Source organism: Falco rusticolus, chromosome 13 (assembly GCF_015220075.1).
Source record: "Falco rusticolus isolate bFalRus1 chromosome 13, bFalRus1.pri, whole genome shotgun sequence".
Lineage (NCBI taxonomy): Eukaryota > Metazoa > Chordata > Aves > Falconiformes > Falconidae > Falco > Falco rusticolus.
The window spans coordinates 26303341-26375429 of record NC_051199.1 but is presented as its reverse complement, the minus strand read 5'-3'; the positions used below and the strand labels follow the sequence as shown (position 1 = coordinate 26375429).

General features: G+C 40.5%; 1 protein-coding gene and 2 long non-coding RNA genes across 3 annotated transcripts; 2 read left to right on the top strand and 1 right to left on the bottom strand.

Moving 5' to 3' along the window:
• Positions 1-13544: 13544 nt before the first annotated feature.
• On the bottom strand, positions 13545-49743 carry BCHE (butyrylcholinesterase). Its single transcript, XM_037406894.1, has 4 exons — positions 49541-49743; positions 44853-46374; positions 24485-24651; positions 13545-17907 (listed from the first exon to the last, which is right to left on the bottom strand). The coding sequence occupies exons 2-4, from the start codon at positions 46367-46369 to the stop codon at positions 17780-17782; spliced, it is 1812 nt and encodes a 603-aa protein (XP_037262791.1). The 5' UTR covers positions 46370-46374; positions 49541-49743; the 3' UTR covers positions 13545-17779.
• On the top strand, positions 25365-35371 carry LOC119156696. The gene is made up of 5 exons (XR_005107266.1): positions 25365-25840; positions 26373-26446; positions 28526-28723; positions 29287-29443; positions 31660-35371. It is a non-coding gene; the product is annotated as an uncharacterized LOC119156696 (long non-coding RNA).
• Positions 35380-43650, top strand: LOC119156697. The gene is made up of 3 exons (XR_005107267.1): positions 35380-35590; positions 38175-38337; positions 41247-43650. It is a non-coding gene; the product is annotated as an uncharacterized LOC119156697 (long non-coding RNA).
• Positions 49744-72089: the final 22346 nt, after the last annotated feature.

The window sequence follows — 72089 nt, the reverse complement described above, 5'->3', positions numbered from 1 at the left end:
TCTGTTCCCGAACAGACCCAGATAACCAAGGCCACTGCCGGCAAGAGGCTTATCTGTGGTGTTCCTATCAGAAAATGTGCAGTGGAACACAGGCCAAGTAAGATGGGGCTCAAGCAAGAGAAAAGGAAAATTAACTGAAAAGACCAACTTATATCATCTCAAATAACAAACTTGTTCAACTTGCGGTTCTGGCCGGTTTTAATTTTCAGGAGGCTTGGGGCTGGCCTGAACCTGCTGTGTTCAAGCTGTGCGAACAGTACTCCTCCCTGCAGGCACCTCAAATCATAATTTTGTTTCTTCTGCTGCTCTCTTCTGGGTCAGACCAAAGCAGGGGTAGTGTCAGTGGGGACAGCGTGACAGCTCAAACAGGAACCTCAGGATCCCCAGATTTCCTCTTGCATTTTGAGACGTGCCATTCCTGTGTCTCAGTGTCCCTTGGAAAATGTGCTGGGATGGAGGGAGGGCCCCAAGGAGTCCCCAGGGGAGATGGAGCCAAGCAGGAACACTGCAGCTGCTTTCCACCAGCACGTGGAGGGAGCAGAAACCGCTCCAGAAATGAGGTGTGGGGATAACTGATCTCCACTTGAAAGGACTTTAAGAAAACACACAGCTGCTCGGGTTACGGGGATCATCAGTGGATGACGGAGGGGAGAGCTGCCCTCAGCTACATGCCTGCACAAAGCAAGTGCTCTGGAAAACATGATGGGTTCTTACCCAGGTGCACATGTTATCAACACCGGTCTTTTCTCAGAAAATGTTTCTTCTTCTTTTCTTTGGTGTTTCCTATTGCTTAAGCAAGAGGAAGCATGGAATGAGTCAGAGCTGTACAATCTCCAAGGATGCTTCTGCCTGTTACGAGCCCATGTGCTCACCTTCACTTGCTCTGGAGAGCAGCTTTCAAATGGGCTCTTGCCAGGCCCTAACATTGTCATCGTGCTCATACTTTCAAACCATGCAGATTTTGTAGCAAACTTCTAAGCACAATCTAAAGTCTTTCATAAATTCTACATGCCCAGAAAGCATTCACAGAGTAAATAATACAGATCACATTGTAAGTGTCCTAGCTAAACTCCTCCTAACGTATAGCACAGGTCAGCACAACAATTCTACAGTGAATTTAATTAGTAGCGTTCTCCTTTCTTCGTTTGTTACACACAAATATTTCTTTGTACAAATAACTATTTTCTTTTTTGTCTTTGCTGGTGTTATTCCCAGTGGCTATCTTTTTAGTGACATTTTGCCATTTCTTGCAAGTTTCTTTGTACTGTAATTATGCCAGTCTACTTTCCAAATACACTTTTTTTGGTACTGAAATACAAAGGTTGGGTCTACATGAAGAAAGGTAGAATAATTTTCACAGAATTATTTCAGTTACTTCAGAGACTGCACATAATGTTTTTACAACTTTCCATAGATTTTCCTTTTCCCTATACTTGCACATAGTTGCTAGTCACTCGGACAATAAGACATCATGGCTATTACAGCATAGGAAAAGAAACTGCTGTATCTGTTATGAGCACATAGTGCAGGCTACGTAGATATTTTACATGAGACAAGTGGTTATTGTCAAAGAGACTGGTAATATCTTGCTTGAACATTTTCAAGCTGGCTCTAGGACTGTGTATGTAATGCTAGCAGTGATGGAGTAGGTACAATATTTCTATAGTAGTATAGTTCCCTGCAGACGTCACTAGGTTTTATCGGGCTCAGAGGGAATGTCTGTCTGTTTATTGCACTGGTGAAGTTCTCCTGCTTTGAAGAGCTCAGACCAGATTAGGCTTTTAAAAAGCGCTGACTCTTTAATTTTATATTTTAAAGCTTTTTGACTAGGAGTGGGTCTGATTTTTTTTGCAAATTTTTTATCAGAAACAAACACACAAGCAAAATATTTTCCCGAGATTGCTCTACAGTCCATAACCTTGTATAATTTCAGGTTTGAAATGCGTAAACAACATGAGCAGGCAACACAACAATTGCCATATAAGATGAAATTCCAAGAACTAAGTTTCTAAAAGTCTGAGCAGACTTTGGGACTGGGTGGTAACAGTTAAGGATATAAATGCCAGTGCTCTTAAGATAAACAACAGATATCCACCAAGGCTGGCTGCATTGAGGCACTGGATAGATATTCAGAGATACCTATTTTAAAATATTTGTTCATCAGTATGGGAGGCCAGTTTTCCCGCATTAGCTTGGAAATCTCCCTCCAGCAAGGTTATAGAGTGGCATTATAATTTCATAATAAGATGTAGTGAGGCATAGGATGAGCACAGTCTTCCCGATGATATGTATAAGACTATTCTGAACTGAAGGCACAAGGAGGTGCCTCACATTAAATGACGGGAGATTACACAGCCCAGTTAAAATATTGACTCAGAACTTTATGCAGCAAAGTGCTTCAGCTTAAGTCCATCCTTTTGCAGCAAAGCACTTATTTTTGTGGGTAGCTTCAAGCACCAGCACAAGTCAGTGGATTTTAATAGGTCTTTGCTGCATAGATGCAGCTTGTTGAAACTAAACCCAGAAAAACAGTTTAGCAAGGGCCATCCAGCTTTCCTGGCAGAGGCCAGGAGACATTAGCTCTTACATTAGCTCCCCTCTCTTGAGACCTTGAAGCAGAGATGAGATTTTGCTCCCTGCCAGCGCAGCACCTTTGCCTTTCTCCAAACCCTCAGCTCACTCGCTGGCCAAGGGGCAGGTCTGTCACTGCGCCAGGCTGGGGAGGAGATGCCTTTACCAGAGCAGCTTTGCTCTGGTGTGTGACCCAGGGCAATGGCATTCCTGCTATTCCCTTCCGTTTCCCGCTTGCATCTACCCCAGCATAACTCCTCTCGTCACTCCTCAGAGCATGGCTTGCAGTCATCAGATATCTGACTCCATTTCCTTCCAGGCACCTGCTTTCTTGAAAACTGTCAAGGGCAGCAAACACTTCCATAGGATTAGAAGGATAACAAGCTAAACCCTTACCCTGCCAGGTCTGCAAGGCTGGTAATGGAGGAACTAGGGGCACTTAAAGTCCCCAAGTTCTGTGCCACGTATAACTCGGGATTGCAGTAATCCTGTTGATGGCAATTTACTTAAACACACACAAGGATAAAAAAGCAGAAAGAAATCCAAGTCTACTGTTACACAACTATGATTTAGCATCTTACTGTTCATCACAGTGTCAAAGCCATGGCAAAGCGGGGACCTCCGCAGGATCACCAGCTAACACGCTGGGCTTTGCAGTGTCACCGTCACTACTCGTGAGGTGAGAAGAAGCACAGAGAAGCGCGGGTACCATCCCAGGGTGAGGTGTGCTACCATGCCACCGCCCCTAAGGCCCTACAGGAGCAAGTAGAAGCCACCGAGATGTCTCTGGTTTACAAGGCATTTGCACATCACTTAATCATGTCTTATAGTATATTATTAGTATTTCCCTAAAGGAGGGGGAGTCAACCTTTCTAATTATGAGAAGCTGCTAGAAAATAAATGAAACCAATAAATAATGAAAGACAGATCTCAAAACCATTGAGTCCAGATTATCTATCGCAGAGGTGAACTGGAGGCGGCTAATGGCAAAAGACTTTGGTCTCTAACTTCTCAACTGAAATACTACGGCTGAGTTGGTGGCTGCATTATAACACTATTTACAGACACTGTGTGAAATCACAGGCGTAATAAATCCAGAGAAAGTGCTAGTGAAATTGAGAGGGAAATTCGCACTTCATTGAATTCAGTGTCAACTTCCATTAAATTCAAAGGAACATGAGAGTCTTCACGGGGTTACTGAGCATCTGTAAACATTCCCAAGTATGCCCCAAGTTACAGGTTTATTTTTCAGTTCAGAGAAATTGGTCAGACAAAGTTACGTTTATTTCTTATTATAGAAATAGGAGAGCAAAGAAGAATGAGACAAGAGGCTTGATAAGGCAGCAAGGACATTTAAAAAATTGATCAAAAGCTGATGATATTTGGGGTGCTACACAGTCTGGGAACGCCATAGCATATGAGGAACCTAATCTAATATGACTTATGCCTTTTTTTTTATGGTTCTTGACACCACATAATCAGTTTACTGTGGCTTCAAAGACGATCCACATCCTCATATTTCAGCTCTGATATGATTCGTGTTTAGGCACTGAACTAATGGACATCTTTCACAGAATCACAGAATGGTTGAAGCTAGAAGGAACTTCTGGGGATCACCTGGTCCAACCCCGGCTAAAGCAGGGTCACCTACAGCCAGTTCCTGAGGACTCTGTCCAGGCAGCTTTTGAGTAAGTCCAAGAACAGAGACTCCACAACCTCCCTGGGCAACTAGTTCTGGTGCTCGGTCATCCTCACAGAAAGGAAGTTTCCTGATGTTCCTGTGTTTCAGTTTTTACCCATTGCCTCTTGTCCTGTCCCATGGCACCACTGGAAAGAGCCTGGCTCTGTCCTCTTTGCTCCCTCCCTTCAGGTATTTATATACATTAATAAGACCCCAAGACTGAGCAGCCCTGGCTCTGTTTGGCGAATCCTGCTTATCTGTCTTCATCAAAAAGCAAACTATCAGTGCACCGCAAGGCATGGGCAGCGGAGTCGCTGGATTTTATAATAATGAGTAAGAGGGTTGAAATAAGAAAAAAAACCCACTGTGATGAGGTTAAAGACCTCTTGTTCAAGTAATGCTTCTTGCTTACAAAGCACAGGAAGAAAAAAAGGAAGCATATCTAAACATTGCAGCCATAAAGAACTCATTATGTGTGCTACAAAAGTGAATTTGGCATCTCATTCTCTTCTAAATCGTCCTGTGATGAAGGTCATAGTCAACAAAGCATTGCAGTTCCTGGGCATGGGTGACGTGCTGTTACCCATACATTCATCTTAGTTATAAATATACACTTAATTATTTTGGAGTTGGTGTGTCTCTGTGTGTGTGTCTCAAAGCATAACCTGTACATTGACTTTTGCTGAAAGAGTTATTGACTTCTGTTGAAAGAGTAGGGGCTGGCTCAGCTGCTAAAATAGGGTTCACTTTAAAGCCTACCAACTTCAATTGAAAGGTTTTCGTTGACTTCAGTCACCTTTAGATGAGGGTTCTAGTGCAAAAATATTGAACCTATTGCAGCAAAAAGTAGAGAATGAAATCAAAGGATGACTGAAAATAAAATCATAAAGTTTTCTTGAAATCTTGTTTTTTAATTGCTTCTCAGTGCTAAAAAGGCAAACAAAAGAGCTGAGGTAAGCTCTAGGAGCCTGAAGCTTAAATAGTTATAAACAACTTGGAGTGGTAGGAAAGACAGAATGATATTTTTAAGAAATGAACTGCAGCTGAATTCTGTGTATGGGAACACCCTGGCTGGCAACCATTATGGAAAATTACCTTGTCTTTTTGTTTGTTTGTTTGGTTTTTTATTTATGATAAAGCAAAACAATACAGAGGAATCCTTCAGATTTCTTAAAGTTCCAGAACACCAAATAACAGTTGTTTTGGTTTAAACTCAGTTGGCAACTCAGCCCCTCACTCAGTGCCCCCCGGTGGGATGGGGGAGAGAATTGGAAAAGTAACAGTGAGAAATATTGTGGGTTGAGATAAAGACAGTTTAATAGGTAAACCAAAAGCTGTGTGCGCCACCAAAGCATCCAAGGAATTCATTCACCATCCCCATGGGCAGGCAGGTCTTTACGTACATCCCCAGCAGAGCCGGGCTCCACGCATAACGGGCGCTGGGAAGGCAAAGGCCATCGCTCCCAGCGTCCCCCCTTCCTCCTTCTCCCCCAGCTGTACGTGCTGAGCGTGACGCCATATGGTCTGGGGTACCCTGGGGTCAGGGGGGTCAGCTGTCCCGGCCGGGTCCCCCCGGCTCCCGGGTCCCCCCAGCTCTCGGTGCCCCCCAGCCCGCTCACCGTGGGGTGGGGTGAGGAGCAGCAGAGCCCTGGGCTCTGTGTGAGCGCTGCTCAGCAGGGACTGAGCATCCCGGGGTTATCGACGCTGTGCCCGCCACAAACCCCAGACATGGCCAGTGCCGGCCGCCGTGAAGAAAATTAACTGTACCCCAGCCCAAAGCAGTGCAACAGCCCAGACAACTCAGAGAGGAAAAGCAAGAAATCGAAAGGAAAGGGGGGAAAATACATGAGTAAATGAAAGCTACCTGATGCAATTTGCTAGAGGCAGAGAAAGGAAAACAGAGAGATTACTTAGTTATTAGTGAGAAAGGTTAATTAATGTCAAAGGAAATTTACCTAACTGTTTTGGTTATGTGAATTTGGATTAAAACTGGATCACAGTCAGGTGAACTCTCAATTCTGCTGTAGAAAAAAATGTATGTCTTCACATTATGTAACTTGCTGGATTTTAATAATCTAAATATTGACTGGGATAAGCATTACACAAACAGACACACACAAAAGAGAGGTTATTTGACTAGAGGAAATGGTACTTCTCTCTGAAGACTTTCTTGATTAATGAGTTTCTTCTTTTATTATTGTACATCTCAGGTTAGTCACAAATCCAGGGCTGAACTTCATAATCTGGTTGTTGGTGGTGTTGCTTCTCTGGCTGGAGTACTTGATGAGACCAAGTTCCACCAAAGGAAACAGCAAAAACTTTTCCTGCATAATGCAGGTGGTACTGGAGATAAACTACGTCGTCAGCAGTTCTGACCACCTTCCTGGTTATGTTTGGCAGCTCTGAGTCCTACAATCAATCAATGAACTGAGCTTCTCCATACAGTATTGAATTATAGTGTGTCTCAGAAGCAGCTAAGATACCTGGCTAGGGGACTATAAAGTGAAGTCAAGCAGCTAAGTCCTGAGTCCCAAACAATGAATGAGAAGTTCCATAATTCAAACAAAAATACCCTTGGAGCAGTACATGTATTTATTGCAAACCACAATTCATTTCTTTACATTTTATTTTACAAATTCTCCATTACTTGCTTCAGTTACAGTGAAATGGCCTACTGTATTTCAAGATATTTCAAGCTGATCTTGTACTTCACTTTTGTATGTCAGGAAATATTCAGACAATTGAACAATCAGATTACTGAAAAGCTGTTAAGTGCCTTGTGATGCAAGGAAGTGTGAGCTATTTAAGAACTAATGTGAAAAATGGCATCTTATACACTATCAGGTAAGTCTAAAAGGGGAAAAGGGAAGAATAAGTCAATACGATTAGACAGGACTGTATTCAGTGAGCACACTTTTGTTTTGAAATTGTGAGCAAAGAATGTTATCTCTTAGGAGATTTTCCTTTGGACTGTAAAAGAAGATACTTGTACTCTGTAACATGTATTTTGCCCTCGCGATCCCCATAGTTTGTAAGAGCAATTGATTGAAAAGAATTGGATGTACTGAAATGAGAGATTTTTTTACACTGGAGAAGTTAAAATGAATCCTCTATATTAAAAATTGCAAAGATTATTTATACAAGAGAGGAGGTGTTCAATCAATCATTTCTTAAAGCAGAAATGAGGTCAAAAAGAAAAATGTTGCATTAATGATAGCTATTTGGCAACTCTGTAGAGGTTCTTCTGGAATGAGAAACTGTTGAGTTCATTTGAGTGGACACACCACAAAACCATTACTTTAAACAGCTGGTAACTTTGGCTGAAGGGCTAAGTGAGCATTTGCAGCTAAGTGCCACATAAAAACTGAATAAAACTTACAATCGTAGAGTACGTGTTTTGCTGTGCTTTATCGATTGAGATTTCCCAAGCCCTCAGTACTGACCTAAATCTGCTCACTGTGAGGTTGAAAAGGTAGGTAAATATTAACAGATAAATTCCCACACCACCAACGGGCAAGATTTAAATGAGTGTGTCCTTCTTTTGCACAAACGTTGAAGAGACCCAGTGTGCACTCAGTTTCTTTCTTGCGTGAAGCAGGCAGGAGGAACCACTGCCGTCCCTTCTGAGCTTGCAGGCTTTTAGCTGCAAGGTTTGCAAAATGGATAATTTAAGTGAGAGGGAAAAAAAAAAAACCCAAAAAACCCCAACACCAAAACCAACTTCACTGTCAAACCACAGCACTGCACTGAACAGGGTGTGTGTGAGTGAGCAGCTTCTCAACTGACCCACGGCACATCCCAATGGGAACGGTGGGCCTGGGTCAGCCAGGAGGAGGACAAAGGACTCTGACGTGAGCCAACCCTTTCCTCCCAGACCCTGGGTCAGCACAACTGCCTGACCTGCCCAGAGGGAAGCCATCCCCCACTGATCTCCGAAGGGCAGCCTGTGGCACCGGTTTGCATCCTAAACTGATGCATGTTGAGTGTAAACCTCTTTCTCATGCTGCCCCACTTTCCCTCACAAGCAGATGCTGCCGTGCACAGCTACATAACTGCCTTTAGCGCAGTGTCAGAGAATGCCCGGTAGAATAAATGACTGTTTTTAATTCTTACAGGATATGCTGATCACAGTAAATGAATGAAATCTGGCTTTCAAACACTGAGGCTGTGTTCCAACTGCCAAACTTTTGCTTCCCAGCCTCAGAAGTGCCCCCCTCCCATAGCACTATCATTTCTGCACTGTACAAGTTAACAGCCTGAGTTTATATTCCTAAAATCCTACCACTTGAAAACATATCGAGGTTACACTGAAAGTCTACATCTGCCTTAGAAGGGACTAGGAAATTGGCAGTGCAAAAAATTCAGTAATTAGTGAGTCATGTGTTCATAAAGTGAGAAAAGCCTTATATCAGAAAATGCTTTTTTAAAATAATATATATCCAAAACATAGCAGAAACTGTGCTTATTTTTAAATAGAGTCTCCAGGATAGAAATACAATCAATGTTTATTAACAACTGAAAAAAAATCTAAGCATTTGTGATAATTGAAGATGGAGCGCCAAAGAATTTAGCAGAGATAAGTGCCCATTTCCATCAAAATTTAGGTCAATGACAAACTATTAAGACATTTTCATGAAGCCCAAAGGATTGCAAGGAAAGTGTAAAGATACTTTTAATTATAACATTTTGTATCAAAATATATGTTTACAGTAGATATACCCTACAAAAAGGTGGCAAGTATTTGTATGAAGAAAGCTCAAGAGGGTCAGAAAATATGCACATTCTACAGAAAATAGGGAATGTGGGCACTGTAATTAGTGGATCAAATTGGCAACGAATTGCAAAGAGGATCAGAGGGTAAAAAGATAATTAGCAGATCAAAGGGTAAGAAGCCAAGTGCTGAAACAAAGTGGTAGTAATAGAGACAGCTAAAGAGGAATTATTGACCAATAATTGTATTGCTTTAGGCAATGTATGCTTTGCTAGAACCGTTATTAACAAGGTTTTTAATGGACTAGTCTATTTTTATAAATGCAGAGTTATTAATGTCAAATGCCACAAATGCATTGTAAAGCCCGACTGCGCTACCAGTATTCTAGTTTTTGGGAGTTTGTAACACCAATGGGAAACAAAGGAAATCAGGCTACAGCAGCTGGTTACACGGTCAAGGGAATATAAAACTAAGATAGAACGTGATTTTTCTAGGATTTGGCATAAGGCTTGTTCTTATATCAACTTAAATTTCATAGTTTATTCTGGAGTGGGTGACAGCCTGTGTTAAAACCTCCATCAGTCGTCCCCATCACTCTGAGTGAGTTTTATTCCCTTATCCAAAAGGCTTCAAAAGTCTGCCGACAGAAGACCATCTATTACTGTGCTACAGCACACCTGCCTCACCAGTAACAAGGTCAGATGGAATGAGTGAAGAGCTAATGAGGATCCAGGGGTTCCCAATTGTCCCCTGAAGGACTGTCTTGCCAGAAGAGCTAGACCTCTGCCTGAGTGAAGGTTTCAGTCCTGGTTTCTTCAGCCCACTGTGCTACAGACATTGACTCCTGCTATGGCTGATGCCATGGGATGTGGTTAGCCAGAGGTTAACTGGGTGGAAGGAGCAGGTAAGACCATTTGTACTCTAGACTTCCTGACTACAGCACAAAACCTTAAAAGAAACCTTGTGCTATTGCTGCCTTACCACTGTTGGAGGTAGCTAAGGTCATTAATCTGGCATTTTTGTGCCCAGGGATAGGAAAGGAAATTCAACAAGGTTTTCTTTATTGCTTTCTTTGCTCTGAAGTATTGTCAAATTGCATTGCTCAGACCCAGTCCAGATGCTTCTTGGAGTAAAGGTAGAGACCTGTAGGCTGAGCTTTGACCAAGATCCCTGTTTGCAGTTCTGGACCCCCAGGGGATAGTCACAGGCTTGGGAGCTCCGGTAGTGGTGGGTTGTCAAGTACCCCTCTTCAGAAAGGAGACCTTGGATATATTGATCTTAACATTTTTAATAATGCATAACACTATCTGAATGTGGGTAAGGATGGGAACTGCTGCAGTGGATCAGATTTATGGTACGATTAACATAATCTGTTGAGAGCCTTGATGAGGGAGGACAGGACCTGAAGGCACACTGCCAGCTTTGTCAGGGATTGGCAGAGGATAGTTTTGGTTTCTGCTTCCATTTTTCAGAGTTCATTCATTAGCAAAATAATAGAAACATGTAAGTTAATCAGTGGCATTTTTAGTTGGCATTTAAGAGATTTTCCTCTGTAAAGAGGAGTATGTAAATACAATTTGTTCATAGCTTTACTCTCCCGTTTAGATTGTCATTAAGAGAAATCTGTGAAATAAAGTACATTCCGAGGTGTGGTAATGTTTTCTTAAACAGTAAATACCTCCCAGATTACTAAGTGATAGAGAAGATAGAAAACATTGGTCAAAGAGCTCTTATGCTTTTGCTGAAGGCAATGACAGAACTTTAATTAACTGGAAGTCACCCTGCGGTCTAAAACTGGTAGTGCAGAGGTCATTCCCAAAGACAGAGATGGTGTCTTATTGAATGGAGGCACCTGGGTGTACATATGTATATACTTGCAGTTTTGGTTTGTAATAATCATTCCTGGAGCAAGAATTACATCTGCAGCAAGAGCTACAAGATCAAGCTCTTTTAGAGAGCAGACATGGGAAAATCCACAACTATCCAAATCATTGTAGCACTGAAAATGAAATATGAAATGGAATGAACATCTAGATAAAAAGTGTATGCTGAAAGATAACTAAGGAACACTTTTCTGCAATTCTAACTCATAATTAAAAAAATAAATGTTAAATACATGTGCTTTAAGTCAGGAAAAATGAGGCATGGTTAACGTTATTTAATGACTGATGTAGCTTCAGCTAGCAGTATCTATAAAATTTGTAGCTCTTAATTAGTGAGTGAGAAAATTTTAATATTTCAGAAGTATTACTTTGGATGTGCAATTCCAGCTGGTTCTCGCAGTTCTAAATAAGGTCCTTGCGAATTACTTTCTAAACAATTCTTGATAAATGATCAGTCACATCTCTTGCTGCTTTTTCTGGGTTAATACCCTAATTGTCTCACGTATGAGATAATAAAATAAGATCAGTCTAAAAACTCAGTTGAAATGTATCTATTTTGTAAGAAACGGTGCTGCATAGCCTGTAATAGAGAGAGGATGATGAGGTACCCTGAAGTGATTAGACGTGCTGCAAGAGTGAATTTAATTTAGAAGATTGAGAGGTGTGGAGATAACTGCTTTCTGCCTACAGACTTTTACCACTACTCAGTATAACTGAGGACTTATAAATACTTTAAAGATATTAACCACAGAACTCCCAAATCGCAAGAACCACCTACACCATTTGTACATTGTTCTATTAATAGTGGCTAAAACATTAGCTCCTGCAACCATGGCATGATATTAAAATGGAGCAGAAATGAAAAGACCAGAAGCTGGTGTTCTTTTCCAGGCAAATAGGTGGGTTTGGAGGGACTAGATGCTTTTCAGTTTTAAAACAACAATAATTTCCTGGCTATCTCCAGATCCCTGACAAGAACGACAGTATTTTTTAAAAAGACAGTGATATATGTAATGACCAGGTTCAGTAAATCCCAAAAGACAGAGTGCCATAGCCTTTCTGTGTTCTCAAGCTGCTGCGATGCTATCGGGAAAGAAACTTTTTCGTCATCCACTTTTGTGTAACAGACCCTATGCTGGAATTAAGCTTTATTTTTCCTCCTAATTCTCCCCAAACTAACTGAAATCATTATGCAGCTAAACCTGCCCCTCCTCCAGCCCAGCACTTCTGCTTGCAACGTGCCTGGAAGCCTTATTTAATCTCACCTGCAATCCAATTAAAACCCTCTCAAAAATTCACACCTGCTCTAATTGTAGATTCACATCACTGCTTCGTAGTCATTAAGTCTATGAGTTAAAGTTTTTATGAGTGCAACTAATCTAGTTTATCAACAAAATGCTGGAAGGTTTACGTGCTAAAACAAGATAATCAGTATTCATGCTTCAAGATTTCAGCAGGGGTCAGGAAGGAATTATCTTGTCTTATGAAGCATTTCAAAATGGCTAATTATGTTTGTTCCTAAAATTTGGTCCTAAAACAACTGAAATGAGAGTAAAAGCTTTTGAACTGTTAACTGTGAATGACTAATTTGGCTGTGTTGATTTCTATCAGAAAGTCCTGGGATCACTTTCTTCTTCAGGATAGACCAAAAAGATACACTTCAAAAATACAAACCCAGTAACGCACAAGCCTCCATGGTGCTTGCAAAGCCTGGGAACATACGTCTGAGGGGCATTGCTGCTGAGCCTGTGTTTCTGTGTCTGTGTATGCATGGTTGCCTGTTCTCCAAGGGACACGTGGTTTTAAAGCAGTGGGCCTCGCAGCTCACAGAACGGAGTCAAGGTTGTTAAACACTAACCTTGAGCACACAGCTGTGAAATACCTCTAGGAGATCCCAAAGATACAGAATTGAAATAGTTTAAAATTTTCTATTTTGCTAGAGGTTTGTGGTTGGTTTTTTTTTAAAAAAAGTTTCTTCACCTTTATACAGCAGTGATCACCTAGCAATGGAAAACCCACCTAGAAACTTAGATAATGACAAATAAGAAGAAAGCAGTGAGAAAGAGAGAAATATACGCAATGTAGCCAGGAATCCTTTTTGATGATATTTTTTTTTCCTAATGGATTCTTGCTCCCAATCCACCCAGAGTAAGCCAACAGGCATGTGACATGGACTACAGATGGATCAGCTGTGGCAAACACGTACAGCTGCACATATCTGTTACACAGGTGCTTAGCTCTGGGCTTGCTGGCTGGCCGGGAGCAGTCAGAGGTTTTGGCAAGTGCCTGTAGTTCCACAGGTTGGAAGAAAAAAGCCAGTGAGAGAGTAGTCAGCTGGCACCACCGCTTTCCATAGCAGCCCCCAAGCCTGAGCCAAACCCACCAGTCTCGTTCCTCACCCCACATTCTGAATCACTGTCAAATTCCTAAACTTATTTTGCAATTCAGTGGGAGGCTTTTTTGGCCGGAGTTATTGGAACAGGGACACTGGCATACTTAGTACCTCTGTGTACAGTAGTAAGCCCTTTAGTTGTTGATCGTTCTGGGACAGAAGTGCTTGTGCAGGGGTTTTACGGTCTGTTTGGTTTGGGGGTGTCCCCCCACCTTGTGTTTTGTTTTGATTTTATTTTGGGATTGGTGCGTTGTTTCTATTTGGTTGGTTTGTTTTCTTTTAGAGGGACTGGTATCTTATCTTTTGGTTGGTTTTTTTTCTGGATTTTTTTTTTTTTTGTTCCTTGGGTTTTTCCCCTGGAGGGGAAGTTAGGGCAGGAGCCCTCTGTGCAGAGGCTGGCATGTGGCAGTGGCAGAGCTGGCTGCTCTTTACTAGCTGGACATGCTGCAGGTGTAATTGAAGTACAGCAATGTTTATTATGTCCCTCTAAATAGCTGCTGCTGATGTTGCAGAACTGGTGCTGAGCCAGTAGAAATACATGAACCATAATCAAGCCTGAGAAGACGACATTATCATGTCGATGGAGACAAATATATATCTCTCTGCTGTTAATGCTATGTTCAGATTAGTCTATGTGATATCTGCATATGACAATGGACCATTTGCTAATTATCTGTTGTGATAGGAACATTAGAGAGGCCTACAGATGTCATATTAAGCTTATACATCATGAAATGTGTATACATCTTTCTGCCAGTTCCATCAGTTCTTAATAATGTAAGAATTTTCTCCCCAGCACTCTACTTAGAATAATAATTAAGAAAAAGACCTTCTGTTGCAAAGATACCTTTCCAACTATGAGCTGGTAGACTTGCCTCCACCTCTAGCTATTAAGAGACACATAGGAGCTGTCTATTCATGGAGATCTAAACTGGGCATGTATATCTATGTGTTTATAGCAGAGTAATCTCTGCTCTATAAATAGCCTGAGCCTCTAGTGACCAAAGGCGGCCAAAAAGCCAGGCTTCCACTTAAACAGAGATTTGGCTTTATCAGTATGAGAAACCTAGAGTGATGGCCAGGGCTTCACACAGCAAAGCCTGAGCACCCATCCCAAAAATCCAAGCTATGAGTGTAAAATCTGCCACCAGGAGGAAGCCTGGACATGCTGCAGGGGTGTCATTTTGCTAGAGACAACTGAGAGCCTCTGTACAAAGCCAGAAAGATTCAACCCTGGTCAGTCCAGCTTTGCAGACCAGCCTTAGACCTAGACCTGGCTGCCCAAGACCAGGTACCCTGACCATCCCAGCTCCTTCAGTTTCTGATACTGCAGCAGGAGCACAGGTGGGATTTCACTCACATAATGCTTATCTAACCCAAACTCCTTTACACAAAACATTTAAAATGCAAAACCTGGTGATTTTAATTAAACACAGTTTTGCTGGGATTTTTTTTTTTATTCACTCATCTCATGACTCTCTCTAAAATATGTGTGAAATGTCTGTAATTTAATCAGTGTGCTGTTAGTTTATAAGCCTAATGACAACTGGTTTAATGCCAGAGTTTTTGTTGGCACTGGAGTTCATTTTCTTCTAATCTTTCAGCAACTCTGGGACTAAATGCAGAATTCTTGCTTTGGATATCAAGAATAGTAAAGAAGAATCAACACATTTTCGCTGGTTTCACAGAGAAATCTTGGTTTCTTGCCTTTTTTGAGCCAAAAGAAAACCTTAAGAAGCAGCATTACATCTTCAGTGAGGTCTGGGTGAGATATCCCTCTAATATGGAATCATGATTTTTGCAATAACACAGTATCCTCAAACAATTTCCAGCCTATGTTTGTCTGACCTTTAGTTTGAAACTACCCACGATAGGGACTGGTCTTTTTTCACTTTTCATTACTTTAGAAACTTACATCCAAGTACTTAAAGCTTTCTTGTTTCTGCATTAAGCGTGGGATATGAATATATGACTAAATGATATATTGATTTCATATGAATGATAAATGAAGATATCATTTTGCAGCATATGAAAAAATACAAAGGTAGCAATTTTGTTAACACCAAGAAAATCAGTAAAACCACACTTCAAAAAGTGGTTTAACCTTTATTTTATTCTGCTTTTCTGTTCTCTTCCTTCCATACTTTTTCCTTCTTAAGTACGTCACAGGCACAGTGTGCATACTGTGGAAAGGATATTAGTCTTCCAGCAGACCTTTCCCAGCCTGGCTCACAGCTCACACGGACAAAGCACACTTCCCTAGCCAAACATTTGCCAAAATGCTTTGCAACCTGCCCTTCCCAAAGGTTATTTGTGCATTTTAATCGGCTCTGATTTTTTTTTTTCCTCTCCCTTGATTAGGCTGATTAGACAGATAGATAGGGAAATATAGCTAAGAGGAGGATATCAAAAGAAACAAATGCTGTTTTTAAATGTGCTTAGGTGTTTGTTGCTGGTGCTGTCAAGGCTCACTGTGGCAGATTGGCAGCCAACACGTCTGTGAAGCACACCACGTAAACAAAATGGGCAATGCCAGAACTGGCTCAGTGATGGACAGAAAGCTCATATTTCTGTCATTTGGTGGTGGTTTGTTTGGTTTGCTGTTGTTTTTTTTCAGTAGCTCATCACTGGCAGGAGGAATATCCAATAAAAACTCAATACAACATAAACTGATACAGCTTTCCATGCAAGTATTAATAGCAGTAATTGTGCTAATGTATGTAATGAGCTAATTACCTGTGGTATAAACATGAAGTGCTGCATAATGGGGGCTTTTCAATCCCAGATAATTTCAAGTTTTAATCAGCTTGCTCAAAAATGACCAGTTTTTTTGATATTGTAGGTTTAATTCTAGTCTTTGGAAATACCGTGCTAAAAGGTGGTTTTCCATAATTTAGTCAGGAAATAATTGTATTCTCTTAGAAATGACTGAAAAGATGATAAGCCATCATCTCTCACACAATTTGGCCTTTCTGCAAAAATAAATCTTTTAATTGTAGGTATCCTCTGTGGTCAAAATGATTGCCAGGAAGAGAATGCTCTCTGTTCATTATCTAGATCTCTTTGGACTACTCAATTCGAGAAGGAATTTTGCAAGAGCTTGCAATCACCAGAACAGAAAATAGATTCACTGAAATGCTATTACATTTACAGAAAGCTTCAGGATAATTTATTTATGAGATGGGTTGTTGCTTTTACATAATCCTTACGTTTATCAAATTTTTGGCATTTATTCTTCCCAGTTGGGCCAGTAAAAAGCAGCCAATTAAGGTGTTATTCAGGCATACAACTTCCAACCTTATCCAGAAGCTGAGAAATAGGAAGAAGAATTATCTAAGGGGTTTGGTGGGGTGTGTGTGTTTGGTTGGTTGGTTTTTTTAAAAAAAACTTCTAATAGATTCAGCTCAACTAGGTAGGAAGAGGTGTAGAAAATGCTTACTTGTGTGCCAACTAGAGCTCACCTGACCAAGTCAAAGAGCTGGGTCCTTCCTACCCAAGGTCACGATGTCTCCCTGCAGTGGTTCCCTTCCCAGCCTCCCTCAGGAGGAGCAAGGGCTTCAGGGCCAGGTCCCACCCTGGTGCTGAGAGCTGGCTGGCTAAGCAGGGCTTTCAGGGCTCCTTTCTGATGAACCTGATGATGTGCAGATCAATGCTTTTCTGCAGGTATAAAAACTTATCTGTCGTGTTCCGGTAAACATGGGGCTGTCCCTCGAAATAAGAGGCAACTTGGAGGACCAAAAAAACATCACAGCTGAAGCTTACTCCATAGCAGAGACTTTTTACCAGTTGAAGGCAGTGGGTGCTTGACCAGGGAGAGCTGTGAGTTCATGATGTGAATCTGTAGCTCTTTACTCCTTGAAAAATGAGGTTAGCAGCAGAGGTGTCAGTTTTTCTGGCTTGTTTAGTTATTGTGCTTGCACAGGGACTGCCAGTGACTTAGACCTTCGGTACATACGTTGAACACTTTCCTGCTATGGCTTTGTCCTACAGATTTGGCTGTAAAGCAGCAATGATTCAGGCTTTAATGGCAGTCTTAAAACTTTTTGGTCTAACAAGCAGGTATCATTTGGTGTGTCCAGCAAAGTTGTTATCTCTTTATGTTTATGTCAATTAAATTATGTCTGTAGCAAGGTTTAAGTGCTGTGGCATTGAAGTTAAAGATCAAAACCAATTGTTTTGCATAGCAATACTGTAAAACACTGCTATTTCTATTAAAAAAAATCCATTTTTCTGTAACAGATTACATTGTTTCTTTGAAGTGTGAATTTAAGCAGCTAATGTTTATAATATGTACATCACTAATCTTCAGACTTTAATCTCTATAGTCCTATTTAACCCAGTGAAGCTTCAAAGGGTATGGATGCCTTATATTGTTTATTGAGATATGAGGTAAAATATAAATGAAAGATCTGGGGAATCAAAATTATATCCATAACATTTTTTTAATCTGCATAACGTATTTAATGCTAGATGTGTTAGAAAGCTACCTGTATATTTGCCTGATGAACAGTAATACGGACATATTGGAAAGGGAAAACATATTAATTAGAGCCTGCACATCTCTCCTTCTTGCTAGTGTAATCATTAAATTGATTTTTCCAGTCTGACATGTAATTGTTCCAGCGATGGAATCCTGCTTTCCACTCTCGTTCTGCTTCATCAATATTTCCTGTAAAACATGAAATGGGTTACATTAATCTAAATTTGAATCTCTTTATATGCTAATTGAAAAATAATTTTGATTATCAATGTAATTTGCTCCAAATAAATTATAGGATGGTCTTTTGCCTCTTTTCTTAAACCTGGAATAACTGAAAATTCGGTGATTAACACTTTATCTTTACACAAGGAAGGAAGGACTACAAAGGTATCATTCTGGCGCACCACAGGGTAATAAATGTACTGATGTATGGGCTTCTTGCTTTGGGGTAATACTTCTGTTCATCAAATTCATCATTTTAAAGCCACCTTTTCCTTTCAATCACAAAAAATATTACTTTGGTTCAGTATACCCCACAGTGAAACCTCTATACCCCAAAGACTACGATACACAAACTGAGATAAGTGCTTGTAAAGATATAGTGAAATCAAAGCTTTGTTCAAGGCAACAGCGTTATTGTTAGTTTTAATGGATTTCAATGGATGGCCAGGATTTCACCCTACTGTGGAATCAAACCGCAAGTTGGAAGTGCAAGGGGTGCAAGTTTGGAGAAGGATTCTGTAAAATGTGCACTGGGTCAACATGAAACCATCTTGTTTTTTCTCTTTCATTCCAGTCTATAAAGCATTTGCCGACTAATCCTGTGTCTCGGGGCAATATTTATTGCCAAATTTGTTATGGGCATCAAGGCAAAGGGTGAGGATGAGAAGAGTAATAAAAATATATCATATTACAAGGTTCCCAGAGTATTTTACGGACAGGGATCACTTCCTCCAGTCCCAAAAGTAATTAATGCTAGGGAGAAATGCAGTGACCTTGCAGGAACAACCCATACAATAGCTAAAGGAAAGTTAACGTACGGAGGCTGTGTCACATGCTGTGGCTTATTTTGGATCAGTTGTAGACTTTAAGAAAAAGTTTAGAAACCATTTATGCTCCATGAATACTTTATTCATTCTGGACCTAATTAACTTGGTGTCCCATATTGACATAGCTTGCTTCCAAAAAAACTTGGGAATGGTGTCCATGAGATAACGGTTCTGTGGTTTCTTTATGCTCTTTTGACTTTATGTTCTTCTGCTGCAGTAGAGCACAGGCCCTTCCCATCCATCCATACACCCTTCCCCCCCCCCCCCCCCCTTTTTTTTTTATGATCTGCCAGCACTGCAAGTTTAACTGGTTATGTGAAAATGAAATACTTCTGTGTTTTACACATCAGTAGAGAAAGTATTGTGGAAAGAGAGTAAATAGAAACGGAGATTTAGTTTGGAGAAGCATCCAGTAATTTGGTTGCTTATCTGCAGTTTAGCTCAACATATCCAAACCTGTTTGGTCTGGAAGTCCAGATGGCAGTTTAATGAGACTTTGAAATGAGATTTACATTACTACTTGGTTTCAGTGAGACCAGAAATAAAACCAAGATACTTTTTCTTGGGAAGTTCTCTACTGCTGCCTGTAGACAAAAGGAAAATTGTGAAGAAAATATAGGGATAAAATTAACCACTCTCCCTCAGTTCAAAGATGATCATATGACATAATCTTTGATTATGTCAGAGTTCAAAGAAAAGTTCAGATCACTTTTAAATTTTTTCTACAGGCCACAACTGCCATTAACTCATAGAGGATTTGTAAATGCTGGTATAGCTCATAGGACTATAGGGAGAAGACGTGCACAACGTTTTACTTTCCTAACTCTAAGAACTTGCCTTTACATGTTTCTTAATTCAAAGATGTAGCCACCTATTCCTCCTTTAATTATTCAGGTTTAGATGTGTTTGAAGTTTGCCCAAAGACTTTAGAAACTGTAATACCTCTAATATACACATGTCTTCAATTAAAAGTCAATGTTCTAGAGCATAAATTATGAGGCATTTCAGTGCTTCTTAAAGATCATGGTGAAGAAGTGAGTCAGCTAGAAAAAGCAGACAACAAGAAATTCAGAGTAGCCACCATTATGAATCTAAAAGACAAAAGAGGGAAGGAAAACACTGAAAGAGGAACTTGGATTCCCATTTGTTTGCTTTTTTTTCAGTGATAAGATCCAAATTGAAGTCACAAGTCAATGCATCCCATTATCACCAACATCATCAATCTCTTTGAAGCAACCACCCATGACTTAGATGAGCTGACAGCTGGAAGGCAAAAAAAAAAGATTAGAGAATTCAACTTGACCGATAATTACAGCTCAGAGCAGTGGGTTACTACAATGTGCTGCAGTACTACGGAAGTCAGCTAATAATACAGTGAGGTTATATTGTTATGCGCAGTCATTCAGGCAAGCCCAAACTTTATGGTAATAGTGATTAGCCTAATGCAAAGCCCAGTGAAGTTTACAAGGTGGAAAGGGGAGACTTCACTGAGGTATAATTCATTGCTTACTGCTCAGAAAGGTCCCAGTTTAACAGACCAGAGGGAAAAAAAAAAAAAAAAAAAGTTTTTTGATTCTTTGGCAGTGTCGGTGCAGACAGCTGGCATTTCTTTTCTTTCCACACGGGCACGCAGCCCTTACTTTAATGGCATTATAGCAAAGTTAAATTTATCTCCATACCATCATTTGTTGAACTGCTAGTTGTGCCAATAAAGTGCTAATCTTAAATGTATTTTTGTGTATTAACATTAAGATTGGGACAAAGGCCATATAGCTGTTATGATATAGTATAATTAATAAGGGATGACAAGTTAGAATTGATTTTGCTGTCCTCAACAGCTCGTAAATGTGGGTACCTGCAAACTTCTTGTTTCATTAATATGATAAATGTTACAAGTTTATCTATGCTGTAGATTCTCATGGTGATAATTTCTACATAAATGTTCAGAAAAAAAGAAAACAAATGATATCTATTCTTCAGTACCCCTGTTCAATGCTCTTTAATTACCCACTCTGCATATCAATGTTTTTTTAACCACAACAGTATATTTTTTTATATGTATTTTTAAGGACTGCAGATTTTAATTTTCTGTCTTTATTTCCTTCTTCCAAAAGTCAAGAGAGCTCTCTGGGAAATGAAATGTTGTAAGGTCTGTTATCTTTCCTATGGCCTGGAATGCAAGGTACTGGAGTTAAAGAAATCGGGTTAAGGCACACAACTCATTGCCCATAGGCGCCGTTGATAGGTGCAGCAGGTGAGGTGACTTTTGAGTAGTCCACCTTTCTGCATGTATAATGAGCGCATCATCTAGCTCTGTGGAAACTGACCGCTTCTTCTGATGGTGAATTTTCCAAATAGTCATATTTTAAATACTCAGGGTAAGAAGAATATTAAGCTCTATAGAATCCACATACTGTTTGGAAGATCATAACAAACACAATTTGTTATTCACTGGTCAATAGGTTGGACTTATCTCTGCCTCCACATTCAAAGTCTTCTTAGGGTTGTTTTAAAATATATTTATATTACCTACTTGGAAGTTTGATTTCTCTATAGATGTTATATGATGCAGTAACATCAAATAAAATAGAAAATTATCCATTATATGTATTAGGCACACTAAAATAGTAATGGAACAATAAATGGAAAGCTTGGCTGCCTGCAACTTTCTATAATCAACAGGAAACAGCATATATAAATAGTTAGAGCTCTAGATGCATTAAAGATTGTGTAAAGGAGGTTGAGTCTAACATAGTTCCTTTTATAATTAACAGATGATTGCTCTAAAAGCTACTTAAGAGTCACTCATCGTTTACTGTCCCTTTGGTGTGTTTCTTTCAGAAGCAGTCATCAGAAAAAGTTCTTGTGATTGTCCCAGTGCTCATGCCCTCGAATGAAATATTAATTACTGGATGTTCCCAGCTTCTCCTGGGGTGAGGGCGAACAGTGTATATACTTGGTATCTTGGCAATAGGGTTGAAATCTGTGTAGAAATTGTGTCTAGCTGGAATTGAGAGCCCACGTAAGGCATGACTGGGTCCAGTTGAGCTGTCCAGTGATTATTATCAAGCTGGACACAAAACGACAACTTTTGATTCATGGCTTCAATTATACTTTCATATATTGAAATGGGAGGAGAAGACACTGAGAAATCTTCCAAAATCATACAAAGTGCTTTAGAGATATAAAGGCCAGTATTTTATACACGGCTCTTACTGTTGTGTTAATGTGTGAGGCTTAAGTATTTTTCCTTAATAGCTTTCTCAATCCATAACTATGACAATTTTGTTTGTTTGTTTGTTTTGGAATGTACCTGATTTGGTTGCTTAAGAAAAATATCTATCCATAAAGATGGCAGGGACTAAATATTTTCCTCTCTCATATATTTAACTGCCTCAAGGATCTTGTCTTACCCAGCCTGTCATGGGAACAGGCTCGCTCAGGTGCCGGGCACATCTAGAGCCACCCGTGCTGTGCTGAGGGGACCTCCAGGGGGTAGCAAGGTTTGTGTTAGGAGCTGACCAGTAACTTAACAAGTGGTTTGTTACCGAGCACACCCATGCCAACTCTGACCTCATGGCACAATGAGAAATCCCCTTGCAGTTTCTCCAAAATAAGTTGGTTTGATTGTCCTCTTCAGGTTCTACCTGATACGATTCTACTTTGCCTATCTGAACCCTGCTTGAACTAGAACTTGCGACAATGATAACATGAATTTTCCTGGCTTCTTGTTCTCTGTCATCTTATACCATATCATGTTAAAGCAACCTTCTTTTTCTAAAAATAGTTCAGTGGAAGAAGCAATAGAAGAGATAGACCTTCAGAAAATGAAATACTTGTGTTTATGGCATGTACTGTCCTTTGGGTATAAAAGGAGATAGGATATTCAAAATAATATCTCAGTAAAAAGAATTATTACAATATAAAGTTTTATATGGTGGTTGTAAGCAGGATCTTAAAGGTTTCTCTGTCAGAATTGTATAAGATTGTATAGGGAACCAATATAAAAAAATTATATATCTGTTATAGTATTTCAAGCACAGATAGATGTGGGTACGTGACCAAACAGCACTACTTCTTGATAATGTTCTTGTCTCATTTCTGTCTTAGAATCCAGGCACAACTATTCTTTCCTTCTTGCTAAGAATATACTCAGGAATTTCTTTTAATTAAATTATGTAAATTCATGTTTTAAATTACTGAATATGGCTAAGTGATGTATTTGTGAGTCCTGGCAGATTCAGAGCCTTGCTTCATCATCCCTCACACCACAGGACCATGCGAAGTAACTCTGCTGTCCTGCCAAGGTGTGCTGAACTCTGTCTGGTGATGTGCTCTCTTCTGATCTGCCACAGAGCATTTGGTGATGCACAGCCCATTTGTAAGATGCACATTACTCAACAGGGGTTCACAGCCAGGTTAAAGAAATCTGTAAAATAGTTTGGTTCTCCTGGCTCAGCATAACAGGCTTGTCAGAATTTTTGAAACCTCCCTAAAATCCATCCATAATTTGGTATACTGTGATTTTAAAATCACAGACTATACTTTATAAATTATTCATTTTACCTGCTGATTTTCTTCTCTTGATTTAATTGAGAAAATGGAGAGGGGATAAAAGTTGAGCCATAATACAGTTAGAGGCTCAAATGAGGAAAGAATAAATTATTTCACATAGAATCATCTGTGCACCATGAAAGTTTACATATTTTTAAGACTAACATCCAAACTGAATCTTATGGAAAGCTTGTAGATAACTAATTAACATTTTAAAAGTGTATCTTATTTTTGAAATGAGATTTCCCCCCTCCTCCCCAGAATGCAGTTCCAGAACTGCAAAATCACTTTATAAAACCAATTCCTTTTGAAGTCCAGAAGCACAGAGGCTTCATCTGTTGGGCCGGCTTTGCAAAAACAGTGGCATAGGGCTTCTAAAGAAAACCTGAGTCCTTTGTGTTCAACTGAGTTTAAAGTTTCAAACAGCCCGTTATACTTTTCTAGGCAGTGAAATCGCATACGTTTAATGTATACACAGTTGGGCGCAAATCAGTTCTATTTTGCATAGGCAAACCCTGAAGTCTCTGGGTTGTCAACAAAGACTGACTGTCTAGAAAGAAAACACAAGGCGCTCTCATGTGAGATGTAGAACAGAATCCCCTCCTGGCAGCAGCGATGCACTTCGTATCCCCTGTGGACTGGCTGCATAATGTAATCCCATAAATAATGGATAAAATAATCCCAGTATAACATTGCAGAATGCACTTGGGATACATGAAGTTTATAGAGAACATCCAAAGCCTCCAGAAGCCCCCCTTTAGCAAGGTCTTTCCTGTTGTCTCCAGGAACCCAGAGCCAGGCAGTGCCAAGACCCTGGTGGGGGACGGGCTGAGAACAGAGATTTGCAGCACTCTTGGGTGAAATGTCCCATGCTGTGGTTGCATCTGCACTTTGGGGCAGAGAAGCTCCACACCACATAAGTCCTGGGCTTTGGCTTGTCCTCAGGTTTTGTCCTAGTACGTAAGAGGGTGCTACAGGGAGGTGAGCCCATGGCCAGATGCATAGGGCACGTTGCAGGGCTCACCCTCACCACAGCACGGACAGTTTTGTCCAGCATATCATGGAAATTCAGTTACAAATAGGAATGTAAAGATTGAAACTGAAATCAAGGAAATGATCCTTGTATAAAAGCTATAGAAAATCATCTAGAAAAGTATTTTTACCTGTCATTTCCATGACTTTGGGAAAAAACATTTTCCAGAATCGACACTGCTGAGCTTGTAATTTTGTCAGTATCTCTGAAGTGTTAGTATTTAATGTCAAGTATTTTTGTTCAGTAGTAGTGAAGACTGGCCATCTCGTTCCATTGATCACAGTCCCATTTGGAGTTCTAAATGAGAAAAGAAACATTTTAATTGGAATGAGAAATCACTTCAGAATGTCAATAATGTGTTGTTTGTTTTTTATTTAACAGCTATTTCTGCTTAAGTATGTTATTTTGGAATTACTGAAGTATACTTCTTTTAAGTAAAGGGGGGAAAGGAAGGTTAATTTGATTTAACTCCATTAGAAAAAAAAAAAAAATAAATATCTATATTCCCCTTTCAGGGTGCTCTGAGTTCACCTAAGGAAAAAGGTTAATGAACAGCCATACACAAACTACACTTGTTGAGTCTGGAAATTCTTGCAGAAATCATTCTGGATGATTTAAGAACAAGCCAACCAACCACTTTGGGAGGTCGAGCTGTTCATGTTTTAGTTTGAATGTTGCTGATCCCTTCAGACAGAAAAATAGATTGGACTAAATAGCTCAGATGATAAAGCCAGTAAAGGTTCAAATAACGTCTAAACTTTGGATGAGACATATGGGGAGAGAAAAAAATTATTTCCCATTAAGAAGGAATGGTTCCTTCTTGAAGTGTGTTGTTTCTGTTTGGCACTCTGCTAATGGGGCTTGTTCTCAAATCTTTTGGAAATTGGGAAGAAGTACAGAGTGCTTGGCTCTTTGTAAAACAAGCTCTGCACATTAAAGGATTTCAGCGGTTAGCATTAAAATAGTTATGATAAATATTTATAATTAAACAGAGTTCATAAGACTCTAGGAACAAGCATCCAGGGTTTCACCTCCAAAAAGGATGATATGTAGTATCTATATGACTATAGAAAAAAATAGTCGGTTTAAGTGTGTAGAAGAACAAGAAAATGGGAAGCATTGCATTAGGGAACAAGTGAGGCAGAATATGATTTTTCAGAAAAAGAAGTAGACTTACGATTTAAACAGTCACAAATCATCATTAGCTCAGAAGAGGTTAAGATTACAAATTAAACATCCTGTTGCAGTGTGAGCAGAAGGATTAATTTTCTTTTCTAGAAGCTGATATCAGGGAATCTGGGGCTTCAGGCAGAACAACAGTATTTGAAGATATTTAGTGGGATAGATTAAGAATGCTATTAGCTAAGTTAATTTGGTTCTCTCTGCTTTACTTCTTTTGGCCAGGACTCTTCGCAGAAGGTGGTCAGAGAGGAGTCCAGGCTGTGTGGATCCCACTGGAGTTGTGCTTGCCAAGAGTGGGAGCGAGGTACCGGGTGTAGGGGGAGCATGCAGAGCATGGGATGCAGCTCTGAAATAATTTTGTTATCTCTTAGTTCATTCAGAAAGAATCAAGGATTTGGCCCATGTTTTAGTGTTCTGCAGTCTTTGGCATTTGCTGCTTACAGAAACAATGTTAGAGTAAGAGATTCAGCATTTCATTTCCTGAATTGCTCATTTCTTTACTAATTTTTCTTTTCTAATTCAGCTCTGATTAACCTATGGTGCCCTATTTAACTGAACATTTATTTGTGGCTCATGAGAATGATGACTTAAGCAGAGCTGACTTGCACTTCAGTTCAAGATCAGAACGCTAATGGTGCTGTCAGTATTCATTTAGCAGCTTTTATGCTATGAAATAAATCATGACATTCCGTATTATAATTTACGGGGGGGGGGACGGACACTACACAATGGCTACAGATGTATTTTACCAAAAATGATTGAAAGAACTGTCAGATGAACACAGAATTTTGAAATACGTGAACCTGCTGATTATTGCATTCTCTCCACATTTCCAGGAGGTTTACTGTTCAAAGAAATGTCCATCAACTTCCTTCTTTGCTCCATTATTGAAAATTTCCCAAGTTAAAAGGTAAGTCCCAGTTACAGCAAAACATAGCTCACGTGTATAATTTTGTACTGGTAAAAACAAGTTACAATTACAACCTTGTTTTCTATCACAATTACTATTAATTCCTTCTTGCTAGTAACTTCATGATGAGAATTGTAGTGCACAGAATAAGCTGTAAAGTTGCCTGTTCTTTGCACCAAATTAAAAGTTTAATAATATTCATATAGAAAATTAGAAGTATTGTGGGAATACCTTTACTGAACAGAAAAGAATCCAAACAGCCTTTGTCTCTGTCCATCTGGATGGACAACTGCTGATAGATTATAGGAACTTGCTTCTACTGAAAGAAGCTCAAATTTTTCACAGAAACCTCCATCACATCACCTTTATCAATTCCCCAAACCTCTGCTCTTTCATCTTCTGGTGCTATTGGATCACCTCTCCTTCGGCACATTCCAGTTTTGCCCACCTCAGTGCCTTTGTCAGTGGGGCCTGAAAGGGCTTGGGCCACCCATCTTCAGCACAGAGCTCTGCTTGGTGCACCTACCTTGTCAAACACTAAGTCACCTTGCTTAGACCTCTGTCCATACCTAGAAGTTCTAGTTAGGGAAGACCTTCACTTTGTCTGCAGAAAATGTGAGTTACTGAAGATTTTTAGAAGGAAGCTAGCTCCTTTTCTACACGATTTTAAATGTTTGCAGGAACAAGTCTTACAGCAATTTAAGAAATACAATTATTTTAGTTACTCCCAGAGAGGAAATGCAAGAGAAAGGTAAAAGAAAACCAAACCCAAACCAAAAAAAAACCCCAACCAACCAGTAAACCACCTGTATTCAAACTTTTAGTGTAAACATAATTTGTTTCATTATATCACCTATTATTTTTTTCCTTTCTATATGCCCTGAAGTTATAGGCTGGACTTTCTTTACTCTCTGATGGTGGTAGAGCAGCTCATTTTAGTTAATTATTTCATTAAGATATGTCTTTAAGGCAGCCAAACTTATTTTCTCATTAACTTGAAAAACAGTATCTTTGTGAGCCCAGTCTCCAGTAAAGCTGCTCTCATTCTTTACTTTTATACATATATGTGCTTTCATTGAACTTCATGAACCTTATTTAATCTTGTGCTCAGTGGAAGTTGCTTGGTATTACTCATGGTCACTAAGATCAGGTTCTTCCCCTTTTGGGCATTGTATGGCTATAATTGTCTATAACACTTAATTCTCAAGACTCACTTACAGTAAGTACACCAGATTTGACAGGGAGTGAAGAGGGGTTTAGAGGAGCTTATTCATTGATCATTTGTGTATATTTGAGATTCATCTTCAACACCTTTAGAAGAAGAAAATTTGGTTCAGATGGAAAATAAACCGCTTGAACACCATTCTGTTAATTATGAAGATATAATACATGATCATTCTCATTAATAAGAACAATATAACCTGAAATGCAATACAAGATGACTGCATATTTATTAATATTTACATAGCATTACTTTTATAGATGCTTTATCATACACAAAAAATATAATAATCTGGTTTTTTGTAATATAAAGTTCCTATAAAATACTCTATTTTTGTGAGCAAGCTCTGAATAGCTTTCACTGTGCAGTATCACCATTTAACAGAGAGGTTCTTTTGCATTGTTAAGTTATATTTTGGTATAGGTCACAAAGAAAAAAAAGTTGAGTCTCATGGAAGTGGTTTTAGGGATCATTTACCTTCCTAATGAGTGTTGTAAACACTAGCTGTACCACATGTCAGCTTAGACCATCCCAAGCTTTCCCTGTATTCTTATTTAGCTGGTCTATTTGTAAATGGATCAGGTCAACATGTTGCGTGTTTCTCTAGAGGAAAAGAAAAACAAAACCTACATCATTTTAGCTGTCCAGCAGAGATGAATTATACCAACCCAACACTCACTAAGAGATTCACAGGCTGAAACACAATTTTACCTCCAGTCCCCCGTAGCCCCTTCCTCCAGACAGACAAATATTTGTTCTGCCTGGCTGAAGCTGTTCATAGAGATATTGCTCCCTGAGAGGAAGCATACACTAATTTCACCTGAGCAGTGTGTTATTGCTTTTAATTGTCTCTTCAGTTGCAGCTGGCTTCCCTCCGACCTGCTCTGAGAAGAGCTCAGCAAGCTCGTCTGCCTACAGTTCACCCGGCAGAGGCTTTCCCATCCCTCCCCATGGCGTGGAGCATCGGGAAGGCAGCATCCCCGCACACCACCCACCTCCCTCCTGCCCTCATCAAGGTAGCGGCAACCCCAGCAGCCGCAGGCACTAAATACGCAGTAAGGCAATTTCTTCCTCGGTGCCTTCCGCAGGTTATCACCAGGCTGGCATTCTGCTGGCATGTGTCTCGTTAGCTGAAAAGGTTGCCCACTGAGATTAATGAAAAGTTATGATAATGCTGCTGCACCCCTCGGTTCCCCCATGCAGCAAGAATGGGAATCAAATGGAGACTTGTTCCTCCTGGGTGCAACTTTATTGACTTCACCCAGGTTGTAACCACTGATACTGATGCTCATTGTCAGTTTGCCCCCCTTTTCTTTTAAACGGCTGGTTTAAAGGGAGGAGACAGTGAACGTGAATCATTTTTATTAGTGTTCATGATTCCTTGTGAGCTGTCAGACAGTACTGGCAATCAGCTGTTTTTTCATGGGGTGGCATTTTACAGTGTGTTACCATGGGCACAAGATAACAGGGAGAGGGGACAGCCTTAGAGTGAATGCAGCCACAGCAATAACCCCATCTCTTGCACATTTTCTGCAGTTGCATTATAAAGCCTTTAAGAATTATGGAAATAGTCAGCTCAGCACCAAATAAGAAGCCTACTGTAAATGTTTCACCCCAGGGAGCGAGGGACAGTTCTGCGTGCGTCTGCTGCAAACACAGCGAGCTGCTGAGGCTCCTGCGGTTCTGCTCCAGGTTGCTTCAGAGCTACAAGAAGGCTACCAGCAGCACAGCGTGGTTTCCAGCCCTGCAAACACTTGTGCAGCAGCACAGCACAGGTATGACACCTGATAGGAGTGAATGTAGTCAATAATGTGCTTTGAGTTTGTGCTTTTACATAATTAACTCCTTTAATTACATAAATACAAAACCTGCTTTTGCTGTGACATTGTGAATTTTGGTTGTGTTTTCTACCAGGTGAAAGGGAGTAAGATAGCACAGGGCAGAGAAATCCAAGGTTCAGGAAAAATGAACAAAAGTGTGAGAAGACAACTGGGCTATAGTATCAACAGCTGACAAGTGAGGGGTTGTAAGCAGAGTGGTGTGGTTTATAACAGAAACAAAGATGCCAGCTAACAACTGACATCACAGACTGAGCTGTCACTGCACCGCAAGTCAACTCATCTGTTTGTTTAATAAAGCTAAAGGTAGATTTAAATAATGAAGGATGGTAAGGGTTCCTGAATACCACCATCATGTGATGGGTCTGCATCGAAGCTCTTGCCTCCAATGTGTTGCTCCTCAAAAGGCCAGGCTATGCCAGCCCTTTGTGCTTCTTCCTGTGGCACTGCCAAAGCCTGAGTTCCTCCTGCTGATGCCTCCTCAATCAAAGACCGATCTCATTGACTTCAGATGAGTTATGACAGGGATATTGTATATTTTGAAAAAGGCCACAAGATTTGTATCTTAAAAATTTATCTTAGTTTTGCAGTTGCTTTATTAGTGGTTGTCTCATGTAGAGCATCATTAAATCATGCTGGCACTGAACAAACATACCCAATCGAAATATATTTATTTATCTAATCTAAATGGATGAACCCATTTTTATTTTATTTTTCCTTCTTCCCCAGTCTAGAAGAAAATATTCTGTTGTTTTCTTTCTTTTCCACTTGGACAGAAGGGCACTCCTAATTAGCAGGAGAGCTGGTGAGGAGCACCAGGCACGCCTGAGCTGCCCCAGCCCTCCGGAGTGCTGCTCCCTGCAGAGGGGTGGGAAGCGTTTGCGGCATTAGTCAGGCAAACATCCAGATGTCTCACATAATTTCTAAAGGCCACGATGTGTGATATTTATACCGATGTTCATTTTCTCATCGCAGCACAACAACTGCCATGTTAATATCAGTTCTGGGCAATGGTGTGGTCCCCAGGGGAATGATGGTGTAGCGACAGTGCCTGTTTGTGTAAGGCCTTGCTTGGATGGTAGGACTGGGAGCTTCATGGATATTTTCCAGCCTAGTCCTATTTAAAAGAGGAGCAGATTTTACTATTATCTACTGGTTGAATCTTCTCAAACCCTCAGACAATTTGGCTTAACGCCAAAATGTTTCTTCATACCGGGCTATTAGTTCAAATGACTCACTCTTAAGTAGACATCAGAGAGGGCTCTGAGGTTGAAGGCTTGAAGTCCTTAACCTGAGGAGCAGTCCTAGCTATTGGAACAGAGAAAATGAACCTGTTCTGGAAACTTTTCCAAGGAAAGTTAGCAAGTGAAAGGATGAAGAAATATCTGTAACACCTGGGAGAAAAAAAACAACCAAACAAACAACAACAACAAAAAAAGACACCCAAAAAAACCCCCCTGCAAAAACCTCTCCAGAGGCTCTAATTACTGTATAGGTTTTCCATTCAGAGACTGGGGCCTGTATAAATCTGAAAGGCTCTCGCTGCATGAATACATAGGTTGCATCTGAAGCAATATCATCATCAACTCTGTACACTGATGTATGATTCAATATAATTAATTGTTCTTAGATTTTTAAAAAATTCAGACAACTATCCAGAACATTTTCCTGAATCAGCTAATTATCTACCACTTACTAAATGGTTTTATGGGCTCCCTGGATAGAATTTTTATGCCAAAATATTTTATATTAAATTGTACCCTTTGAGATTTTTTGTTATGGGAAACCGCAGAAGCAAAGGCAAGATGACAAGGGTATCTTTCTATCCATTATCAAAAGTTTGTGAATTGGCCCATTTGGAATAATAAGTGAAGTGAAGTGCCACTGCTATATGAGTGAATTGGAAGGCTGACGTGATTACTTCACAAATACAGATATTATTTTTGATGTCACTACTGCTACCAGCTGGTGCTCATTGTACATGATACTGCATAACAAGTTACCCTGCTAGTTGGCTGGGGTTTTTTGAGACAGCTTTTCAGAGTATTCCTTTGTATCAGCTAATCACTAACCATCCTATCTATTGAACTGATGGAACCTCTGTACAAATGCAGTGCCACACTTAATATTTTATTTTAAAATATTCTCTTTAGGTCTTTATCCTCTTAGACTAATGGGAAAGAGAGCAGCCATCAAACCTATTAGCTGAAAAGGGTAAGTGGTGCCATTTATAATGACAAAGCTCTAAAAAATACCGTACTGAAAGGTGGCAACTCAGACAAGGGTGCTGCCAGCCTGCGCAGTGCTGGGTGACTGGAAAGCAGCAGTGACTGTCTGTTTCCTACACTAAGCTTCCTTCCAGCCTCCTGGCATCAGCATTCTTAGGGTATCAGGCCTGTGCTCCTGTAGCACTAGGAAGAACTGGGAACTTAGAAAAACAAATTAAATCGGTCACGTTTAAAAACATTGCTTTATTTATTAAATTATAATAAATTATAATATTAGAAGTGGGTTCTTGTAAATTGAAACTCGTGAGAAAATAATAGCCAGTTTCTGAAAGTCTGTAGTAATTAAACCTTTCTCATTCATTTGTTCCTTAATAAGCTGTAAAAATCATTGGTCCTGATTCTGCGACATTTGAGCCTTGCTCAGATTCCCGCTGTAATGAACAAAGGGACTCCTATGACTGAGTACTGCAAACCGGAGAGAGTTTGCGGGTTTGAATCCTCCAAATTACTTTTGTTAAGCAGCTGTTTATGGGAAGTTCATTACGTTCTGTTGTGTTCAGTTCTCTCTCACAGATCACACGCAAGTTCATAATCTAGTGACTATAAAGTGCCCCTGAGCCACAGCAAAAGGAAACTGCTTTGCAAGTTGTATCGTAGGTAAATATTATTTCTTCTGCTGATCCTTGAGGAAACCTGCAGGATCCAGCTGGCATACTTTTTAACTGATAGAAATTGGAGAAGGACCTTTGCAGCTAGGCTTTCTTACACCTTCACAGGCTAAAAAAAGCTCAGGATATTCCTTCCAGATGCCAGCTTGGTGACAGCAGTTGTGTGTTTAAATGTCTTAAACTATAAATTATCGTGGTATGCACTATTACAACTGATATCAGTTTCAGGAAATGAAGCAACAAGCTGTTGCTTCTTTTTTGGTCTTATTGTGTTCTGCTCGAAGCACCCATCAAGTCAAAATGATTCTTGCCTGTGCATGTCTTGGTACTTATTTGTGAATTCCTGCCATATGTCAGGGATTGACAAGGTAGATCTTAAGATGTTGGCCATAAATAATGTAGTATTTGAGAAATTTAGATCCAGGATGTGCTGCCTTAGCTCTTTGGGCATGCTTGCAAGGCATTTAGGAGATCAGTGCTTCAGATCCCTGGCTCCTGGACTGGATTCTGCGCTGGTATCAGGAGTAATAACGAGCTGGGCAAGCCGAGCCAGAGCTAATGAGCCCTCCAGACCCTGCCTGTGGATTTCCAGCCTCCTGGGCCCACGCTGGCACTCCTGCACGTAAGTCTCCTCCACCGTGAAAATGTTCCAGCAAAGCTCAGTGTTATTTCAGGAGCCCCTGCCCCAAACTCCAATATCTTTATAGCGTATGGTGAGATACGATTGTCATACGAGGTCTGGAACAGCAATCCCACCATTCTATAAGCCACTAGCACTAGAAAGCAAGTTAAAATGTCCTTTCCTGAGCAACCAGTAAAGTTAAGCATGACCAGACCTTTCTCTAAATTTACCTTTAATTAATAATGAGGATCTACATTGATTTAAATGAGAACAACTTTGTCTTGGTATCATCTGGGTCCCTCTGAGTGAGGACTGTGAGTATCAGACTTGTGTCTCCTGTCCTTTCTACAGTCCTAAAGCCCTGAGGGTCAGAGAACCCTCAATATCTCAGGTGATACCTCCCAAATACATGCATGTTCTGCACAGTTTTGACAAGGGTGTAAAGAAGAGACTGAATCTCCCAGCTTTCCATCACAGAGCCTCATTTCTGGCGAAAGAAAAGAAAACTCTGAAAATGGAAAGAGTCTGCGATGCTGGAGGCTGCCACAGTGAGAACGGCAATTGACAAAAGGAAAAGAAAAAAAAAACAACAACCAACAACTCCAAACTAGTGAATAATCTTCAACCTCATGGTACGACTTCAAGAAGCCAAAAGATTTGAAGTTAAATTGAGTTCAGAGAAATGGATGAAATTTTGACATTAATATGAAGGTAATTTTAATCCACCAAAAATATGTTTTATCCTGTCTTGTTTTAAGAAATACTTATCACTCATCTGACGCTCACAGTCACACTAAGCTGAATGTGACAAGTGTCTAACATAACATACCTATAACATATATTTGTAGTCATTTACACATTTAGGTTATGTATTGTGATAGAGCAGTAAAGAATTTTCAAAAGTATTTTATACCTTCTACTTAACATGCCTTGCGTCTGAGGCATTATTTTGCATGATGCTTCAAGTCCAGCACTTTTTGAGGTGAATCAACTTATTAGTTAGGGGTTGATCCAAATGCAAACAAATGGAACAGATTGATTGACTTCAAAAGCTTTGGATCAGGTCCCAGCTGGAGAAATACCTGTAGCTGTTTACAAAAGAAGCTTCTCTCATCCTGGACAGAATTCACAATGATGTCGCACCTTCTCCGGGACTCCATGTTCTGGTGTGAATATTCACAGTTTGTGTTTACATCACTTTTGGATAGTCACGAGAGGGGCAATACTATGACTTAGTCCTCCTTTATTTCTAAAGGAATATTTTAAAAAAAAAAATGTTCCTGTAAAGTATTTTATAAGATCCTTATGCCCTTTTGTATGATATCAGTTTTAGCTTTCAAGGACCACTTTTCAAAGCTGTTATTTTTTCATCCTCTTGTCTGAAGCAAGAAATCAAATGTAACTATAGTTTTAAGTCTTACTTGTAGAGGTTGAAGAGGCCTCTTTGGAAATGGAAGAAGGTTCTGAACCCTACTGAGACCTTGAAGGAGGAAGTAACTTCAGCAGAAGGTAAGCAAAAGAATAAGTAGACAGGAAGGCGATCGCACTTGCCCTTTTGCTCATCCTCTGAAACTGTCTTATCTCCTCTACAACCTCCTCTCTCCTTCTCATGACCTGGAAAAACATAAACTTACATAGCATTTTAACCAGAATTGCTTCCTAGGAGAAACCTAAAGAGAGTGTGTAAAAGGAGAGAAAAAATGTTTTTCTTGCCATGGAACTGTTAATACTGTATTTTGAATTCCCAGTGTCTTTGCTAAAATTTGTCAGCCCAGCTGGTTGTGACAAAAAGTGAGTACTGTACTCACATGTATTATATGACTGCCGTTTCCATCTCTTGCTTTCTCTCCCATTGATAGAGCTCATCCCAGACAGTCAGAAATTGTTAGATAAATGGATTGAATGTTTTCCTTCTCTCTAGACACCAAATTTTCAGTACAGACTCTGTAGTAGATACTGTACTAGGATATAATATTTGAGATTCGTTTTCAATTGTAATTGCTCTGACCATGGTTTCTTTTCAAGATTGATGCTCCACATAACTGTGCACCAAATAATATCATTTAGATTCATTGTGTCCTGATGGACTTCATCATAGTACCATTTTTCTTGATATTTTCCACTACTGCCACTGTTTTATTTCTGTGAATGGTAGGAAAAGCATGAATCACAAACATCAGCTACTATGCATTCTAGGCCAAATTGAGCAGTCCTATAAAATGAAACCATTAGATAGCTTTCAGTAACATGTATATGCATTATTGTTTCGTCTGAAACAGAACCATTGGTGCTTCATGATGCCAAATGTAAATAAGAAGCTTTAGTATTCACAAACACCTCCCCTCGCCGAATATTTAATTTTTTTCTAAAAAAAAAAAAGTTATTTACTTATCTCTGTTACAAAGTCATTGTAGTTTTGACTCATACAAGTGGAAGTTACATGTACCTTTCTTTCTTTGATGAACACAAATTATGTTCCAGCATTATGACATCCTCTGAGTCTGATTTGACCTGCACCAAGAGGGAGATCTCCAGATACCAACATTTGGACTGGAAAAGACAAAAGGTATGCTCTCAAGAAGAAATGGTATATAAAGAGGGGAGAATTTCTGAGCCTATTCAAAGTCCTTCTATTCCAAAATTGAGGGGGCTTCTGTGGAAATTATAGTATGCAGGCTACTTCATAATGAGGAAAAAACAACTGTTAAACCTCTAAACATTTCCAGTTGTATAGAAAATTCACTTGGATGCTACTTTTTGAGAACACCATGGTGAATAGCATTCATAAGAGCATTCATATTTAAAACTTTATTAGTTAAAATAAAAATCACAGTATTTGAATAGCAGTTCCAGTAGAAAAAAGGATCACTTTGGTGTATATTTGAGGTAAACTCTTCATAGTTTGTATTGAATGAAATTAGGAAGTTGTCTTATGTTCCCTCCAGGAAAGGTAGAGAACACAGATGGTGGCCAGAGATGTCTGGGAAAGCAGATGATGGCAGCTTTTAATTTTACATCTGTGCTAGCATATAATTGTGTAACGTCACTAACTCCAAGCATGAAATGCCCGATTTCTACTGGTGCAGCTTCTAGATTTGTGGGGACAAAATCTCACAAATCCTGTGGCTAAATTGCTAACTACATTTATCCACAAGTGACTCCTCTTACAGCTGATTGAAAAAAAATTAAACACCATATTGAGCTACCTTCAAAAATATGGTGTTGGGTAACCTCTGCTGCTCCTCATTTCCTCTTTTCTCCCCTTTGCCACTTCCCTGAAACAAGCCAATCTCTTGTATTGGGGAGTAAATTAAAATGTGTACCGAAAGGTTTCCATTCTTCATGTGAAATTTCTCAGTAGGACTTGTGATTAGTGTTCCAGAACCACCTGGAAAAATGGAGTTTGCAGACCTTTTAAACTTCAATTTCTGTCTTTTGATGATGAAACAAGGACTAAGCTGCGGAAAAGTAGCATGGAAGAAGAGTGCCCTTAAGAAGAGGTTTAACTGTGGGTGGACATTAATTAGAATTTCACAGTGTCTTCTGCAACCATGTGTTTGCATGCCTGCAGAAGTTATGGTACAAGGAATGTAATCCCTAACCTTAGATTATCTCTGAAGTGTATTGTTCTTTTATGTGAACTTGCCTCACACATAAATTCATGCATGCATTTCCTTCATTTTGCTGTTCACAGATTCTTTTACCCTCCAAAACAGTTAGCAAGACTTTAAGATGTTTTCTTTTATCTTTCCATCTCTTTTTGTTCTTTCTCTCTTTTTAATGTCTTTTCTTGTTCACCTAGCCTGTTGCATCTGTTATCATTTCCATCTCTTGTTTCCCATCTTCCTTACTCGGGTACTTCCCATCAAACTAAATTATTTCTATCCAGGCTTCTTAATCCCACTCCATAATTTAGAGGTAGCAATCATACCATGATTTTGTTTCAACTCTTGGAACAGTCATACCTCTTCATTCCTCCCCCCAAAACATTTGTAGGCTTTTTGCCAGGTTCTTGGCACAGCAGGGGCCCAGTACAGCCACATCCAAGATATTTCCCTCTCTCCTTTTACAGCCAAAGGCAGAAGAGCTCTACTAAAACCCACCTCAAAAGGATCCACTTTGTAATTTCTTTTCTTGTGCCTGCGTGTGCATGTTTGTGTGTCTGTGGCTCTGACAGCAAAACCTGGGGGTTCCCCTTGCTTAGTCCCAGGACTGTGCATTAGCATTCGTGGGTTTGATCCTGCAGCCCCTGACAATTATATTAGAGCTTGCCCTTTCCCATAAAGCATTGCCAGTGTTACGTTCAAGGCAAACCTTTGCATTATAGTTTTAGATTTTAGTTTTATGTCTCATTCAATTGCTCCTAAAGTATTTGGAAATTTCCTTAATAGATGCTCTCATCTTGTGTTTGAAAATCTGTTCTAGAGAATAAAATCTGTATGGCTGGAATTGCGTTTGCTGCACATATGGAAAGTAGCAAGAAGTCTTCTTGGAATTTTGCAATATTTGTAATAATATTAAACCAATCTAAACAATTTGTATTCCAGACCTATTTTCAAAAGATGACTGAATCAAATACTCCTGTTTTCAGTTTTGAAATTCAATGACAGCTTGTCAGCTTGCAAGCCAGAAAGAGAGACATGACTGCCAAATGCAAGTCTCTAGTTACTGATTTTTTCCATGATGTACTACATCCAAATAGATCACTAAAAAGATGTTTCCATTACTGTTTCTGAATATAAAAAATATGTATGGACCATGAAAAGATGATTAATCACTTTCAAGAACCCAAAAACCAAAAAATGAAGGTGGAGAAATAGGAATAAATTTCCTAAATTTGACCTTTTTTGTTCATGACTGATTTCCACTTTTCTTTTTTTTTTTTTTTTTTTTTTTATGGCTCAGAAATTATTCCCGTGAAAGAGAGTGAGTGTGAGAATGCATGTGCCCTTTTGGATCAGAATTAAAGCTTTGCTTTTCCCTAACACAGGAAAGGAAGACTTTCCCTAATCTTTTTGTATTTTTAGAAACCTCTGTCATGCTTCATTTATACTCCTGGTGTTTTTACCTCACAGCCAGAAATCTTTTGTTCTGATTCTTGACCGGATCCAGTCAAATCACGGGTTAAGATGACAAATTACTTATTCCAGATAAGCTACAGTTCCAGTGTGGTTGAAGAACCTGTGAGGACCAGCACCAGGTCTCAGCTGAGTGGCTCCAGTCCGGGCATCTGCCTCTGTCCCTGTGCACCTGGGCTTATCTTTGGAAGAAATACAACCCACAGTAAACGTCTTACCACGAAATGCCTTAGTGGTATGTAAAGCTTCCTAGCTTCTGAAGTATTAGAAAATTAAAAGGGGGTGGAGTTTTTTTGGTTTTTGTTTTTCCCTCCAGTATATTGTCCTTTCCATACATAGACTATATAGGTCCCCAGTTTGATCTGCTGTCTGGACTCTATATGAGGCTGTTGTTTTTGTTCTCACTGTTCTGAAACTACTCCCTATAAACATGTTGTGATAAGTTGGTAGCAAGAGCGCTGAAATTTATTATATGTCTACCAGTGGAACATCAGGGAAAGGCAATAATAACCAGGCAAAGTACTTCAGAGCTTTAGTGGGACAATCAAAGCCTCACAAATTCCCCTAAAACATAGGAAGAAATATTTCAAAGGCTTCACTTTATAGAAAAAGCAGCAAAGATTTGTTTCAGCAGTTGTAAAACTGGCAGTGAGACAAGTTTTGCCAGTTTCCTTTTATCCAAAACATTTTTCACAAAGCCTTAAAAATATTATCTTTGTATGTTCCACTACATTCTTACTTGAGTTTTCATCTCCTCTGGTTTGTCTGTCTCCTTGTCACTTTACGTCACTCATGTCTAAAGAATACAGTTACAAATGTAATGAATAAAGTAATGCAACAGGCATAACCTAGCAACAATTGATTTGGGATGCCATATATTTTTTCATGATAAATAAAACTTCCTCTTACTAGAGTTAGCAGAGCATTCTGCTGGTTATGATTGATAGTACCTGTTAGTGTCGCTTGCTTTCAAAAGCTTTCTGAAGAATAACAAAAGTACAGCAGAAAAATTAACCTTAAGTGTTTAAAAAGAGAAATTTAAATTCTTTCACCATGGATGTCGCTTAAAATGAAGTGTGCTGGAAAACGTTCAAGAGAAGTCCACTGTAAACTAACTTAATATTGTTAAAATGAACTTGTACACAAACACAACTGTGCTGAGTCCATCCAGCCCCTTCCATATGAAATCACATTCCTGTTTCCTGCTGAATGTAATTTGACTACATCTCTCTGCCTGTCTAATTCTGGTGATGTCTGGGATTTTAACAAATTATTTTAAGGCTAACATTTTATATTCTACTGCCAATGCTCTTAAATTCAAGAATCAGTTGAGGAGACCCTAGGTCAGGAAAAATGGATGAATTTTAAATCAAAGTGTAAATCAAGAGAATCGATTTTGTAATCTGTTCTTTCTTATAACCCAAATATTTTATTATACTTGATTTATTCAGACAGCACCAGTAATAATCTTTTTTCTTCTCTCACTTGTAGAACAGAGATTTCTTGAGGGTGTGATGAAAATATTGTTCTTTCAAGGCTTAAATTCATGCAGAAAAAAGTATTTTATGGAATTATGCTAATAGCACTAGGAACGGCTGGGATACTTGGTCAACCTTACTTGATATCAGAAGTCTATTCATTTAAAATTGCAGTGATAATGAAACAACAGAGGTGTTCAAGTGACAGAAAAGGAAATGCCATACCTGGAAGCCTTTGTCTTCCAATCCCAGGGCTACATTGGCAGTTCAGTAATAGTTACCTTTCTCCGCACCTTAGCAGACATCAGCATCCACCTCAGGACTTAACTTCCCACTGTTCAGCCAGGATGTTCCTACCTATGCATTTTCTCCCTCAGTAAATTGAATCCAATTTAAAAGTGAAAAGGTCATTAGAAAATACAAGTGTTCAGCTGCCAGCAGAGTTCAGGCTCCCTGGCATGCTGGTGTCTGGAAATGCCCAGGACTGGCAGGCAGAGGCACTTCAGCCACGCCGGGAAGGGCAACAACCAGCTGCATGTCTCACGGAATAATGGAGTGATGGTCCTCTAAACACTGTGGATCAGAGCATGGTATTTTTGTCCACCTGTAGCACGTCTTTGCAGGAGTCTAACAGACAATCTGTACCACTGATTACTTAGATTTGCTCTTGAAATAAACCATGAGCATATTTCTGAGGGGAAGAGATATGGGGGTGTATAATTGGAGGGTAAGTGACCCACAGTGCCAATCTGCTTAGCCACAGCTCCATGGTGGCTGGTCTATCTACAAGCATCAGGATTAGCATTAGCTAGATATAATCCAAAGGGCTGATCCTAAATATCTCTACCAGGAGCTTTATGAGCCTCCCAGTCTGTCCTTTCTTCAGTATCAACTGCTTGAACAGGCAGACCCATGAGGCAATCTGCTTCTCTATTTTATTCGCTTCTTCTCAGGCTAGTTGACATGAAGTAACATTATTTATATGAGTAAATACTGCAGCCTGTCCCTACGTGCAGTAACAGAAGCACTTACGGTATCGATAATTCCAAAGGTTCCCAAGCCACTGAATCCTGTTCTGGATAAGAAATCTGCAGGGAATCTCATGACTGAAAAGCATCAGCTTATTCTCAAAGACAACTGTTTCAGCAGGGTCTTCACAGATGTTACAGACCATGTAAATAATGGCAGATTCCTAAACCCGACACCATTCCCTGGGGTACCGAAGAGAGGCACTGGTGTAGAAAGCCAGCGTCTACCTTCAAGCCTCACAGGCGAAGTGCCTTGCCCTGTCTCCTGCTGAGTCAGCTGCATTCCCCATTCATAGTGAAAACTAGAACATCTTTACCCCTGATAATTCTCCAACAAAAATGGTCAGTTATTTATTTTTAGCAAGGATGTGAAACAAAAAGTGCCTAGAGACTTGGGAAATTGCATCAGCTACTGGCAGGGATGATGGGCGAGTGGGAAGCCGGAGCTGGCTGACAGTCTCCTCCTGTTTACTGAGCAATGGAGAAGCCGAGAGCATCCCTTACACTCTTGGGATCCTTTGAAGGAGTCACTTCTTTTTTCCTCCCTAACATCTTTTCTTTTGTTCTTACATGACATTAGCTGTTTCTCATTAGTTTTCTCACTTGTACCCTCCCGATTCTCTCCCTGATCCCACCAGGGGGAAGCAAGCGAGCGGCTGCCTGGGGCTGAGTTGCCAGCTGCGGTTAAGCCACGACAGAAACAGAAAATGCTGCTACGGGGCATACCTTCGACTTGACTAGGTTTTATTCCTAGTGCTCATGTAAGAATGAAACCCAGAGATCATTAAGGCCCAAGTATGAGCTTGAAGACCCCTTGTGAGCAAGCCCTGCATGCGGTGAGCCGAGCCGCCTCTCCGTCCATCCCAGCCAGAAAGTACCAGGAGAAAACTGATTTCTTTCAGCTTTTGTTGACTCTACCTTATCTCCCTTCCTCTGAAGGCTGCTCTGCCTTCCCTTGCGCTTCTGTATTTCTGTACATTAGAATATTAGGTCAAACACTCTCACTAAAAATTATGCTGTACAATATTTCTGATTTTCATCTTTTTGCTTGATTTTCTCCTCATCTACTAGAGACATCAATGGTAAAGTAGTTTTCCCCTCAGATGTTTGTGCTTTGATCATGCAAGAGTTTACTACAAATATCATGTCAAACAGGGCTTCCCCAGTTCTTTATAAATGTTTACTGTGTGCTCGAAGGTGCTGGGAAAACAAGGCTTACCTATCACTTTAGGGGTTATTAACGATTTTTGTTGTTTCCCCCCTCACTGTGCACTATGGAGCCTTAGGGGTCTCTGATCTGGACCATGAGGAAAGTGTCCCATAATGGGTTAACACCGACCTGATCTTTTACTGTTACCTAAGTTGCGTGACTGTATTGTTTACCCTAATAGTGATGGGTTTGATACTTGTGGTGGAAGCAGAGGAAGGGATTAGCTGCTGTTTGCTGTGGAAACCACTTGAAATTCAATCTGTGGGTTAATCTAATTATAGTGTGAATGATAGTCAAACTAGATGATGAGGCTGTTGTCTATAAACTTAAACCTGAACGTACCTTATGTTGTCTAATTTTAGCTAGGTACAGTGACAGGGACAGCGTACTCTATTTTGCATAGCAGGTTATTGAGATTTTTATACATATATGTATATCTAATCCAGTGGAAAGCAATAGTTCATGGAAATGTAAATACTGTTCTGCAAAATCTATTATAGACCTGAATTTATTTTTTTTCCTTTCTGCTAAGGAATAGTGCTGTTTAATGGAAAGATCTGCTGTCTCTGCTATACGATCCTGACTGCACGCTCCTGCAGGGCAGGTTGCAAAGCTGCAGTATGTAATAAGGAGCCTTCGCTCGGTTTGCTCTCCACTAAGGGCCTAATGACACCGCTTTCCAAGCAATGCTGTCATAGCATGTCTCCGTGATGCAGGAATTGTTACCAGGCTTTACCTGACCTCATTGTGCAGACTTCATCTTAGGAATCTATCATCAGATGCGTTTTTGGCATTGATAAATCAACCGCATAGCTCAGTGCCAGACTGTACACCCCTGCCGAATGCATTCCTCTGTGCTACAGGCTTTCACACCGAATTCATATGGAACAGTGTCCTCAGGCTCTGAGTAAAGAGGGAAGGAGGAAGAGCTCATAGATTAAATTTTACATTACATTTTATGAGAATAAAAGCTGTATTCAAGCATTATGGATTGATGAGTATAGCTATCTGTATCCTAAATATCTGAGTTTTAATACTCTCATCACTTAGACAAAAAAAAAAATTACAGGCTCTGACATATACAGGGGATAGAACTTGTTAATGTAATTAATATTCCTCTATATCAAGGCAAACAATCCATCACACCTATTGATAAGCAAACCTGTTAAAAAAAGGATACACATAAAAATAAGCTGTTAGTCCACCTCGTGGTATCACATGAAGGGACTAGGCAGGGCTGGGCTGGCAGCCACCAAGTGCAGCGTGTTTCGGAGCTGAAGCAGTGCCATGGCCCAAGGAGAGGCGTGGGGTGGGGGTGGATCACGGGCCGGGCAGGCACACAGCAGGTCCTAGCGTAACCCCGCGGCCAGGGCAAAGAGTACTCGCCTTGGGTGCAGAAACAGGGGAATATCAGGCTGAACTAGAAGCGATAGATGACACCTGTAATTAGGACTCTTTGGGGATGACAGTGATTAATTCCAACAAGGTGTTGATGAATCACGGTTTTAAAGAAGGCGCCTAGTTATTATTTAAGGGCTTGAAAAAATGCACTATAGTGAAAGTCTCAAGAGTATAACCTGGTTTATTTAAAAAAACCCAAAACAAACAAACAAAAAAAAAAAACCCGACCAAAAAAAAAAGGATGAAGGGTTATTTGAATAGAGCTTAGAATTATCTCTATATGGAACATAATTCATAATATAAAGCTTAGAAATTAGCAAGTAAAATATAGCACCTGGAAAATGCAGAAGTAGAATAGGCAAATTCAGACCAGATACAAAACTTCCTCTTATAACTGTAACTATTTTAAGTGGAATTAGAACAACCTACCAACATTTGTTCTGGGTTTTTCATCCCTGGAAATGTTTAAATCCTACCTGTGTTTTCTGTTATGTACAAGGTTATAAGGACTAAACAAGCATAGTGATCTTCTCTGATTCTAACCTATTAAGAAAAATGATTAAATCCTGTTCCAAAGTTGATTTTAGCCTTTACAAATCTTATTATCCTTCACAGATCAAAGGAAAAGTCCACTATGGACATAAAATTTATGCAGGATTTTAAAATTTAAGTTAATTACATATTTTAAAAGTATGGATTATGTGTTTGGTTGTATGCTTTCACAGGTACAGATATTTTTATATATAATTTTCCCAGGCAGGAGAGCAGAAACAAAGCTTTTGAGAAGACAAGATACCTCCCCATCCCATCAGGCTTGCAACCTTGAGGCTAATCATACATGACTGCAGTAGTGACTGGTTTTCTCACCGCACTGGAATGTTTTCTTTTCAAGCTGAATACTGCATTGAAAGCCCCACAACCCCACCGAGCAGAGCAAGGGCTGTCTCGCTGCTCCTGGCCAGCTAAATAGAGTGAATGAAGGGTTGTATTTAATCCATTTCAAACATCCAAATGAAATATGCGTATTTGCTTCTTATACAGGCTAGGATATATTTCACTTAAAGATGAGTCTAATGGAAATAGCAAGTGATTTGTCATCGGCTTCAGTGAAACCCAGGATTATACTTACAGTACACATGGGAAGAAAGGCTTTCTGAAAAGAACATCCTGCAGTCCCAATCACTTCATCACGCGAACATAATATACCCCCGTATTATACACCTGCATGTTCCGAGCAAATTACATCTTCAAGGGAATTGGGCTTTTGGCTCTTACTTCTACAGTTGGAAGTCTTTCCAGAATTTGAAATATTTTGTTTCTAAAAGTTGAAACCATTACCTTTCCTTTGTAACAACTGCTGGTGTGGCAAAAAAAAAAAAAAATGTTTTGCATTTGCTTTTATGCACATTATTTTCTTAAGCTCATCTAATACAGTGAGCTACGCAACAACAGTTTATTTTACTAAGATGGTGTTTTTATCAGAACTAAAACAGGAATTTTGGATAGCCAAACAATTAATCCTTCCTAATCATTCTCATCAGGCTTCAGATCACCATTAAAACTGTTAGGCTTTTTCTGCCTGTGAAACAAACAAGCATCTGACCAATCAAACAAACTTCCACAGCAAACTTACCCAGTTTTCGCAAAAGTTGCCCAGTATCTCAGCATGGACCGGCTTAAGATTTCTTCAGCTTTGGTGTAATTGACTCTTCTTTCTAGAGGCAGTCCGAACACAAACTCGATCTCATAACCATGCATTACTCCCATCCACTCTGGCCAAGGGAGCTTTGAGGATCGGTGTTCAAAGAAATAAAAAAATGCTTTGTGTCCTAGCTGTGCAAATTTTTTTGTGAATTCCATTGTAGGACATATTATATTGTAGTCACCGATAACATCATCCATGGCATCACGGTAATGTTCTGGCTTTTGCTCATTTTCCCAATCTGTGTATTGAAAAATGATCGATTCTATTGCAAGTTGACTTGCTTCTGGGAAGGACAGAGTTAAAGCGGCTTCAAATGCTGTTTTATTGATCAAGCCATTGCTATCCTTGCTGAAGCCAGGGATTCCATATGCTAGAAATGCTGATCCTTCATCTTTATTAACACCGACTAAGATCTGTGTTTGTTTGAAAAGGCCATTCTCAATCAATGTTTCTGGCATGTCAGAGAGAAAGTCGCCATCCACAGTTGGACAAAAATATACTCGTAAAAGAGAGTCATATGTTACAACAAAAATTTCATTCTCCAGTATATCCTTTGGGTCCTTGTCTTGGAGGCAGAGAATTAGCTCTGTCTCATTGCTGGTGGGACACTGGAGCTGTTTAGCTAGAGCCACTGTTCTGTTTCTGGCTTCAGATGCTGTTATTGCAGCCCAAGGGGCATTTGCAGATCCACTTTGCATGATGGCTCTTGTGAATAAAGGATGGCTTTTAGGAGAAAGGATATGGTAGCTGACAGAAGCTGAGCCAGCACTCTCTCCAAATATAGTCACACTTTTTGGATTGCCTCCAAATGCTGCTATGTTCTCCTGGACCCACTGAAGTGCCAATCTTTGATCAAACAAACCTGCATTTCCAGGAGCTTCCTGGTTTCCTGGCAGAGCCAAAAATCCTAATGCACCAGTCCTGTAGTTCATGGAAACTACAATGACTCTTTCTACCCTGGCCAGAAACTTGCCGTCATAGACTGGTAGGGAAGTTGACCCAGTCTCAAAGCCACCACCATATATCCACACCATGACAGTTGCATTCTTAGGTTTGGGAGAAGGAATCCATAAATTAAGGTATAAGCAGTCTTCACTTAGGTTAGTTTTTGGATTCCACATCTCTGATCCAGGAAATCCCGGGTAAGTAGTGTCTATAAGCTGGTAACAAGAGTTTGCATGTTTTGCGGCATCCCAAACATCTGACCACTTCTCACGAGGTTCTGGCTTTTGAAATCTCAGTCTACCAATGGGTGGCTGTCCATAAGGTATTCCAAGGAAGGCTGTCACAGTTCCCCCCAGCACCTGCAGGTTCATTCCTCTGACTCTGCCCTTCTTGGTTGTAACGGTGTTATCTTCAGGGATTACCTTCCTGATGAACATATACAGTAGAAGAAGCCAGATGAGAAACCTGATATAGAGACTTGTACCATTTGTCCAAGTCATGATGCCTGAAACACAGGAAAAAAGACATTCAAGAGTTAGTATTGCAATGTATTAGTACCAAAGCCAAAATAGGTTGTTCAAAAAGGGTGTAGGTCATCCCAAGGACATTGAAAATAATATGGTGCTGCTACACAAAGGTCAGCAGTCTTTAACCATAAGTTCTTCTTAGTTAGTTGTGTTGCAAAGACTGTGTTTAGTATTTAGTATTTGGTACAGTACTTCAGAAAAACTCTTGCTAAAAAAAAGACAGAACTGAAGAAGCCTGACCAGGGAAGGTAATGTCATATAAGCCGAGTCTGAACTACTTCAGTTGGCAGATGAATTAACCACTTGCATTTCCACTGGCGCGATGAACAGGACATTTTATGATCTGTGATGGAAAATGCCATGCCTGACTAGCCATCATTCTGTTAGAGGTTGCTTTCACAATTTGTGTTCTCAAATCAATAAAGAGTGATAACAAACATCACTAGGCACGGATTTTTCCACACATAAACACACAATCCATGAACATGGAAAAGGAGCTTGAAGCCAAGTTCTAATCCAAGGATTTCCGGGTCCACGTAAGTTTTGAACTACATGTTTGTATCACATACAGATGCCTGGGCTGAAACAAACCATCAATGGCACGATTTGCTATAACCTCAAAGCACAGGGTGATTTTGTTGTCCTACTCATATGCCTTAAGATCTGAAGGTGTTTTAACAAGTGAGGTATGTGAAGGACATCTGACCTGACCGGCAGGTCAGCTCCTGTGGGCAACTGCGTACAGAAGTACACCAAGAATTACATGAAACATTTATTTCAAGATCTTTTTTCTCTAAAGCAACTTAACCAAGGTTATAACCACCATAGCCATAAGAAGTAGTCATACTTTTGCTACTTAGAATGAATATTAAAATACTAAAAAGACAACAATTTTTAATATATGTAGGTGGTGCCTAATAATTTGAGTATGGCATTCCTTAGAACTTTTCATAGTAGTAATTAGTAATACCTTAAAGCTAAAGGTATAGATGCTGATTATGTACCACATTTAAGCATACTAATAGTCCTATTTACCCCAACCTTTTCAAATGCTATAAACCCCCAGTATCTTAGTGGAAAGTCAGAAAAAGACTTTTTGCATAAGCCCATTTCTATGGCTTACATATTTGAAAATGGTCAACAAAGCTTCCTTCTATTTTTTGCTTGTTGCCTTGCCGTACATAGTGTACTCTGTCCTGCCACTTTAAACAGGCCATTCTTTGTTAATGACAAGCACTTGTGTCCTTAAAAGGAATAAGAGGCTAATTTCTGTGGAAAGTACAGCTGTGGCCTAATCTAAGCTCCTCCTGCTTGTTTGCGTATTCTTAGAAATGAAATAAGAAAAGGCAGGGGAGGGAAAAGGAAGATTTTGTGCAGAGAGATTCCTAACTTTGAGATAGCATCAAAGGAACAGGGAAGAATCTTCAGAGACAATATTTTTATCAGTCATATAAACAGGTAGAAAATAGATAAATTTTAGAAAGCAAACTTTTACACTCTTGTTTTTTAAAAAAAAAAAAGAAAAAAGATAAGGTAGTGAATGGGGGCAATAGACTTCAGAGTTGGTCTGACATTCCATCTGGCCTTCAGCTTGACTTATATAAACCTGTAAATGACCTCATGTATGCTAAACTTTACAGATGTGCGTAGTCGATCTGGGCAACTCACACGGTCCAGCAACTCCCAAGGAGTTTGGGTAAGCAGAGCCTCTCCCTGGCTGCCCGCAGCACCTGACCAGGATGCTCACATCGTTCAGTGGCATCTGGCCCCCTCTTTAAGTGCCAATCATATTTTTGTTCCATCCATTCCTGTCACAAAATCTTTCCAGAGCTGGGTGAGAAAAGGTATGTAAAGATTAGCCTGAGGCTAAACTCTTTCACCCTATCTCACAGTCAACCAAGGCAATGGAGGAACTGTGAGAAATGTTAATAGTAGGGATCCAGCTGGGTAAATGTGCAGCCAATGCACAGCACTGCCAGATGGGAGAAGTAATTTCTCTAAGTTTGTTGTTTCCCTGACACTGTCTTTCTTCACACACTTCTAACACACCACCACAACAACAAGCTGGAAAGAATAAGAGATTTCAAACATTGTCATTATGAAGAAGATAAAATGGTACTAAGAAAAGCGAGAGGCATTAAAGTTCCTAAAGCTTTTAATATCTAAATAGTAATTAAAATTAATTGCCCTCTGCACTTTCCTGTTAATTAGAAAGGAACGGGGTGGGAGGAAAATACTGTAGTACTGCAAAACACAGAGGCACAGATTTTGACCATAAGAAGTTTTAGACAAGAATTTTAGGAAGGGAAAAACAACAACAAAAAAAAAACCACCAAAAACCCAAAAATCAGTTCTGTACCTTCTTAATTAGCTCTGCAAAAAAACAGATGGCATTTAAAAAAAAAAGTTTTAAATAGATCAAGTTTGAAAAACACAAGTTTTGTACTTCTGAATGAGAGGTCTTGTCTAGTCCTAAGTTACTTTGCTAATATTAATAAAAGTAGCGAGTGGCAGAGGATTATTATTACACATTGAATGTATGGCAAATATTACATTTAATAAGGTTTTTACGACTGCATTAAACCAAACCCAACAACGTAAAGCACACTGAGCAAAACAAATATTACTTGATTATTACTATGAGAGTAAAAGGGTCGGAAGATTGCTTTAGCTCCTCAACTTTAACCGAGCAGAGATATAGCATATAATGCACTTGCATACTTTAAAAAGCTGCTTATATAGTAGTTTCCTCCAGCAAAACTTAAACATTTGACTACACTTTTGTATTCTCATTCAGCAAGGGAACACAGTTTATTTCACTATGTCCTCTCCTCGCAAATCTTTACCCAGCCAAAAAATCTATACACAAGACTACATAATCAGTATTTAAATAGAAAAGATGGTTGAATTAATAAGTGATTTCTAGCTCAGCTTAATTTACTTAGCTCAGGATCCCTTGAATAATATCAAGGTCTGATACACACGCCTGCTTACTCGTTCCATTTGCAGAGCAGAGTGAGTTTTCCCAAGAGAGCAACAAATGGGCAGAGCATAACATTTTAAAAGATCCCAATCCCCGTGCAAATCAAGCTGAACTGTAAATTATCCTGGCAGACAGAGATGTGTAAATAGAGAATCACTTACCCCACTTCTATGACAAGAACTACAAAGTTTTTAAGAGTCAGGATCTTTGAATACTTCAGGGAAAATGCAGTATGCAGCTGCTGCTTTAAGCCCGTAAATTGGACAGTACTGACATTATAATCAACTGTTTCTGACACAGAGCTCGCGAGAGTTGGCAGCAGCAACTTGATCTGCCGGCAGCCGTTCCTTACTATCTGACATCTGCTCAAAGGCTAATGGTATCGTTGTAGAAATGCTACAGAGAGAAATCCGTCTGGGAGAAAGTCAGGCGTGAGCTTTCACAGGAAAGGGAAGATACAGGGATTTTTTTCTTTAGCACAGGGCAACAGTTTTATCATGTAAAAAGATGAACAGAATTATAAATGTAATAAAATCCTGCCCCTCTTTCCTTCATCTCGCTTAGAGCACCGATCTCACCTGGGCCTTTTTGCTATTGTACAGCTCAGGATTAGCACCATTTTAAAGTACCTCAAACTTTTCTTTTCACTGTAAGATAAGTAGTTATTTTTGGTTTTAAGCAACTGTGGCAGATAAAAAAGGAGTGTCTTCTGCACAGACATGTCAACAACTGGCAAGCATCGTTTGTGTTACTTAACTCATGGCCATCTGCAGGCTGCGGCAGAAATCTGCGTTGTCCTCGCCTGATGTTAGGGTTAAAAATGGTACCCACATTGTGTCACACGCTGTTTTCTCTCTCTTCTTAGGCTTCAAATAGGAAATTACCCATGCTGCTTAGTACACCCGATACCCTCCTTTTGCCTGACCCTCTTAAAACCTTGTTTCCCCCAGAACCCAGCGCTGCAGGTGCAGAGCCAGTCCAAACCGCAGGGCAGAGTTGTCAGGGCTGCAGCACAGCCGGGGACGTGTCCCACAGCACAGGGGGGGCATGTAGAGTACAAATATTTCAAGGTACAGATGAAGGCAGAACAAAGAAGAGGGGTGGAGTCTACAAATAAATTACATACACTCCCCTTAGAAAATGCCTGGTCAAACCCATATCCCTGAGCCACCATGTGAAACCAGGCAGCCAGCCCTTGGTGGTGGGGCTGCTGACCCCCAGCAGCATCTGCACCCTAGCTCTGCTCTGAGAAAAAACAACTTTTCCACAATTTAAGGTTTTCTGCTACCGAAAGCCTTTGCTTCCCCTGTTAGAGCTGAAGGCAATTAATTTCCCTCTGTTTAATAATCAAACTACAGCTCTGTTTCAATTACACAAAAGCAATATTTGGCAATGCATAGAACAGAAATAAAGCAGAAATAAAAAGTTGAGTGTGAAGTTTATAGACCTTAACATGGAGACTACAAATGATTTTAAAAAGCTAGCATGTGAAATAGTGTTCTAATAGAGAAAATCTCAAGCAAGCACGGTCATATAGTTTCTTCCAATAATTTTACAGTCTACCTTTAAGATCAGACATTTGACAGGTATATTGCAGGGACACATCCATTGGAAAGAATATGTCCCAGTCTAAACTTAAACCAGGTTATAAATCCCTAAGCTTGCACCATGGAAGCCTCCAATATAGTTGCTTGTTAGGAATTCAGAATTCTTAGCCAAGACTGTTATCTCAGTAATGTAAATATAAATATTTAATAACAAAACAGGATTAATTCAGAATCAACTCTAGGGAGAACTCCTGCTGATTAAAACTTTTCAAGTGCATTCACCTGCAGGACACACTAAGTTGCCCTCTTCAGATTGAGGCCATCTTCAACGTTCTTCCACGTGCACACTCATTCACTGTCTCTAATGCCCCTTCAACCCATTTGGAAACATGCCCAGATGACACACATTTGTTTCATTTCCATGACATCAGAGGAATGAATCACAAGCCCCAAATCTTGTTAGAGGCCACTTTTAAATAAGGTATTTCTGACGCTTATGACAAACCATTGTGTTCTCAACCCTCATTCCTGCCTCGAGCAGTAGAGAAACAGCAGGAGACTCAAGCACCAAAAGTGCTGTTCCTGACTTCATCTATTTTCCAGCATTGGCTGTGCTGTCCTACATCTTCTGTCACCACCGCTCCCTTCCTCCCTCCTCGCCCCTCTCTGCTTGCCTGTATGGTGCCCAAGGCACCTGAAAGAGCCTCCTGCTCCGAGGCAGGCACAGTCACTAAATGCAAGATGTGGAGCATTTCTATGGGCTCTGACAAGGTGACCTGGGATAAGTGAATCAGCTGTCTCGGGCTGTTCCTCGGGCAGTAGGAAGCACCGAGTTCAGCCTCAGGGTTACCTGGATGTCTTCGGGGAAGGGGAGCATTAGGACAGACTGTTCAGACTGTTACTCTTCTCGACTATAATACTTCAGTTTAATGTTAGACTATTATGCTGTACTTTTTAAGAAAACTAAGCCCTCTTCTATAATTTTTCCCTTTAATTAAAAAATTAACATATAAATTAAAGTTTCACAACTATGTGCTGTGAGAGGAAACACTTATTTTAGTTATTACTTAGCTTACTAAAAATACCTGCTAGAAAATTAGAGATTAAATACATTTAATGCCTTTAGTAATTCTGTGTAGAGTGGTCATTTTCTCAGTTTTCCTTTGGGAGCTTGAAAGGAAAGGAAGTACAATCCAGCAGGCAAAACACCATATATACGTGTGTGTGCATGCTTATAAGTGCTGTTAAACATGCATACATCTATAGGTACATGCACAGGTACTTTTAGATATCTCTATCCATCTACCTATCTATTTGTAACGCTGGGAGTTTTTGAGGTTACGTACATTTTTATGGTGATGTTCTTAAAAATCGCCACCAAAGATAAAAGAGTCTTCCCATTATTTCATGTGTACATATGAAATAGATGTCACACTGGCATTTTGATACGAGAGATGTCCAAGTCTCTTAAGAAATGAAAGCAAAGGCCAACTCTAGGGAAGATTGACATTTAGCAGGCTAAGAAGCTTAGAGAATTTAAACAATATGGATTATGGAAATATCAAACATTTCTGTTGTGATTTAGTTCACTATGAAACTGCCCTTCAGGATACTACCTAAGCATATGCAGATGTTTTTGCTTATGAATATCCTATTTTATGTACATCTGGGTTATCTTCAGGACTTACCTAATAGAGTTGAGAAATCTGTGAAAGATAAAACCGTTTGGAAAAAGATGTATCTCAGATATTTCTGGAGGAAAACACGTACCGCTCTCCCAGGGTTTCCTCTGAGCTTTCAAGGTCTACTTGCACGTGAAGAGTCCCGCTGACCAGGTTTGATCCTGCCTTTCCAAGCCATCAGAAAGAACACCTGGGCATCTCTAAGGATAACTGGGCTCGAAAGCTTTGCAAACGTCACTTCAAAGTAAAGGATATCACATATGAAGTGTGTGCACATGTGAGGAAATATTTATGTGCTAATAGTATGTACAAGTAGGAAATCATCTTACTGCTTTTAATTGCTCAGAGGAAAATCAAAAGGCAAATTATAGCTCAACTATATGAAATTGAAATGCTATTGTATGAAAATGTGGGGAGGTTTTGTTTAAACTCTAGCCTCGGTAAGCTCCCTCAGAGGGTGCTCGGCCACCTCCGATCCCCAGCTGTGTTTTCACACTGCGCATCTGTGTGACCTTGGCTCAAACCTCTGAGAAAACTGCTACATTGTGAGAAAAAGCTGTGAGGAGAGCAAGCAAACTCCAGCTGTACAAGATACGAAAGGTGAAATTACAGACAGGGGTACGATTGCCGAGATGGGGACAGTTAGCAGTTCAAGGACCCAGAGGGAAAAACACCAAAGCTGCAAGCTGTGAAATTTCAGGTAAAACCCACAGAAGATGGGAGCTTGGCAGCAGCAAGGGACTGCAGAAGCTCAGCCTTGGGGTTTGCCATCACATTGTTATACTGTGCATATTAAGAAATAAGTCATTGCCTTTACTTTGAAGTTGAGTATACCCTGCTTGCAGAGCATCTTCTCATGCCCAAATACAATGGCCCCAAAGGTTACGCCTTTGTCCTTTTCTGTATTTCTTTTGCAAATACCATACTTGGTACTGCGCACAGCACCACTGTGTGCCCAGGAACGTAAAACAGGGACACCTTAAAGAAACCCAGAGGGAGCTTAAGCATTGCTACAGGTGTTTGTAGCTGGTGGTCACAGAATCACAGAGCGGTTGGGGTTGGAAGGGACCTCTGGAGAGCATCTGGGCCAACCATGCTAGAGCAGGCTGTCCTAGGGCAGGTCACACAGGGTTGTGTCCAGGCAGGTTGTGAGTATCTCCAGACACGGAGACCCCACAGCCTCTCTGGGCAGCCCGCTCCAGTGCTCCGCCACCCTCAAGGCAAAGAAGGTCTTACTTCTATCTGAGGTCCAGGTAGACACCATCCACAGCCTTTCCCTCACCCACTAGGCAGGTCACCATGTTGTAGAAGGAGCTCGGGTTCGTCAAGCAGGACCTGCCTTTTATAAGCCCATGCTGGCTGGACCTCATCCCCACTGATAAGACCCCCCTCTCAGTCTTCAGTTCCCCCAGCCTTTCCTACTCAGGGAGATGCTCCAGTCCCCTCATCACCTTCGTAGCCTGTTGCTGGACCCTCTCCAGTAGCTCCCTGTCTCTCTGGAACTGGGGACCCCAGCACTGGACCCAGCACTCCAGACATGGCCTCACCAGGGCAGGGCAGAGCAGGAGGATCATCTCCCTTGACCTGCTGGCCATGGTCCTCCTCAGGCACCCTGGGGTACCACTGGCCTTCTTGGACACACGGGCACACTGTCAGACCCTTCTGGAATTCTGTTGTTATTCTGGTTTATTCAAAGAAGCCTCACCCCGGAGGAGCTTGCAGGCCTAGCAGAATTTCCAGCAGTAGTTCTGAAGGGTAATGTGATAACATTAGGAAAGGTGTCTTAGATACATACCATGAAAATGGATACCGATTTATTAAGCATACAGAAGACACTAACACTCATATAAGCCATTAAACATGATTATATTTTCCTCTTATTGGTTCAATTATGATCCGCTGTACCTTTTTCCTTATTACTCTAATTATAGGTTGGCATGATTTTCTCTTTATTAGCACAGTTATGGTCTGCACTTTTATAAAATTCTTGAAGAAATCAGAGCCAATGAGAAAATAAAGACAGTTAAAAGATAAAGGTATTATTATTATTATTATTTCTTTTGAATATTCACTTACTCTTAATTCCTTATGGTACTCTTACATAACTCAGTGTTTTGTCTCATATAGAGATAGATTCAATAAAGAAAATAAAAAATGATTAATGTTTACACAATATGTCTTGCATGACGTTATTATAGCCTGGTGATTAGCTTGTAAGAAAACATGCAAAATTGGACTGTTAGCAAAGAGCTGAAATCTTGAGTGAGCATAATAAAGCTAATTAAATTATAAGTTAGCTTTCACAGATTTCTGCAGAAGATTAATTAATTGACAATATAACTGCGTTCCATTTCTCTTTCTTTTCCCTTTCCTGCGGATAGTAAAGCTCTAATTGTTTAAAATTATGTAAAGATATCCAAAAAAACCAAGCTTGGTTGCTGGTAGTCACTTACTGGCAGCAGTGTGAAGTTCACAATAATATGTCCTCTCATATACAAATTCTGTAAATAATTAAGAAGTTTGATGGATTAATGTGCTTAATTGAATCTCTTTAAGTAGAAATTGTACGGGAAGGTGAGAACTCTTCCCAGTTCCCGATTCCCACATTTTACTTTAGGCCTTATCACTACTATGATCCTCCACCTTTCAGCTCCTGCATCCACAAGAGATACAAATCTCTAATGAAAAATGCGTTTGAGATGTTCAAAGGTTTAGATTAAGCCACTGTGGTTTTCAGAGCTCAGTTTTGCCCAGCATGTTGAAAATAGGAATGAAGGATTGAGCTTACAGGCTTGGGACCTGCTGGGACCTGCAGGTGGGGAGCCGCAGGGGAAACAACTTCAACATACCCCAGTCCACTCTCCAATAAATGGGTCACAGCACCTGAATATAGCACAGCTATGGATTTTTAGCAGAAATAATTAGGTGTTTGGCTCCAGGTAAAACTTCGGATACAGTGATGCCTTGTTGCTGCTCTGTGAGGGTCGGAAGCTGTGGGAGAGGAGGATGGAGAGGTTTGTGCAGCCTACACGCAACAAGGGCAGCTGGGCTGCACCTTTCCAACAGCTTTGCTCAAGTAAGAGGAAGGCAGCCTTGATGCTGGTCAACATCAGGTCACACGTTTTATTTTTACTCACTGTAACTGCAGCAGGGCAAAACCAAAACCTATTCCAGAGGCATTTTTCCTTCCCCCCCCCCCCCTCTAATTTATAGCTGATTTGACATCTTTGCCTATGTGTTTCATGAAACAAATATAACCTCAGGAAAAATAGATGACACTGGAAGAGGTTCTGCTTATTTTGTTGCCAGTGTGGCACAACACACATAGCTGGGCACTGGCTGTAGGGTCATGCCCAGAGACCACTACACTTAGGAAAACTCAGGCACTGCTGAGCACTGCTGTAGTCCCATCAGAGATGCAAACTTCTCAGGGTGAGTGACTTTTGAACAGAAGGCACCTCCGTTCTGTGGATGTGCAAGTGTTGTGTAATCATGAAAATCTCATTATAAACATCTGTGCACATTTTTCAGGGAGACGTCATGATTGGCGAATATCGGGTAATTCATCACAATGCCATCTGCTTGAAAAAAGAATTGTCAGAACAGGCGGTTTAGTGGTACAGTACAGTAGACTCCCTTAAGTCTTGCTATATGTCTATATACAAAGTATATAACATTAACTTAAAGGTAATATGGTGTTCAAAACACGACGCTCAATGTGAGGTTCAAGGATACAAGTCAAAACACTAAGGGCGTTCCAATTCCAACAGTGTCCTTAAAACATTAATCGTATATAACTTTTAGGAAATATTATTTTATATAAGAATTAGAATTACTCTTCATTAGTAGTCTCCATTAGTCTATTAATAGTATCTTCTGCTCACATTTATTCAGCCCTATGCAGATTCCTGATGGATTAACCAACCCCATAAACTTATCTTTTCTTCCTCTCACCTTTGTTTGCACAAAGGAAATCATACAAGCCTGAAACAACACTGACTTTTCCCAGTCCCATTCCCCCTAACACGAAGTAGCATTTGAACACCAAAAACAATCCTTAAGCACATTTTCCCTTAGCCAGGGTTGCAGCAGGCTGGAACAGGAGAGGAAAACTTCAGTGCACTGGTAGAGAACCTGGCGCTATGGACAGACCTCGCGGACCTCAGCTGGGGAGAAGAGGCATTTTTAGCAGCTGCAGGAACGTTACAATTCTCTGCTCAATCTCTCACTTTTGCCTGAAGGCAGGTTCAGTAGAAAATGCACGAAGACAGCTCGCAGCCTGAAAGATTTTCTATTTAAGTTATCAGTCCAAGGATACTGGGAAATTGAAAGATGCACCCAAGATCATAAGAAAGACCCAACTGCATTCAAACATCCAGAAATTTAAAACACCATCCTTGGTTTCTTTTAATCCCCCAGTGATATAGCTGCAATGTGGTAGGTTTTCTCTCAATATATTATTATAAACTGAAGACTCTTTGTGGCAATCTCAAACAAAAGCAGCGTTTCCATCCATTTTCCACAGTAAATAGAAGTCAGCCCTTGGGATTCAGAGGTTGCATTTTCTAAAAGTCACTACAGGCAATAATCAAAAGAAGCTGCAGCAGAACACTGCTGGGCTCCTGAGCTGGTAGACATCCCATGGGGAAGGGAAGCCACTGCAAAGCACCCTGCCCTGGAGCTGCCAGTGCCTCTTGGAGCACCACCATAGCCGTGAATCTTTTGCGCAAAATAATTAATCATAATAAAGGCTGTACTGAGGATTTGGTCTGGAAACAGATTCAGAAGGCACAGATGGAATATCCTGGTGCAAAACCGCATGCCTTCATTTCTGCCGAAGCAGCGACGCACTTGCGTCGAAGAAAACCCACAGGTAGGCAGGCAGGCGCTGCTAAGTGAGTTTTACACAGTTTGCCTTTCAGTGCCTGTTCTGCAGGAACACAGCTTTAATAAAATGTCAGTCTATTTCCCAGTGCTGCTGGAGGGATAAAGTGCAATGGCTAAGGCCTGCTCAGAGAAAACGTTCAAGTGATTTTAATTTTCGTGTTCATGCAAAGAAATTCTATCACCAGCTGATGAAAATGACGAAGATTTTGAATGTCTCACAAAGAAATGCAGGTGTCCATGGTGTTACCTTTCTGATTAAATACACTTGTCCTTATACCAAATACAAAACGTCCTCCCCAGTGAAAGGGAATTTACCATTGTTTAGAATTTAACCATGTGAAAAGTGGAAAGCAATTTGCTAACTCTCCTATATTGCCTTTTTCTCCTCCTCCTCTTATTCCACCCCCCCAATTTTCAGTCAGCTATTCTCAGTGTTGCCAAAAAAGTAGTGCAGTGATGTTCTTACATGCAGAGTATAAAAAATAGTTTTTTCTAAATGTTAACAGCAGCCATAAAACAGCAAAATAAAATAACACTAAAGAAAAACAATCAATAAAAATCTGTACAAGAATTAAGTATTGGTGCACGAAGTAGGAAAAGGGGTTGAATCAGAGTACTTTATGGAGAAACCTGGAAGCTATTTCAAGAGAAGATGGGCAAGGAGTAAAATTTATCAAATGTTGCTGAGATAATTATAACAGAACAGACAAGAAACAAGGTGTTTGACCAAAGGGAATGTAAGTGAATGGATCCGGCACTTTCCTGTGCTTCTCTGCCCCATCCTGCTGGGGGGCAGAAAGTGAACGACTGTGTAGTGCTTAGTTGCCAGCTTAGGGTTAAACCATGACAGCTTCACAAATCATTGTCGTTTTGGGCTTAAGTGATCCCAGTGTGCCACCATGCAAATGATTTTAAGCTAATGCTGAGACAGACGTTTCCATGATGTGTGCCTGGACAGTAGGAATTTAGTTTGTGCCAAGCACCTCATGCATGGGCAATAGAGATTCAGTCTATGGGATCAGTCTAGAGCTTCTCCAAACTGGTGGGGAGAGAGGAGGGGAAAAAAAAAAAAAAAAAAAAGGAGGAATAAGATAAAAAAGAAAGAAGCAGCACTACAGTGTGTACACCATCAGATCTCAGAACTGGCTCTTTTGTTGCTCCCTACCTGCCATTGCAGCCACAGTGTGTCCATGGGTACCTCCCTAGCCCAACATGAGCACCCAGACATGTCCAACTCATCTCTGCAACCAAACCCAAAGACCACCTGGTCAGCAACCAGAAAATGGGACTGTGCACAGCCAGTACCTAACAGCCTTCAGCATTGAGCCAGGGTAAATGTAAATAAGCATTTATTTCGGATTATCAAATGAGGAGTCAATAGGATCAATAAACATAAGCAGCTCCAAGCCCTGGTTACATGGGGTTTGACATCTGTTCTGTGGACTAAGAGCTTTTTGCCCCTGAGCAATGTGGAGTTAAGCATGGGAAGACAGCTCCTGCCTGAAGCAGTTGGAGAGATTTTCAAACTCTTCCTTTGGTACCTCCACCATTCCGGATGTGGGATTGCTATGGGATGAGCTATCGAAGGGCTGTTCAGCAGGCCTGCTACTGCCCATCTAGTGCGCTACACTGGAGCCAAACCCAAGGGGGTTATAGGTATTAAGCAGAGATTTACCAGCTTACCCATTCCCGTTACGCACACAGATTCAACAAGCAGAGGCTGCAGAAGTGCTTCCTGTACCTCAATGGATATTTATTCAATCAAGTGGCTGAAAGACAAACATACCGCCTCTTCCTCCTCACCCAAAGATCCTGAGGGGTGGGAAACACAGTCTGCTAAAGCCAACAGCCTCACTTGGATAATGGGTGTAGGATTCTCCAAGCATAGTAAAGCCCCAGACACCTGCCAGAGATGGCAGTGACACCACGGCCAATGCCCAGCCAGCATTTGACAAAGCAAACATCCAAAATGTAACTTTCATTTACTGTTTTGTAGCCCTTTAGAAGGTGTTTCCTCTGCTCCATTACTGGGTTAAAGATCTTTACCAAGATCTTTTTGAAATTATCGTAGGAAAATTTTACCATATGTTTATAGAGAGCAAACCTTTCTCTCAGCAAGTTGTGCTGGGTCTTCATCAGTCACTATCAAGACTTTCATGTAATGCAGAACGCAAGGACATCAGGTATGAGCAGTCTTAGTGACAAAAAGCTTTCAATTTAAGATAAGTGGCATCTGGTGGAAGCAGAAAGATGGAGGACACACTGAAAACCACAAAGCAACATCTGTCAGCACACACAGCACACACCCAGAGGAGTGCAAGAAAATAGGAGGTGACAAAGCTGTGCGGAAATGTTTACGGGAAGCTCCTTCCCATGCCCCGAAGAACAGAGAGGTGTTTGTCTGAGGTAGGGTCAGCCAGAGATGAAGTCTGGAATTCTTGGCAGCAGCTGGCATCTCAACAGCAGTGGCTGTAAGGGGTAGGCTGAGGGCAGGCAGTGAGGACAAGTCATTCAGACTTGCAGCGTAAGCATCTGCCTGCTAGCTGCTGTTGTCCCCACGGTGCCTCAAAGTTGCATGAAATAAGCCTGATCTTGGCTCACGTTAACTCATTTACTATAAATCTTTGGCATGGCATGCAAGAGAAAGTCACTAAAAATGGAGCTGTTAATGCATGGATTTTTAGCACTATATACACCATGCTTGGCATTGCTGTAGTGCTGTTAGCAGGAAGGGCTCTGGCGCTGTCACGACGCAATATGCCCGTGCCTGCCACAGTCATCAGCAAGTCTACCTTTAACTGGATGCCTTAAGAGTTTCTCCACGACACAGCTGCTATATTACATCATGCCAGTGCACAGGACAGGGCTATTAATGACTTTTGATGTGATACCCCATACCCTGACAATGCATGCTGTTAGGCGGTCCTTAATCACCGGATCATGGATATTGATATACCCACCCTAAGAGCTTGAAAGTTGTACGGTGCCAAAGCGTGCTACCCATGTCTGGAACAGTATATAGTAAAACCATTAGGCAAAGATTCAAAATGTCATTTAGTTCAAAGGAAAAATTATGAAATTTCAAGCCTGAGCACCCACAGGTGCACTGTATGCTTAAAGTAATCTGCGTTTTCATTTTTTCTGGTGCCCACCTATTCTTGGGTTAATGACTGAGTGTTACAACCAGCTTTCAAAAATATAACAAAAAATATTGCCGCTTATTTTCCTGGCAGACTGCTTGCATCAGTTTAATTTAGGAAGCAAACCATTTTACAATAATCACTGACATGTAAATGAGGCCAAAATGGTGTTTATTTTGTTGCTTTCTAAATTTAAGCTGACCTAAATAATTTAATACAAAATTTGTAGCAATGAGAGCACACTTCGGTGGACACATATGGGAACACACTGAATTTGTACTACAGCATTTTTACTCTTCTGAGTAAAAGATGACTCACCCTCTAAATGTACTGTAAGCGCTGGTACAGCGTCCACTTTGGTGGCATGGCTGGCGCTGTGAAAGCAGTGCAGACCCTCCCTATGCTCCTTCCATTTAACATGGAAAAAGGAGAACTTTCTCGTGCACAAGCATAAAAATTGGATATGTGCTTGTTCTCCAAATGGGTGTTTGATCCTTAGTTGTAAAGACTGGTAGATGTCCCCAAGCAGTACATTCAATTGTTGCCAACAAATTCTTTTTGCTATGTAAACATGGAATAACTTTAGGAAACAGTAAGGGAAACAGAGTGGAGGACTGATCCTACCCAAGTGGTGTGTGTCCATGTAGACACTACACAGCACCTCGGGAAGTAGGGGCTAGTGGAGACATGTCAGCTCAACCCAGCTGATTTGAGGTTCTCCATCCAGTAACCAACGCTGTCACCTGCTTCATGAGCAAAGCAAAAAGCAGTGCCTGAACTGGTGGATTATAATTACTGAGTGATGAAAATAAAACCTAGAAAACAAGTAGACCTGACATCACTATGCACATCAATAATTTTTAGCAAGCTGAAAGATATTCTGGAGATTCTCCATGTGAAGCAGAATGTGTGGGAAGCTGGAAGAAAGATATTTAATCTCAGATGTGTATGGTTTCTGTTCTGTCCTGTATAGTGGGCTATATTCCACACTATTATCCCACGTTCACAACAGAATTTGGTCTTTGACCATTCTGTCTCTAATTAGTCACTCAAGGAAAAGAAAAAAGAATTTTTTCTTTCTTTTTTTTTTTCTTTTTTTTTTTTTTTTTAACTCATTCTACACTTTTACAAAGCTCTTTGTACAGTTATTGAGAAATACCATCAGTGGTCTTTGGAGTATTTTGCCTTATTTATGTAATGAAATATTTCCTCTGTAATAAACTAAAGCAGAATAAGAAGCATTTTCATAAATTTGAGCGCACTTTACATTTCATATATATTCAATCACAACAAAACAAATTAAACTTAAGTGTGAGCTTGAGTGTAAATTTAAATGCATGAATCATACTTCCACGTGGACTAAAGTGCTTTCTTGGACCAAAGGTAACGAGTCATACTTCAGCCATGAACAGGACTAAAGTGCACAGATGAAGCAATGAGAAACTTTGGCATTCTTGTGGTGACAATCCTATAGGAATCTTCACTGCATAAAAATAATGCTACTTTTTGCTTAAAGAACTTCAGTCTGTCAGTGCTTCAGTAAGCATCTCCTAAGAACCCTTTTCTCTCAGGTCCAAACCCACACAGGCTGAAATCAAAGGCTCTTCCTATCAACTTAAGCAGGACCAAGGAGTCTGTGTTTTCAGCACAGCTTGTAGACGAAAAAAAGCTTGCACAGTTCCAGGACCAGCCCCAGCATCAGACCGGTGCCTCTTTTCCAGTTACAGCTAGTGGCTTTCCTCCCATTCTATATGATCAGTAAATGAACTGAATATATCATTTGCAAGAATTTTGTTCAGCAACTGCACCAGCGCCAGCTGCATTGCTAGTAATAACATAGCCTGTTCTTCAGAATCAAGCAAAATAGAAAATGTAATTAATTTTATTTGAAAATTCTGTCTGAGCACATTTGGCACCCATTTCATTTCACTGTCACATCAGAAGATACACTCTGACCAATGTCACATACCCTGAAGACACAGAAGAAAGAGAATAAATATTATTATTGGTGTTTGAATATTCCATCTATGTAAATGTATTATATACTTTGCTTCACTTCATCACAATAGAAGAAGCAAGCAAGACAAACTAGTATTTTCTTCTGCACACATTTTCCTTTTGTCTTTTTTTTTAAAATTTTTGCATAGTGCACATTGCAAGCTTTTCTTTTTAGTTAAATGCCTCTAGCTATTATCTTGGAACAAAAATTCAGACATATCCAGCACAAAAACCACACAAAATGGCTCATCACAACAGTGCCTTAAGCTTCCAGAACCACAGATACTGGAAAGGACCTATTAATTTATCTTTTTGCCTATGACCTTGCAGTCTAGTATTTTCTATTTATTCCAAAATCCTCAGGTAATATAGTATGTTACAAACAAATTAATGAAAAACAGCTTCAGTTCTGTACAGGTAATGAGCTGGTTTCTGTGGAAGGGAAAGTCCTGTGTTTTCTTGTGCAGATACCTGATGCATTAGAGTAACTATGAACCACAAGGTTGTGCTGTTGCCCTGAAGCAATACACATCACCACTGAGATATGCTACTTCTGCTCATCTGATGGCTGTTATTTGTCTGGGAAGACCCTAAAATCCTAGAAAACCAGAAAGAAAACAAGTCCCTCAGACCATTTTTCCTTTTGATTATACAGCTCAGTATTTTTCATAGGACTTGGACTTCCTTAGTAAACCACTGGCAGTGTTTGCTGGCCATGACATTCAGGTACAAAAATAAATAATGCATCTGTGCAGGCTTAGGATGCAGGCACTGCAAAGCTGACCCGAGAGCTGGTGTTACACTCAGTGCAATTCCCAACAAACCATCCATTAACATTCATCACTGCAGCTTACTTTCACTGCTGCATTTCCTGCCCCCCCCCCCCCCCCCCCCCCCCCCCCTGCATAGACCGTTTCAGTTTTTCAAAACTCTATAGTGTTTCAGGAACCAGGAGTGTACTGAGGGGAGAGCTCGAAGGACACCTTGAGTAAGAAGAGATTGGTGAAGATGTTGGACACCGTGTCCATTTGCAGTTGGAACCTCAATGCCACTGGCACTAGACCAACCCTTTGAATCTTACAAGTGCCTCTGGCATGCTGGACTAACCCATAATTTTTCCAGAATACCTTTCAGGTTACCCTTTTTGATAGTTTATACCTGAGCTGTTTCTTTCTTTTGCTAATCTCTAAATAGTTTTAATTTTTCAGGTTCCCCATTACACAGTTTCTAAGTAAATCACCACCAAACTGAACAGGTTTTTTTGGGGTTTTTTTGTTTGTTTGTTTGGGGTTTTTTGGTTGTTGTTCCCCTGCAGGACTCATCACCTCAGACAGCAGCGTGACTCAAAATGACTTTCCCACTATGTATGACTGAAGAGGTATGTTAACTGGAGAGAAGTAATAACATCTTCCACTAAATAACCTAAATTTTACATAAGAAGAATGTGTAAGAATGACCATGCCAAGTCTGACCAAAGGCAAATCAACAAAAGGGAATTTTTGTCAAAAGTAAAGTATAAGAGCTTTCTAAATGTATGATACAGGTATAATTTTCCAGCCAGAAAAACTGAGGCTCAGTAGGAGGTGATGGTTTTGTATCTTATTGCCACCCAGAGGTTTTTTTCCCTTGAATTTGTTCAAGCACTTTCTGCAACCTTGTAAACATTTGGCATCCAGAACATCTGGTGACAAGATCCATTGCTTAAGTACATGAGCTGTGAAAAACTGTTCCTTTCAGTTTGCTTTTGAACCCATCACCTGCTAGTTGTACACGAGACAGTATAAAGAAAACTTGGCTGAGATTCAAGGCTGGATCCTGAGACTTTCCCTAAATAGACGAGACCAGTTTTAGGGGGTAGCGACACAAGAGGCAAGACCATCCCACGACACAAACCCAAACAGAGACCCCAAGTCCCTAAACCTTGACAAAATAACTCAGAGGCACATTTGGAGATGATTTCATTAGATTTTAACTTCCACATCACTAAGCATTGGAGGGTGTGTTTTCTTCTCAATATTTCCAAACCTTTTAGGACACTTCCCCGGCTAACCTCCAACCAGAGTAGCTTTTCCATGATGTGACACATACCATCTTCTATCTTTCCTCAAAGTACTCCAAGAAAAACAGCTTTTAGCTCTGTTTAAAAAGAAGAGGGAAGAGGCTCCTCTTCCTTCATGCACCTCAGTGGGAATACACTGGATCAGGACTCGCTATAACACAAGAAACCCAACTCAGCTTATTTAGCTCCATCCTGGTACTGTCCCAGCTCATGGATCATGCTTTAGCTGAGGACAACAAGCTGCACGGTTGCTGTCTCTCCTAAAATAGTCTCCAAAAGAATACAAGCAGATTTTTAGCTACTGACATTCACAGTAGCACTATTACAGCCTGCTTCTGTACAGTTCTTTAGCTGAGGTGTAAATCTGTCCATTCAGAAAGAAGGTAATTATAAGCTGGACCTTTTCAGATTTCCTACAGGCTAAATTATTGACAAGCAACTGCTACTGTGTCAAGTCTAGGTTTCAAATGGGGTGATAAACGTAAATATAAAACTCCAGAACATTTACAAAGTCATAAAATAGGAAAAAATCCCCCTCTGTCTGGAAAGGTTAAAAATCTTGCCCCACAGATCTGTTCTACACTAGCAAAAAAGTTAACAAAGAATAAAAGCAAACCTAAGGAGATCATTCAGTCATAGTGTTAGAAGGCTTATGATACAATCCATCACCAAAGCCTATTATGGAAATTTGAAAAGTACAGGATGAAATGTAAGTTTCTGCCATGGATCAAAAACTATTCATGAGATAGAGAAAACAAAGGAGCAGAAAAAAGATCTAATTCTTGACATACAGCGAGGTTAATATGGAGTGCCCCAAGACTTGCTGATGGGACTGATTTTTGTCCCTTTAAATCCCCAGCATAATGCAAAAAGAACTAGCTTACTCAGCAAATATTTTGCACTTCTCTACTGCAATAAATACTTGTGCTTGCTCACTTTACATCAGGCTCACAAGCCTGCACGCCTTAGCTGGTAATAGCACCCACAAGACTCTCAGGACGCACAAAGAGGAAGTTTAATCTCAATGTGGTTACACTTCAGTAGAAATGTCCCAAGGGGAGAATCTGTGTTACTTGTGATTGCTCATAAATCAGGACAAAGACAATTTTTCTTTCAAATCATTCAGCGAGTCTGAAGCTCTGCAAGGCAGATAAAACATATTTTTCCCTTGTATACTGAAAAAAATGTGGAACCATGCTGCTGCTGTGGAAAACACTGCTATTATGTCTGAATGAATGGCATGCAGCATCAAAAGATTCTTTAAATCCCAAGTAAACTCCTTATTAAAGGTTTAAGACGTACCACGTATGCATGTAGATGTTCAGCATGGAAGTAAATGGTATAGAACTCCTTTTCCAGTAAATGTAGCCAAGTGGAAAAAATGGTAGAGGAAGTTTCATGCAGATGAAGATTAATGAATCTACCAATACAGACGCTAATGGATTCAGAGAAGGTTGTTTAACTCTCAAAAAAATAAATAATCTAAACAACTCTGTAAATATGTCTTCAAAAGCAGCCAGAAACAGTTAATGTGTTGCAAGGGACTGCTGGCAAAAAGATAAAGTCCAATTAAAAAGTTTGCTGCTATTTCACATCCTCTTGATTTTGAACTCAGTTGCAATTACTTCACAGAAAACATGGAAAACATTCAGAAGAAGCAAACAAGAATATCTTCTAGGTAACAAGAGCTCTGAAAAGTGTAAAACCGGTTTTACACGTGGTTCTGCTCCTTTGTTGACCAGCAAAACCAGCTGAAGTCTTTCAACTGTGCAATGCCTCTAAAGTTAAAAAGCTGCCATGGTCACAGTGATTAGAGAAATCCAACTCAATTGTCCTCTGCACATATATCAAGATAAAAATACTAAGTACAATGAACACTCACGATTCAGAACATAAATTGATTAACAGTCAGTTCAGCCAAAAAGTTGTCTTCGCGGTGTATTTCATAGTTAGGCATCATGGCAGGAGGAATTGGCAGAAAAGAAGGCTGAACATTTAATTTCCATTGTCAGTTGATGAAGCAATGATCTCAGAAGATCAGTTGCCTTATGCCACTGCATATTGATATATGTGACTATGTAATATTTTCATTTGCATTATAATACTGCCTAGAGTAGGCCACCTAAAACAACTAATTTTTTTTTCTAAAAATGTGATTGGAAGCCTTCCCAGATTATACAGGTCATTTGCCCTTTTGAGAATAATGTAGAACTGAAGTCAATAATTGTATTTTATTTCCGGTTGAGCTTAGCACATGCAAAACATTTGCCCTCTATTCACAATGCAAGATTAGCACTTGTGGAGGCTTGATGGTCCCTGTAGGGGACTGATGGAAATCAACAGCTGATATCCACCTAGAAAGGAGTTCAGAATATCTCTGATCTTTATTGGTATGGGGAAGGATATCTACAAAAGTTAAAAAATTATAATCATGATATTTTAAAAATGTGTTTTCCAGTGTCTCCTTTTGCTTTCTCTTGTTCTCAAATACATGGATTAAGGTAAGGTTGAGGATATTAGTATATTTTGATAGAAATGTAGTCTCTCAGTTTCCTTATATTCCTCAGTGTTACTTAGCTGATAAAAACACAGTTTAATTAAGCTAGAAGGCCTATTAACTATAATAATCCCAAAAGCATTTGCTGGAGAAGGCTGATAGCTTCTGCCCACTTTTTTCCTTCTAAACACATTAACAAAAATCAATTTTTTCACAGCAAAGTTCCTTAAGACTTCCTGCTCACCATGACCAGACCTCTACTGTTATAAGAAATTATTATATATTATTTCACTCATTGCTTGATTAAGCATGATCTTGTAGTTTTTTGCCCAGTTTGCTCCTAGTGGACGAGCGTTTGACAGTGTCAATCACTTCTGATTAGAAACCTTACTCTCCTTTCCAGAATAAATATATACAAACCAATTTTTATTATGAATGTTGCCTTTCCTCTTATGTTTTCTTCTCCTGGATATTTCTTTATGGTTAAATCTATAAAAAGGTAACAACTGCATCACTCTTTAAGCCAAGCCAATCTGTTTCAGCCTATCAGGGTTTTGGGGATAGGAGAGAGTTTACTTTCTCCTCATCATCCAAGCAAACCTTGTCCACCCTGTCCCTATTTAAATGCATCACTCTTGACATGGAGGGATCAGAAATATATTTGGAAAGTACATCAATAATTTACACCTCATGTTTTATGACTATACAGCTGTTCCAACGAAAGTGCCCTAGATTAACCAGAGCTGTTAAATTCTGCTGTGTGTCCCTGGGTGCACGACTTGGTTTGATTTGGCATTACCAAACCAAGTAAGGTTGCATGACAGACTGAGATGAACAGAAGTGCAGGAATCCCGGTGTCGTGGTTTAATCCCAGCTGGCAACTACGTGTCACGCAGCCTCTAGTTCTCATCTGACCCTCTCCCCCCACCAGTGGGATGCAGGTAAGAAGTGGGAAAAAGTAAAGCCCATGGGCCAAGATAAAAACAGTTTAACAGTTGAAATAAAGTAAAATATAACAAAAACAACAGTAATGAAAAGGAAAAGGAGAGAAAGGAATAAAACCCAAGACCGACCAGCGATGCACTACCAGCTGCTCCCCCCGCTGAGCGATGCCCAGCCAGCCCCCAGCAGCGATCGGCCCCTCCCGGCCACCTCCCCCCGCTTATATACCGAGCGTGACGCCCTATGGTATGGAACAGCCCCTGGGCTAGCTGGGGTCAGCTGTCCCGGCTGTGTCCCCTCCCGGCTCCTCGTGCTGGGGAAACTGGGAAGCCTTTGGCTTAGAGTGAGCCTGGCTCAGCCCCAGCTAAACCATCGGTGTGTTATCAACAGGATTCTCATTCAACATCCAAACCACAGCACTGTACCAGCTACTAGGAAGAAAATTAACTCTATCCCAGCCAAAACCAGGGCAACTGGAAAGTCTTCCGGGATGTAAATTCTGCTTTCTACATCAGATTTCCTTGCCTGCTCCGAGCTGGCACAGGGCTTGCTATCACAGGTCTAGAAGTCATCAACAACAGCAGTAAGCTGCGCACTGGTAACTGTGTTGTTACAGTCTTATTTGAAAAAGAAACTGAATCCACAATGTTTTCAGCATTGCTGAATGATGTACTCAGTTGAAAATAGAATCTCTGTTTTTGATTCCCCTGCCTATGTTCTTAAACTTCATTTTGTTTCTTTGAAGTCAGGCTGGTAGAAAGCAGGCCATCACAAGCAATAAAACCATGACATAAAAAAGAATAAATACTTTTAGAAAAGTAATTATTCTACAAAGAAATGAAGGGCCACTGGACTGTCCAGAGTCATTCCTTCTGCCTTCCTCACTTGCTTTACAGGACCTCCAGTGCCCGTTCTTCCCTCTGGGATCATCAACCCCATCTATTTTGCAGCTTTGATTTGGGTGAGAGAAATGAAGGAAGACCACTTCTTAAATGAGACAAACACTGGGAAAAGGGATAAAGAAGAAAAAAAAAAAAAAAAAAAAAAAAAAAAGCATAGCAGGTGATGCAAAGAAGGGCTGGGATGACTTGGTGTGAGCATCAAGACCGAATTTCTCCATTATTTGTAAGGGAGGTGATCCTTCAGCACGATCACTAGATCGTCTGTTAATGCAAGCTCTTTGCATGGCACTGAGACAAAAGGAGCTGGGTACCCAGGCTCTTTTTTCCTCCCACTTCTGTCTGGTTTCCTTCTCACTACAGCTTTGCACCAGTATTCCCCTCCGCTAGGTACGAGGCAAGCTGCTGTGGCTTGAGGCAGGAGGCAACCCTGTTCCCTGTCCACAGCACGCACCCACATGCACAAAACCACACGCACCTGTCGGCAGAAAATTCTTCAGACTTATTTTCTCTTCAGAAAGCTGCCTTGTGTTTTTCCATATTGACTGAAAGGATTTTCAGGGGAAAATACATCCAAATTAAAATCAGTAATTTTAAAAACATGGAAGGAAAATTGCTGTGTAACAGTCATACTTCTGCCAGAGAAAAACAGGCACAGGAATGGAAGAAAAGACTTTCTAAGGGTTTTACAGCTGGGAAAGCCGGGGAAAACTATTTTTCAGAATTATTAGAAATGCAATGGTTTACTTCTATTGCTCATTAAACAAGTATGCTGCTATGGGAGACATGCAGAGATGTTTATGCAAAGATTGAAAGCCCAGGGAGCCTGGAGAACTCTGATGGACCAGCCTGGCTGCTCCAGCATCCAAGAACCTGAACACAAACGCAGACTGTCCAGAAGCAAATCTACAAAATCCCACGAGTAAGAATGCAAAGATTTAACTAACTGCTACTGCAGGATCACACACATTAATCAGCGCAGTTACCTACAGCATCGACCTTGCCGCTGTACTGGCTCACGATTCACTTCCCCACTACACCTGCGCCACAGCCCATCTCTTGCTGCTGCAAGTGGCCTTGGGGTCAGCTGGGAGAGGAGAGGGAGGGGAGAAGGGAAGAAGCTGAGCACAACTAGTGTGTCATTAGGAAGCTGAAGAAGAAGGAATAGCCACTCCTCAGTGCTCGGCTTCAAGCGGCGAGCTGTCAGGCACGTTACATTAATAACTGTAATTTGTAACCGGGAAAGCTCCAGGATATCAGCACTGCCTTGATGAGCTGTGACCAAGGATTAGCTGCAAACAGCCTCCTTGTGCGGGAGGAGTTTCCCCAGCCCAGAAAGCACACAGCCTCCCCAGCAGAAGCAAACAGCACTTTGGAAAGGCACCATCAAGTGATGGTAAACTTCAGTATCTGGCTTTTACTAATCTCATGGCACAACCGCAGCGCAAAGAAAAATACATTTAAAGTATCAACCTTATTGCCACCAGTCATGTGCCAGCGGAGTAGCAAGAAATCAGCTCAGAAGTTTTACTGTATTTCTTCTGTTTATAACACGCTTTGCGCAAACGACATCTGACAGCATTACCAGGTAAGGAGAAACAGCTGCAAACTGCAGTGTAAGTTTAAGTGCATTTATTATGGCTGGGTTTTTGATGACTGGAAAATTCCCAGTAGGCTTTAAGAGATGCAAGCAACTGACATTTGTAACTTTTTAATTCCACCTTGATGTCCCACTAACGCTTTCAAAGAGAAAAGAGTACATGCAGCTTCATTCCACACATGCATAATTTTATCTCACTGAGTTTACTCAACCTAATGCTAATTCTCACTTCCATATTACTGTGAGATTTTAAGGCTGACATTTATTTTTTTGACCATGACAGGTTTAGGTGTTGCCCCTTCTTCCTCTGCAGCACTGCTAATTCCTACACCAGTCCCCTTAGCACAGGGGTGACCCCACGTAAGCTGGGTACAAACCACCTCCTTGCATTTGCCTTTCCATGTGCCTCTGCAGATCGTAGAGCCACCCGGTGCCCCCCACCCCCCCAGTGTGATGCAGAGGTGCCTAGATGCCCTTTCTGTGGTTGTCTAAGATGAGATCATTTAGCAGTAAAATATAAAGTATTTATTATATATATAAAAAATAGAATAGTAAAGTATTTAACTGCCTACTCATTCTCCTAGAGCACATTTTGCATTTTCAACAATAAAGAGTAGGGAAAGGACCAACAACTTGCTGGTTTTAGCTGTCAGCAAATATTTAATTCTCTTTTGGGGTTCCCACAGAACAGGACCCCCAGTTTCCTGCTAAACACCCTTTGTCTGTGCTCCGTGCACAGCTGAAAGCAGAGGGCACGACCAGCCTCCCAGTCTGTCCCAGGCTCCGGGTGCAGTGCCATTCGTTTTCCCAGACCCGCGCTCTGGGATTTGCACGGCTGACTACAGTTGTGAACACCCCGCAGCTGCTCTGCTCTGGCGCCGGGGGCAACCCCTGCAGGACCCGCTGGGGGGATGGTCCAGAGTTCAGGACTAAAGGACACCAAAGCACCCGGAGCCCCGTGCCACCGGGCCTACAGGTGCGGCTGGTGCTGCTCTCATCAGTTGCCTGCTAAGATGTCAGACCCGTGACATCAGCAACAAATTACCACGGAACAGGGGAGGGAAACCGCATATGGTTTTATTTTCTCTAACCTCCCTGTCTCACCAAATCAGCACTTCTGCCTCTCCCACTTCTAACACTTTTCTACCTGAAAAGGAAGCAGAAATGGCCAACCTCAAAAGCTGACTTTCCTGTCTTGCTGCCTCTTTCTTTGAACACAAGAGCTTTCCCAGGCCGAGAACAGCCCACCAAGCAGCCAAACTACTCACCCCTGCAGCCGCTGGTTTACCTGCTGCTAGGTAAGGATCCAGTTAAGGATCTGGGAACATCACATGACTCAAAAGATGTGCTACTTGTTAAAGGTAAATAATGTGCTGAAGCAAGGACACTTCGGCAAACAGCTGAAGGAAACCCACACGTTTCTGCTCAGCTTTGTTTACAGATCTGTGCATTTCCCACT

Excerpts from the sequence above, each read along its gene's own strand:
- BCHE (XM_037406894.1), bottom strand. The coding sequence starts at position 46,369 with ATGACTTGGACAAATGGTACAAGTCTCTATATCAGGTTTCTCATCTGG. Across the intron at positions 24,652-44,852 it reads GCAACTTTTGCGAAAACTGG|AACTCCAAATGGGACTGTGA; the intron begins GTAAGTTTGCTG and ends TTTCTCATTTAG. Across the intron at positions 17,908-24,484 it reads CAAAGTCATGGAAATGACAG|GAAATATTGATGAAGCAGAA; the intron begins GTAAAAATACTT and ends CATGTTTTACAG.